The sequence below is a fragment of the Rhinoraja longicauda genome, chromosome 30 (assembly GCF_053455715.1).
Source record: "Rhinoraja longicauda isolate Sanriku21f chromosome 30, sRhiLon1.1, whole genome shotgun sequence".
NCBI classification, from domain to species: domain Eukaryota; kingdom Metazoa; phylum Chordata; class Chondrichthyes; order Rajiformes; family Arhynchobatidae; genus Rhinoraja; species Rhinoraja longicauda.
In genome coordinates, this window is record NC_135982.1 from 18315405 (window position 1) to 18375517 (window position 60113).

Below are 60113 nucleotides of genomic sequence, written 5' to 3' on the forward strand. Positions count from 1 at the left end.
CAGTAAAAGAACAAAAGAGTAGGTTATGAAAATAATTATATAATGCTAACAGTGCTCAGCCGGTGGGCAGTATCCAATAGAGAAAGATAGGTTAATGTTGACATTGTTTTCTTTCAGGTTAATTTATTCGTACATTTCCAGCACTTTGTTTTTCAATCACTTTAATGTAGTGACCACGTTTAAAGATAACTGCAACACATAAAAGAGTATTCTTCTGTTCTATTTTTATTTTTGGCTTATCTTTGTCCGTTAGTCTTATTTAATTGTGTGCTTTCTAACGACTAATTGGAGTTGCCATGGCACTGCTCAGAAAAGTACGCTGTTGGCCTGGTGACAGATTGCTTTAAGATATATTGAGACTCTCCATAAACATGTGTTTTTAACCATGTACAGAAGAAGGGATTTTGCTGTAACAAAAAAGCTACTGTTTGACTTCATCTCGAAAGAACATTTGTCGAGGCAACATTTCAATGCGTTGAATTTATTTCTGAGCAGCACCAAGCTTCAGTTTATTACTTGCAGATAATGAACAGAATATCATGCTGAACATAAAGTCATTTAATATTTATTTTCCTCCCTTTTTGAACACGATGTCTCCAAAGGGAGGACGGCTCCACAGATCTCAGCAGCTCTCCAATATCTTGCCCAAGCGCTGACGGGATTCAACCAGAGAAAATTATAGATGAATGGTGATAGGTTTTTTTTCAGACTAGAGGCCAGTAACAACTGGTGTGCCATAAGGATTAGTGCTAGTTAAACAACAAAGAACATACTGTTGTTTGTTATTTCGATTAACTATTTGGATGTGAACATGGTTACTAAGTAACACTGAAAGTGATGGTATAGTGGGCAGTAAAGAAGGTTATCCAAGTTAAGAACAGGATTTTGAACAAATGGGCCAATGAGCCGGGGAATGACAGATGAAGATTAATTCAAATAAATGTTGCATTTTGGTAAGACAAACATGGGTAGGACTTACACAGTAAATGGTAGGGTTTTGGGGAGTCCTGTAGAACAGAGAGATCCAGGAGTACAGGTTATTAGTTCCTTGAAAATGGCATCTCATGTGGAACAGGTGTAAAAAGGAGGCGTATGTACGCTTGCCTTCATTGGTCAAGTGTTGAGTGCAGGAGTTGGGATATAACATTACAGCTGTACAAGATATTCTGGTTACCCTGCAATAGGAAAGTTGTCATTAAACTGGAAAGAGTATAAAAAAGATGTTTTGCTTTCTGGAGGCAAACATACAAGGATGTTTTGCTTTCTGGAGGATTTACGTTATAAGGCTGGGTAGGCTGAATCTTTTTTCCCTGGAGCAAGAGGCTGAGGGGTGAACCTATTAGATGTTTATAAAATCATGAGGGACGTAGATAAATTGAATAGCCAGTCTTTTCCCAAAGGTAAGGGAGTCTAAAACTAGAGGGCATAGGTTAAACATGAGAGGGGAAATTTTTAAATGGGACCCGACAGGCAACTTTTTCCACACAGAGGGTCGTACATATATGGAATGAGCTGCTAGAGGAAATGATGGAGATCTGTACTATTATGACATTGAAAAGCCACTTGGACAGGCACCTGGATAGGAAAGTTTGAAGGGGTATGGGCAAGGCTCAGGCCAGTGGGATGAGATGAGTTACGCAACTTAGTCGATGCGTAAAGGTTGGATCAGAGGGCCTATTTCCATTCTGTATAGCTCTTTGGCTCTATGAATCTAACCTGTCCACCCCTTACATGCATACTTTGCCATCTAGCAGTGTTTATTTAAAATTGTAGTCGGGTACACTTAGAAAATAAGAAAAATATTAATCGACTATTTTAGTTTGGGCATGTGAAATTGGGCCACCATTGAAATGGAGAATAAATCATGGATCTTTTTATCCATTGTGATTTCTATGTAATCATATTGATAACATTTCTGGGTATAGGATATATATGCAAGGCTCCAATGGAAGCCTAAAGCAAGTGAAATACATTTATTCAGTTAACATTTCAGTTCTGAATTTTTTATAATATTCTAGAAAATAAATCATAAACAAATCATAAGTGAAATCAAACTTGCCAAGTTAATTATAATTTTATGTCTCTAACTCAAATCCAGTTTGTAGTCGTTGTTTAGTGGGATTAAAGTATACAGTACGTAACAATGTTTCCTGTTCAAAATGGTTCTGTTATTCAACAGCTTTGTAATCTATGGCATTCAGCCACATGTAGAGTGTTAATGATGAGAACGAGATCGTACTAAAATAACATGAAGGCAAGTAGAGCAAATACTGGCATTTCAGTATTAACAGGTTTCAACTCCAGTTCAGACATTAGTTAAAGGTTTCTTCCTTTATGGTTAAGCGAGATAACCATGCAAGGAAGAAGAGAACGGAAGTACAGTGTTAAAAGGTTCGAAGACTAGGGATGGAGTGAGGTTTATGCAGAACATAAATGACAGCACAGTTCAATTCAAACAATGGTTTCTTTTTGTCATCTGGACTTAATGTGCTGAATTCTAAACTATAGAAATATGGGAGTTTTGGTACAGTAGCTGTAAGAGAGGGGTGTGAAATGAGGAAATTATCTACATGTTGGAAAACCTACTACAACCCATGATTTACAATGTAGCTGGAACAGGTTAGATTACTTGTACACAGCTGATGTGGGAGAATAAATAAGTAATAAATGGTAATCAGTTAGACTAATGGTAACACATTGCGTTGTAATTAATAGATCCAATGCATGGGTCCATTAACTTCCAGGAATTCTTGAAACTCGTCACATAGGCGGGGAAGGTTAACATAGGCAATTCAGCAGGTTGAAACCATCTTGGGAAAATATTCAACACCAATATTGGGCAAATCTCACACCAATTCCACTATCAGTGTGTCACAAACTTAAAATTAGAGCCTATTTAGCTACATAATATTTTGGCTGTGAAGCTTTGAAAGGAAATGAATTTGGATGAAAGTTAAAAACTGAACAGCCTGAGCAGCTTAGAGAGCAACTGCGAAGAAATCAACAGTGTCAGATTCAAGTCAAAGAATTTTCTTCAGAACAAATTAAAATGTAGCAGGGTCTGATCAAGATGAGCAACAGAAATAGGGAGGAGGAAATAACAAAATGAAAGATGGTAACAGAATGGAAGGTGGGAGTGATTCAATAATTAAATCAGATGCAAGGCAAAACAGACTGGTTTAATGATCTAACTTGTTATCAACAATGCCAGCACCTAGTGTCTTAAAAGGAGCAGTTTCTGGTAGGAAAGGGCCACATCATTAAAACTAAGCTTGTGGCCTTACACAGAAAGACAATAGGATGTGTTAGAAGGAACTGCATATACTGGCTTATACCAAAGATCAACACAAAATGCTGGATTAACTCAGCGGGTCAAGCAGCATCTCTAGAGAAAAATAATGAATAGATGATGTTTCGGGTCGGAACCCTTCTTCAGACTAAAGGTTGGGGGGTAAATAAACTCGAGGTGAGAAAAGGTCAGAAAAAATCAGAGCCGGTAACAGATATCGTCAGGAAGGGTGGGCCCATAATGGCCCATTGATGGCTGGGAAAGGTGTGATGATAAGAGGAATACAAGGGTGCCACAAGTTGGGTGATACAAGACTGCAGATGCTGGAATTTTGAGCAAGGAACAAACTGCTGGAAGAACTCTGGGTCAGGTAGCCATCGGGAAAGAAAATGGTCAGATGACATTTTGTGTCAGGATGCTTCTTCAGACTAATAGGGAGGAGATAGCTGGTAGAAAGAGGTGAGTGGAGGGGTGGAGCAAGAGCTAGCACCTTAGATGCATTAGGGGGTAAGGGATTAACATTCAACATGGGAAAGAATACTTCTCTCATAGGATTGTGAATCTTTGGGATTTTCTACCTCTGTCCCTCTCTTCCCCTCCCCCTTCCCAGTTCTCCCTCTATCTTCCTGTCTCCACCTATATCCTTCCTTTGTCCCACTCCCCTGACATCAGTCTGAAGAAGGGTCTTGACCCAAAACGTCACCCATTCCTTCTCTCCTGAGATGCTGCCTGACCCGCTGAGTTACTCCAGCATTTTGTGAAATAAATACCTTCGATTTGTACCAGCAACTGGAGTTATTTTCTTACACTATATGTTAAAACAAAGTTGGCTATGGGTAAGTTATAGTTGGCCTGTACAAAACAAAACTGCAACAAATTGGATAATAACTAAAGATAAGTATTTTTTTTAAATCTAAATAACAGGAGATTCTGCAGTTTATATTTAAGCCCAAACTATCATTATTAACATAATGGTCATAATTACATAAGTGTTCATGGGACCTCGCTGTATCGTAGTGCATTTCTTTCATTTTTAACAAGTGACTATGTAAAATATTCACAAAATGCTGAAGTAACTCAGCAGGTCAGGCAGCATCTCAGGAGAGAGAAGGTTAATTTCTCCTGAGATGCTGCCTGACCTGCTGAGTTACTCCAGCATTTTGTGAATAAATACCTTCGATTTGTACCAGCATCTGCAGTTATTTTCTTATACTCTGTAAAATACTCATCTGCTTAAAAAAATATATATTTGGGATGTCCTCGGGTGACAATGGTGATAATTGTTTTTTAAAATGTGACTGAAAAAAAATCCATTTAATTTCTGTGATGGCAATGTCCATGTCAGTCTTTAAATGGTTATACTGAATTTATTCAATTATCCAATGAAAATCAGTTGTGGGTAAAGCTGGTCCAAACCAAAAAGTTATCTTATTGGTGAAATTATGACATTAACATGATTAGGTTATGCATATAATTTTTATAATTCCTAATACAATCATAATATTGAATATGTAAGTACAATGTTATCAGAGTAACTTTTTTAAATATGTAGTCTTAGATATCCAGGATTCTGTGGGCTAATTATTCCTCCTTATTTTGGGTTGTTGCTGTGATTTCACAAAAACACAGAATGTGACAGTATTTTACTACTTTACTCATGTATAACTATATTTTAAAGTTGTTTTTTTCACTGTAGTCATTGAGAAATTGTATAATAAAGAGCATTTGAGCAGCACATATTTTTTTACATAAGTAATGGGTGTTGGAATTGGTGCAGTTACGATATGATAGAACTTTATTTATCCATGAAACATGAAATTAACGTGACGAGTGGAAAGGATTGGGGTGTGCAAAGATTGGGGAAGGGGGGAGGGGAGGGGAGTCAGTCTCAGTATACCCCATGACAGAAGGGGGAGGAGTTGTACAGTTTGATAACCACAGGGACGAAGGATCTCCTGTGGCGTTCGGTCCTGCATCTTGGTGGAGCCCGTCTGTTGCTGAAGGTACTCCTCAGGTTGACCAGTGTGTCATGGAGGGGGTGAACTGTATTGTCCATGATGCTCCGCAGTTTGACGAGCATCCTCCCCTCCAAGACTATCTCCCATGAATCCAACTCAGCCCCCAGGATGGAGCCAGCATTCCTGATGAGCTTGTTCATTCTGTTGGCGCCGGTGGCACTCACCCTGTTGCCTCAGCACATGGCAGCGAAGTAGATGGCACTGGCTACCACCGATTGGTAGAACATCTGTAGCATCTTACTGCAGATGTTGAAGGAGCGGAGCCTTCTCAAAAAGCACAGCTGGCTCTGTCCCTTCTTGTACAGGGCCTCAGTGTTCCTAGACCAGTCCAGTTTATGATACAATAAGATACGATACTTTATTTATCCCAGGAGGGAAATTGGTCAATTGTTTTATTATAGGTCTATAATTATATTATAATTCAATATAATTATTTTATTATATCCACTTTTTTCTTCCTTGACTATGCATTTAATGGAAAGAGTGGGAGGGACACGGTAAGCCTTTTAAAAGAAAATTGTAATCATTAAGAAATTGTATAATGTAGAGCAATCAATCCTACCCAGCCTGGCTGCCCGTCAATTTCCATGGGTAACTGCGCAATTACTGAGAGTTTTACATTTTGGTTGACGTGATACAAGGTAAATGACACGCAGTTTTTGTTTTTGGGTGGGTGGGTGCGGGATTAAAGGTAAATTTTTGCGCTACCTCTGTGCAAAGGGCGGCATCATGAAGCTCTGCGGGCGGCGGGCCTGACTCCGTTTCCATGGTGACCGAGACCTTCGGAGCCGGAAATGACGCGCATCGGCGGAAGTTAGAACCTCGGAGCAGTCACTCGTTGCCAGGCAACCGACGCTCGGCTGCAGGAGCCTGGTCCCGGGAATGGTCGAGTGTTACCGGGATGGGGAACCTGTAAGGAAAGGACGTTAAATAAGTAAAACAAGCTCGACAACGCGCGGGGAGGGGAGGAGGTGGTGGAAGAGGAGGAGGGGGGGAGGGGATGGCTTTGGAGACGGTGAGGGTGGTGGTGCGATGTAGACCGAGCAACAACCGGGAGAAGGACCTGAACTGCAAGGTGGTGGTCTCCATGGACAGTAACCGCGGCCAGTGCTTCATCCAGAAGCCCGGGGCCCACGGAGAGCCGCCAAAACAGTTCACTTTCGACGGCGTCTATTACATTGAGAGTACCACCGAGCAGCTGTACAACGAGATCGCCTATCCGCTGGTGGAGGTAAAACAGCAACTAGCGTGATATGACTGGTTGGTTGAATAGAGCCACTGGGGGAGCAATTTACGCGCAGTACTGTGAAGATCATTGAATCCTTAACGAGGCTTGCACCAACATCACCATTCGGAGTATTAAACTTAACTGTGGCCCAGGTTGTTATTCACTCGCTTCTGAGTCAGAGGTTCATATCCCATTCCTGAGCACCAAAATCTCAGCTGGCCATTCAACGTGGTGCGGAGAAGCATTTGATGGTCCATATTTTGAACAAGAAGTTAAATTAAAGCCCTCTCATATATGCATAGAAGATCCAAAAGTACTGTTTCAATTATTCCTAATTGCCTGAACTGTACTTATCCCAGAATCAATGTCAAATTACTCATTATTACAATGCTATTTGTGGGACTGTCCTGGTGCAGATCTGCTGCAGCATTTCCTATAGCAATTATCAAATAAATTTAGGATTTTTGGAGGATGTTAAATACACTGTACAGTTGCAAGATTTGACAGATCAGATGTCACCTGTTTAATGGAGCTGTTACTCCTTCAGGAGCATTGTCAATATAGTGAACAAATGCACCATTTAATTGAGATGCTGAAAATAAAGCCCAAATTAAATTAGAATGCTATTATCATTATCAGCGGCACATCAATTTCAGATGGAATAAGCGACATAATTTACATTTTCTTAAAATCTACCAATCTTATGCTGCTCTTTCTTAAAGGTTTTTAATAGGAGCAAATAACTTGACTGTTAACTAATTGAGCAGTTTTTGAAAATAAATGTAGGCAGCAAGTGGAACTACCTCAACATCCACCCACACATGCTGATTTCCTAGAATGGGATTGGGGAGGCTGTCAATGGGTCATAGTCATTTGTAGTATCATTGTTTGCATTACCTCAGAAAAGTGTCCACTTGAAAAAAGCCCGCCAAATTATAGATCCAATGGGGGGAGCTTATTGGTGCCAACCTCTCTTCAATGATGCCATGATGGGTATAGTTGTGCTTGAAGCCAAACCCAAACCTGTGAAAACTGGAGGTTATAAAATGGATGATGGATATTGTTGATAATCTCACAATACAATTGGTGTTCCTGTTCCTTCTAAGTGTGTCATTCAATTAGGTTTACTTAGATGTTTTATTTTTGCTGTCTTATGTACGCACTGCACGAATGATGTTTATGATTTTGGTACGATTAAGCCATAATTAAAGAAGTTAATAATTTTAACTTTAATGTTGGGATTTCCAGGGGTTTTAAAGTAATAATCTTTTTGAGTTAGTGGAAATGCATTGGAGGAAGGCAACTACGGTAAAATAAACTCAAATAGAAATTAGTTCAGGAAGTTGATTGTTTAAGAACTGATGTCCCATCGAGAATGTCTCTGTCCACTTTAAAACTTTGATAAAACTGATTCTTATCTATCCAATCAGCTTATGGATATTATATATAAAAGGACATGTTGATTTTGGGCAGTATCTTTATCTCTTTAATTTAAAAGCCAGTTTTAGAGGGAAAAAAATTATTGATATGATTTATTTGTTTAGTTGCATGATTTGAGATTAAAGGACAAATTAATTATTGATGAGTTGGTGACCACATCCCTTCCCTCAGTTCCTGAACAAGTGCAAGGTGACACACACGCCGGGGCGGCCAGGGAATGTGTAGGAGTTCGCCTAGGCCATCGTCTTCCTGGCCTCCAACACAGCGTCCTTCATCACCTATTGAGATGAAAGAATGAAAGGAAATTAATAATAGAGAAAAGATAATGCTGGAGAAATTATTGGGGTGGAAAGCCAATAAAACACACAGTGCAAGAAGGAACAGTCATGGAAGTAGTATATGCCGTGGATTGTCATCTTTAAAAATTCTATGGATGAGTTCCCTGCATATTCAAGAAGAGCAAATTCAACCTCAATATTTTAAAAACAAAATAAGGGAGAAATAATATAGGAAACTATAGACAAGCCCATTCTTACATCAATGACGGGAAATGCTAGAGTCTATTATTAAAAAAATGAACAGTAAAATGATTTAAAGGGGATTAGACACAAGTAAAATATATTTATGAAAGAAAAAAACATATTTAACAAACTTACTAGAACTTTTTGAAGATGTGACTGTTGGAATAGATGAGAGAATCAGTAGATGCTGTGTATTTTGATTTTTAGAAGGTCTCCAAGACAGTAGCCTTCTTGCCACAATATAGGAGGAGGCCATTGGTCATATGAGATTCATGCCTGCACCCAGCAGAACAGTCCCATTGGTCCAATTTCCACCTTTCCCATTCCTCTGAACCTCCGCAACTTATCTTCCCTCAAAGACCCAACAATTATACCAAGTGATAATTTTCTTTAGTCAGTTAACCTTTCCAGAGGAAACCAGAGAGAACAGAATAAATCTTAACAGTCACAGGGAGAACATGCAAAATCGACGCAGCTTCTTGGTTGTGGATGAACCCAAGCCCCTGACCTATATTATTACAGGGATCAGGAATATAGGTCCCTGCTATATTACTATGCCACCCGGTCTGGTTCAACTTGATTGTTTAATGTGTAAAATTAAAGTACATGACATGGATTGAAAATTGGCTGAGAGTGGAAATGAAAGGGTCTCTTATGGGGTGGTATTGGTGACTAATGGGGTACGACAGGCATAAGTGCTTGCATCCCTTGTACAGATATAATTGATTTTCATGAGGGAACCAAATGTAATATTTCATAAATTCGCTGATGCACAAGACTGGATGGGCTCATGAGTTATGAGGAGGATGACAAAAATACTTCATGACCATGAAGATAAGTTGGACGCAGTGGGATGAATGGGGCTGAAGGACCTGCCACCTTACTTTGTATGCAGTAATATCTTTGGTCAATAAGGAGAGATCAAGGAATTTGGGAATTTGTTGTCCAGAGATTAGAAGAATGATAGGTGTACTCATAGAAATATAGAAAATTCAAACGGGGCTTGACAATGTAGATTACCCTGACTAGAGTGTTTAGAACCAAGTCCACATGTCTCAAAATAAGAGTTCAGTGCTTTAGCATTTACAAATTTCTTCACAGAGACATTAGTGAATCTTTGAAATTCTCTGCCCATGAGGGCAGTGAAGGTTTAGTTGATGAGGACATTTAATAGAGATTGTTAGGCTTTAGATGTGCATTAGTGCAAGAAAGCAGCATTTCAGTAAAATATTAGTTGTGATCTTATTGAATGATGGAGCAGACACCGCATATCCTATGACTCCAAAGACGTACAGGTATGTAGGTTAATTGGCTGGGTAAATGTAAAAATTGTCCCTAGTGGGTGTAGGATAGTGTTAATGTACGGGGATCACTGGGCGGCACGGACTTGGAGGACCGAAAAGGCCTGTTTCCGGCTGTATATATATGATATGATATGATATGACTCATCACAAGCCCCAATATGATACATGTCATTAATATATGTTAGAAAAAGAGTTGTTTTTGCTTATTACTGCTGAACCTCCATTCCATATCTAAATATTGACAAGTTTGAAGCAATCATATTTGTTTCCCAGCAAAATACTCTGCACACAACTTTCCATTCTTCATCTGATTGCTCATTTAAATTTGCCTTTATTTTGAATATAACATGCAGAGATAAAAAGGCACGAAATGGAACAGAATTGCAAGTGGATGTATTCCAAAAACAGTTTAAAAATCTTCTTTGTTTCAATGCTACATGTGATAATCATCAATTTGATGAAATATTGTTTTGTGCTATTATAAACTCTTAATGGTGAATGTTGTTTTACTTTCAACTAGGGTGTCACTGAAGGCTACAATGGAACAATATTTGCCTATGGCCAGACAGGAAGTGGAAAATCATTCACTATGCAAGGCATTTCTTCTCCAACATCGCAACGAGGAGTTATTCCCAGAGCTTTTGAACATATATTTGAGAGCATCCAGGTATCCAGATAAATAGTAGATTAAAATTTACAAGAATTGTATTTCTGTGGTTTAATTATTGATCATTTTGAATCTCAAGAACAGCAGAGCAAAACCAGGATGTCGTGCAGTTTTGCAGAATTTATGTTGTGTTCCATTGTGATACAATTGCTAAACTGAATTCCACCCTGCTTTAGTATAAGCAGTATTTGTAGTGGCACATGTCCTCTTGATGCACAAGTGATAGCATTGTTAGATGTACTTCAGTGAGTTATAAATGCAGTAGACCAAGAGTTTACATTTGCAATTCATCACATGCTGAGTTCCTAATCTCAATTAGGTTGAAAGGAATGTCTAAGTAAAGGCGAGGCAGCTCTCAATAGGACAGAAGATGAAACTAAACTCCATCCTAATTACAATCATGGAATTGAGACATGATTTGCATTAACTCTTATTGAGGGAATTGAAATTAGAAACCCTACAATAAGTATGTTTAATTTACATTTTAATTGTTTTCTCTGCCCTTTGATTTTTGGCATGCTCCTAATATCTTTCCTCATATCCATCCAGATAATTAAACAATCAGCTATTATTTAAGAGCATTTCATTTAGATTTATGATCATTCAGTACTTTGATTACTTTGCAGCAAAATGTAACCAGTTTAAGAGGTTTCAATGCCACTGTGTGTTCACCCACAGTGTACCGAAAATACTAAGTTCCTCGTGAGGGCTTCATATTTGGAGATTTACAATGAAGAGATCCGTGACCTTCTGGGTAAAGATACCAAACACAAACTGGAGGTAAAATGTTTGTAAGAACAATGTGTCAGGACAAATTGTCATAATAATATTCTCTCCCATACGATGAATGTTAATATTTTCAGAAATCTCAATATGATGCATGTACAAGAGACTGCAGTCCAACATGTGTAGGAAGGAACTGCAGATGCTGGTTTAAACCGAAGGATAGACACAAAAAGCTGGAATAACTCAGCGGGCCAGGCAGCATCTCTGGAGAAAAGGAGTAGGTGACGTTTCGGGTCGAGACCCTTCTCCAGACATGCTGCCTGGCCCGCTGAGTTACTCCAGCTTTTTGTGTCTATCTGCAGTCCAACATGTGTTGGCTTGTCAGCTTTACTAACTTTACTTTTTGACGTAATCAAGTATTGCTTGAGGAAATTAAGCAAAAGCATTTGACAATACCAGCCTATGTTAACATATTTTGGCTGGTCCCATCAGTTGCACCAGTGCAAAACAGGGCTGAGAAACTAGCCAGAAATTCTGATAGAATTTCGTCTTAAGTCATGAGTGCTAAATACTTGTAAGACTATTGGCAGGAAATCTTTGGTAACTTTCACTTCAATGGAAACACGTGCGTAGAGATAAGTACAAGCCAGTATCCACTCTCACACATATTTAGCACTGGTAAGAAAATATTTTTATTTTCTGCCCTTTGCCTTGGTCCAAATTTCAGTGAATTAGTTGATTCAATATGACTTGGTTCATTTTTAAATGATAAAATTGCATTTGAATGAGTACATTCCGCAAAAATTACCCATTTTTTGAGGGGGAAACAGAATAAAGTTATTTTAATTATACCATTTAACATTAGAATTGAAAGCCAGTGCCTCGGGGAGTTATGAAAGTTAACTTGTGTTTGAACTGCAAAATTTCAGAAATTGAATTTTCATGGAGAAAATTTTCTATGCTGGATTTGTAATCAGTGCCTTTGATATTTTCATTGAATTTTTATTTGCAAGATTCTCTTTGGTACCATCAAACATATTAATTTTTTTTTAATGATAGATAATGGAAATTTGAAATACAAACCGATAACACTCATCAAGCTAGGCAGCATTAGTGAAAAGTAAAGTAGTTCATATTTCTAGGTATGAAACACCATCAGAAATGACATGGGGAGAAAATAAGTTATTCTTCAGTAGAAGAAAAGGAAGGGAAAGAATAGGTAGAACAAAGGGAAAATCACTGAAAGGTTCAGAATAAATGAGTAAATTTAGCAGTTAAATGGCAGTTGCTAACTCAGTAACATTTTCCAGCACAATCCCAGGTTACTGTGAGTTTCTTACTATCCAGGAATCTAGAAATCTCTCAGAATGAATACAGTGACTGAGATTCGCAATGCTCCATGGTAAAGAAGTCAAAAGGTGTACTACTGTCTTGAGTAAAGAAAATTTTCTTCCCCCCATTCCTAAACAGCCATTTTAAAATTCTAGGACATGGCTATAAGATCCTATGAATAGACTGTTTTTAATCCCATTATATTGTTCAGTACTTTTAATTTATTTGTAAGTTCTCATTTTCATTAGACTCTTGCTGGCATAGTTTTCAGTGTGAAAATGGTTACAAAATATTTGCGGCACTAAAAACTGCAGGTACTGGAATCTTTAGAAAAAGCCAAGAGACTGGAGGAACACAGCGGGTCAGGCAATATCTATGGAGGAAATGAACAGAGGACATTTCAGTTCAGAATCTTTCTTCAGATTAATGGAGTAGGGGGTGAAAAGCTGGAAAAGAGGTCGGGGGGGTGGGGGGGGGGTGAGACAAATTCTGGCAAATGATAGCTGCATACAAATGACAGGGGTGATTGGCAAATGGGGGGATTAGGTAACTAAGTCTAGAGGTACAAAAGAGACAAAAGGTTATCAGAGGAGGAAATAAGAGGAGTGAAATGTGAAGATGGTGGGAAGAATATGGATGGATGGATGGGGGGGGGGGGTTGATGGGAGGATAAAAGGAAAATATGAGATTCAGGGATGGACAATAACCATATAAAGGATAAAGAGGCAAGATGATGGTAGATGGTGGAAGAAATTCAATTTAAGCACATTTCTTTATTCCCAGTTATAATTTAATTTGTCTTTATCCTGATTATAACTGGGAATAAGGAAATGTGCTTAGCTTTTGTTTTCATTATCTTTTTGCATTCCTGAAGAAAACTTCACAATCTATTTTCATATTTCTTGCTCATTTCCTCTCATGTTCTGTTTTCCACCAGAGGACAACAGTATATCCGCTATTTCAGTTTGAAGAAGGGTCCCATCCTGAGCTGTCCATTCCATCCCCGGATGCTGCCTGACCTGCTAAGTTCCTCCAGCACTTTGTGTTTTGTTCAAGATTCCAGCATCTGCAGTTTCTTGTGTCTGCAGTATCTCAATTATTCTCTGCTAATTTTTTAAGCCTTTCCAGCTATCTCCAATGCCAGTCTTCAGCTCTATTTAATCTATTTTGATGACAAAACTTTCTGTAATTGCCAGAGCTTTCAACCCCATCCATTACATTTTTCTCATTTCTGGTCTCACCTCTTCTCCCTCAGAGTGCAAAGATTTTAGGAGGCCAGGTGATGATCCTTTCATTGCGGACTTCCCAATCTTTGACATGTTCCTGGAACCACATCATCTGTGCAGCTGATCCAATTATATTTCTGAATAACTTTGGGCTCTTACATAGATACATAGAAAATTGGTGCAGGAGTAGGCCATTCGGCCCTTCGAGCTAGCACTGCCATTTAATGTGATTATGGCTGATCATCCACAATCAGTGCCCCGTTCCTGCTTTCTCCCCAAGTATAATTAATTTGTAGGGCAAACTGTAGGTGTGTGATTAATGCTTAGAAATCCACAAATAGAACTCAACAACTGTTCCTATGAAAACCAGAAGAATGGCCATATTAAGCTGGAAAAGATAATCTAAATACCGGTTCAATTTAAGAAATAAAACAAACCAGCATTTTTACATATAGAATTACATTAAAATTGCAGCATAAAGGCAATGGATCCAACTGTGTTGACAATTATGTTCGGCACAGCCTCTTATGCAATATGATAGAAGAAGCGTAGAACAAAGGGAATTTCTTCGCTAGCTGAAATAATGTGGCCATTGAACAGCAGTCAAGTCCTTTTGCTATTATTGGAAAGTTTGTATATTGTCACGCTCACTAAAAATAAACCATGATGTTGGCATCAAATCTACCAAAAGGGTGTGTTGATCTGACTTGCTAATCTGACCTCTAACTCAAAGAGGCCAAATATATGCTCTAGATCCAAATGGCACAACAATCTGAATCTCTACTCCCTGCATCAAATCCTCAGCTACGCATTCACCTGTCCTATCTTCCTGCTCTTACCTTCACTTGCACCTGGCATCGGGAGCAATCCAGAGATTACCACGAGGTTCTGCTTTTTAACCTTTTGCGTAACTCCTGTATTCACTCCGCAGGACCTCATCCCTTTTCCTAGCTATGTTATTTGTGCCATCGTTTTGTATTTTTGGGCTTACCATGTTGGCTCCTCTACATTGTAAAAACGAAATGCTGATTGGACGATCTCTTTGCAGAATAAACATCTCCATTCAGTCTATCACTGTAATCCTCCATCTCCACTTCCACTCTGACCTCTCTGCCTTTGGCATCATACATTGATCCAATAAAGCCCAAATTAAACTTAACGAATAGCATCTCATATTCTGGCTTGACTGGACTCAACATTAAAATCAACAGCATTAGATAACTTGCCTTTCCAGTCTGTGTCAGAATACCTCAGCTGGCACCAACATTTCCCATGTCATTCAATATCATGCCATCTGTACCCTCTGACAGACATTTCCTTTGTTCTCTCCAATCCTCCCCACTTCTCTGAAACTTAAAATATGCTTGATATTAAAAATGTTCCATATTTATTTGTAAGTCATGATTCATGATTGTAAGTCATAGATTTTATTATTCTAACTTTGAATCCATGGAAAAAAATCAAACTCACATCTCTGGTCAATGCTCCAGAACTTTGACTATTCATCCAGTTACTTAATCACTGTGTTCCAACTCCAGTCATTTGAGTTGAAATCAGTTGTCGTTTAGTTGGTCCAAAAGTGTTTTCTATATGCAGTAGTTGACTGATCTAATTTGCTTTCCACCTTTTTTAATCCAGATTTCCACAATTCCCAATCATGTACATAAATACATGTACATATTGTGTGAAGGCAGGTTTAAGCTCAGTAATGACTTTGCCCATTGTCAAATAGCCAATTGCCTAGTTAAACGATCATAAAGGTGATATATAGCTTCTGCTAATGATTCAGCACAGAACTGGGAGAATGCTGGATTGATTGTTGGAGGTAATGGTTTTCAGATGTATTTTGGAATTTTGTATTGAGTGCTGTGGAATGTCTTGAAGTTGATATTTAACCTGTTCAGTGCCACCTCCGAGTATACTTGGGTCATGGCCAGTAGTGAAAAAAAAACTCGGCAGTGACCAGGTCAATGCAAGTTTCTTCTTTCATCATACTGCAGCAAGGGATGGCACTCAAAAGATAAAAGGAGAAAATTAGAGATTAAAATTCAAGTCTTTTATCATGCTGCAGATTTAAAAGTTTTAAAAAGTTAATATTGCAAATTATCTGTACTTTGATAAGAGTTTAATTGAATTCAGGGAGGCTCTAACTTGTTTATCTCACACCTGATTATAGCTCAAGGAGCATCCAGAGAAAGGCATTTATGTGAAGGACCTCTCCATGCATACTGTACACAGTGTCACAGAGTGTGAAAAAATCATGGACATTGGCTGGGGTAATCGAGCTGTAGGATACACCCTCATGAACAAAGATTCATCTCGTTCACATTCGATATTCACCATTCACTTGGAGATGTGCTCGATTGGTTAGTAGCTTAAACAAGATAGGCAGTAGAATATTTAATGTTTTACTTTAATTGGATTATATCTGAAATATTTTTGTAAACTTCATATGTTACCATTCATTGTCCTTAAATTTAAACAAATTATATTCATCTCAAGTATATATTTTTTTTAAATCTCCCTGACCAATTGCATGGGATGCAGTAAGAGCTAGCTAACTGGATACAATGGCTAACTGGATACAATGGCTTAATGATAGGAAACAGGCTTCAGAAAATTAGTACTGATGTAAAATCTGAAATAAAATGATTATCCAATAGATTAATTACATTTTAATTAGAAACTTACAGCTAAAAATATTTATATTTTTCCACCTAACATCCGTATTGGATACATAATGCATCTTTGAACATAAACATTAACCATTTGGTCCTCCATTCAGTAACATCACAGCTGATCTTTTATCCCAGCATGGGAGATGGAAAATACCATAGAGTTGTGGAGTGGGTTCTGTTTGCAGTCTGGGATATGGGCAATAAATTTGTAACTCTGCTTTGAACTAAGATCAACATATTCTGGAACAATTGATGCTGGCTGGATGAAAAGTTTTATATATTTGCAAAACTTTGACTTGAAGAATTCTATAACAGTGTATTGATAATATTACTGTATGAGCAGTCCAGATCTAAGGTTGCCAGGTCTATGGGGCTACTGGGATTTTCATCATTTGATCTACCAATTTTTTTCCTCCATGTTCAATTCTTCCATAAATAAAACAAAATTGTGAGGTGAAATAAGTACCTTATTAATGCCCTTTTATTCTCTTGGGTAAACTGCAGTGGTATCAATTCTTAGAGACATCAAAGCAGTCCTGGAATATCGACAATTCACCCAAGGCAGGTTGGGAATCTAAAAAATAAGAGTTGGTATCATTGTGTGACTAAAGTGAAATGTTTTATTGTGCCCATTATGTAAGAAAATCTGTTCCAACCTTCTCTGTGTTGAATGCAACGTCACTAATTAATTTAGTTGACTGTTGATAGTCCTGTGAAATTGGCTGCCCACCTCCTTGGTTATATCTCAGGCCAACTAGGAATGGATAATTAACCGCAAGGTTCCAAATGATCTCTGTATCATTAATAGAATTGGGAGAAACCAAGGTACAGATCACCTGCCTTTCTTTTCATTTAATATAAAGCACAAAATTCAAATAGGCATTGATGAAAAATGATAATTGCAGAGAAAATACATTACTTTGTCTTACAGATGACAATGGGAAGGACCACATCCGTGTAGGAAAGTTGAATCTGGTCGATTTGGCAGGCAGCGAAAGACAGGCAAAAACTGGAGCAACTGGAGATCGGCTAAAAGAAGCTACTAAAATCAATCTGTCACTATCAGCGCTTGGGAATGTGATTTCTGCGTTGGTCGATGGCAGATCAAAGCATATTCCTTACCGTGACTCCAAATTGACACGGATGTTGCAGGACTCTCTTGGGGGTAACACCAAAACTCTGATGGTAGCATGTCTGTCTCCAGCTGACAATAATTATGATGAAAGTCTTAGCACTTTACGATATGCCAATAGGGCAAAGAACATCAAAAACAAGCCGAGAATTAATGAAGATCCAAAGGATGCTTTGCTCAGAGAGTATCAGGAGGAGATTAAACAATTGAAGGCACTCCTAGCTGGACAGCTTGGTAATGGTAATTTGTCTGTAATTTGTATTTTCCACTTTTTCACTAAAAGTCCTTTATTGACGGTGGACGGAGGGTTGACGGTGTACATGCAATGGAAGGCATTTAAAGATTGCATGGATGAACTACAACAATTGTTCATCCCAGTTTAGCGAAAGAACAAACCAGGAAAGGTAGTGCATCCGTGGCTAACAAGGGAAATCAAGGATAGTATTAAAACAAAAGATGAAGCATATAAATTAGCCAGAAAAAGTAGCATACCAGAGGACTGGGAGGAATTCAGAGTCCAGCAGAGGAGGACAAAGGGCTTAATTAGGAAAGGCAAAATAGATTATGAGAGAAAACTGGCAGGGAACATAAAAACTGACTGCAAAAGCTTTTATAGATATGTGAAGAGAAAAAGGCTAGCTAAGACAAATGTAGGTCCCTTGCAGTCGTTAACAGGTGAATTGATCATGGGGAACAAGGACATGGCAGACCAATTGAATAACTACTTTGGTTCTGTCTTCACTAAGGAAGACATAAATAATCTGCCAGAAATAGCAGGGGACCAGGGGTCAAATGAGATGGAGGAACTGAGTGAAATCCAGGTTAGTCGGGAAGTGGTGTTAGGTAAATTAAATGGATTAAAGGCCGATAAATCCCCAGGGCCAGATAGGCTGCATCCCAGAGTGCTTAAGGAAGTAGCCCCAGAAATAGTGGATGCATTAGTGATAATTTTTCAAAACTCTTTAGATTCTGGAGTAGTTCCTGAGGATTGGAGGGTAGCTAATGTAACCCCACTTTTTAAAAAGGGAGGGAGAGAGAAAACGGGGAATTATAGACCAGTTAGCCTAACATCGGTAGTGGGGAGAATGCTAGAGTCAGTTATTAAAGATGTGATAGCATCACATTTGGAAAGTGGTGAAATCATCGGACAAAGTCAGCATGGATTTATGAAAGACAAATCATGTCTGACGAATCTTATAGAATTTCTCGAGGATTTAACTAGTAGAGTGGATAAGGGAGAACCAGTCGATGTGTTATATCTGGACTTTCAGAAGGCCTTCGACAAGGTCCCACATAAGAGATTGGTGTACAAACTTAAAGCACATGGTATTGGGGGTTCAGTGTTGAGGTGGATAGAGAATTGGTTGGCGGACAGGAAGCAAAGAGTAGGAATAAACGGGTCCTTTTCGGAATGGCAGGCAGTGACTAGTGGGGTACCGCAAGGCTCAGTGCTGGGACCCCAGTTATTTACAATATATATTAATGATTTGGACGAGGGAATTGAATGCAACATCTCTAAGTTTGCGGATGACACGAAGCTGGGTGGCAGTGTTAGCTGCGAGGAGGATGCTAGGAGGCTGCAGAGTGACTTGGATAGATTAGGCGAGTGGGCAAATGCATGGCAGATGCAATATAATGTGGATAAATGTGAGGTGATCCACTTTGGTGGCAAGAACAGGAAAGCAGAGTATTACCTGAATGGTGGCCAATTAGGAAAAGGGGAGATGCAACGTGACCTGGGTGTCATGGTGCACCAGTCATTGAAAGCAAGCGTGCACGTGCAGCAGGCAGTGAAGAAAGCGAATGGTATGTTAGCATTCATAGCAAGAGGATTTGTATAGGAGCAGGGAGGTTCTGCTGCAGTTGTACAGGGCCTTGGTGAGACCGCACCTGGAGTATTCTAGGGAGTACAGAGAAGGTTCACCAGATTGATCCCCGGGATGGCAGGACTTTCATATGAAGAAAGACTGGATAGACTAGGCTTATACTCGCTGGAATTTAGAAGACTGAGGGGGGATCTTATAGAAACATATAAAATTCTTAAGGGGTTGGAGAGATGTTGGGGAATCCAGAACTAGGGGTCACAGCTTAAGGATAAGGGGGAAGTCTTTTAGGACCGAGATGAGAAAACATTTCTTCACACAGAGAGTGGTGAGTCTGTGGAATTCTCTGCCACAGAAGGTAGTTGAGGCCAGTTCATTGGCTATATTTAAGAGGGAGTTAGATGTGGCCCTTGTGGCTAAAGGGATCAGGGGGTATGGAGAGAAGGCAGGTACAGGTTACTGAGTTGGATGATCAGCCATGATCATATTGAATGGCGGTGCAGGCTCGAAGGGCCAAATGGCCTACTCCTGCACCTATTTTCTATGTTTTCTATGTTTCTATTCAATGAAGATAGGAAGTAGTAGAATCTAAAATCCAAGTCCTAGGTGATTAATTGTTTTCAATATTAATAACTAATCAAGAAGGGTCTCGACCCGAAACGTCACCCATCCCTTCTCTCCAGAGATGCTGCCTGTCCTTCTGAGTTACTCCAGCATTATGTGTCTAACTTCAATTTAAACCAGCATCTGCAATTCTTTCCTACACACTCAATAACTAATGTGTTAATCATGACTAGGATTTGAGTATTAATTAGCTCTTCTGTTGCTCCATCAACTCCATTGATTGTACATATTAAAACTGTCTTAAATTTGCATTGATTTTTGGAATTTTGTCCTGGTTTCAGTTAAATACTCCAAAAATAATCTTTGCAACAAGTCATCTTATTTTCTCTCAAGTAACTTGTGCTTTCCTAATATATATCATCGAAAACATTAAAAAAAAAACAAAAAAACAATTCTTGGCATTAATTAGCCATATTATTTTTATTCATGAGTATTCCTAGTCATCTCATCCAATTGGTGGTAGTCCAATATCATTTTTTAAATTTTGGTCAATTGTAGAAACATAGCTCACTCATTTTGTGCAATGGGAAAGAGTTGGTTTATAATCATAGGCTCTTTGTCATCGGCTCTTTGAGGGTAAAATTTGACATGATGTTTGGAAATGATGTAGTCTTAAGTGAAACTTGAATCTTAACACCTTAATGCAAAGAAAAATATGAAGGAGCAGGAGGAGAGTTGACTGTGTTAATGGAAATGTAAGAAAATAACTGCAGATGCTGGTACAAATCGAAGGTATTTATTCACAAAATGCTGGAGTAACTCAGCAGATCAGGCAGCATCTCAGGAGAGAAGGAATGGGTGACGTTTCGGGTCGAGACCATTCTTAATGGAAATAATATATCGAAAGGTATGAGGGTGGACAGAGATTAATAGTTTTCTGGATATACAGGGAAAACATGAATATGGGGATAATGTCGATGAATGGGAGAGCAGGCTCAAAGGGCTGGATAACCCATTCTTGTTCTTATTTCTTATGTTCTTAGGAACATAGATGCCAAATTTTGCTGGATATATTTTGTTGTGCAGATTTTGTTAAAAGTTTTGAGAGGCATTGTATTTTGGAGAATCGAAAGAAAAGAAGAACACAGTTCAAATAGATGGGAACCTGGAACAGCTCTCCTTCATGGCTAAATAGCTTAATAAACTCCTGCAGAGATACTTATTTCAGGAAAGTTAATGTGTGCTGAGTTAATTTATCTCAACTGGAAAAGCAGTGGGCTATATGAGTGGTCCTGAAATATGGAATTTTGGCAGCTTTCCACTTTTCCTTATGCTGATTGCTCTAAATCACCTTTATAAATTTATCACCATTACATACAAAGATGACACTCAACTCTTGATACTTCATGACTGAATTAGTTGTAATGATTTAAAGTAGGACCCAAAGGATTACGATGTAATAACTGACTGCCTCTCTATCTTTTATATTTTATGCCGAGTACCATAGGTTATTGGTAGAATTAACTTCATTTTGATTCTGCAGATTATCTAAATAATGTCCAAATGAATAATACCCAAGCAACCAGTCAATCTCCTGAAGTCCATGCTGAGATAGAAATTGAAAAAGAAAATATCAGACAGGTTTGTATACATCAAATCAAACGTTGAAATATATTCTCAAGGTTTGTATGCCCAGAGACCTGAAGTAAGAGGTTATTCTGCTGTTTGCTTGTCTAGGCAAAACTATCATTTACATTCATCTAAGGGAAATAACAGAGTTTTAATGCAGTTATTCTCAGTTATTGCATGGGAGTAACAAAATAAGCACCACACATTAAAAAAATAGGCACAAAAATTAGATTTGCATTTTCCCTGCTGCAAAAAATCATGTCGTCCAAATTTCAGTGTCAGTGATAGGGATGGTTTAACATTTGTTGCGTTTAGTTTGTCTGCAATGGTGCAATTAAATGTAAACTGTTCACGTAATGATTAGTAATCCTATTCTTGTGATTCTTTTCTTTTCTGCTGTGTACTCGTTGGTTTTACTTTGTCACGAAGCATGATATGGTAATTAAATGACTGGACTAGTAATCCAGAGGCATGGGCAAACAAGATCAGTGTTGGGGTGGGATAGAGAATTAAAGTGACAAGTGACCGGAAGCTCATGAGTCCTTACAAACTAAACAGGCATGTTCTGCTAAGCAGTAATCCAACCTGGGTTTTGTTTTTCCAATGTAGAGAACATTACACTGTGAGCAATGAATGCAATTCACATAAATACTGTGGCTACCAGAACAGAACCGAGGCTACGTCTCCTGCAGTGAGTGACTCTTGCCTTGATACCCCAAAGCCTTTTTCCATCTACGTGACATGTCAGAATGGTGATGGAATACTCTCAATTTGCCTGGATGCGTGTAACTCCAAGAAAATTTCAAGAAAGTCAACACCAGGCTGAAGCAGCCTGCTTGAATAGCACCTCATTCATCATCCTAAACATTCATTCTCTCTACCATGGGTACACTATGATTGCAATATGTACCATCCACAAAATGCACAGCAATTACTTGTCTATCCTACATCAATTGCAATTTCCATTCCATTTACTTTTATTTACAATAAAGGTAGGAGCAGCAAGAACACCACCTCCTATAAATTCACCATCTTGACTTGACAGTTCTTTCAGTGTCACTGAATCTAAATCCTGGAGCTCCCTTCACAGCAACATTGTGGAAGTACCTTCACGAAGAGTACAATAGTGGTCCAATATTGGAGGATACAAGTAAGGAGTACAGGGGATGTAGGAGTACACGTAGGAGTAGCAGCTCCCTGTACAAGAGAGTGCATGATTGTTCTGCAAGTATTTCCATCTTTAACTTAATGTCGAGATTAAATTGGTATGATGAGATTTTAGTAGATGTCCTTCGTCAAATATTTCATTTTGAATTTTTCTTTAGGAATACGAGCAGAAGTTATTAAAGATCAAAGCAGATTATGAAGCAGAGCAGAAATCTAATGTGAAGCTGCAAGAAGACATTGAAAAACTAAGAAGTTCTTTTGAAGTGAAGCTGGCACACATTGAAGCCTTTGATAAGGCCACTGGTATGCTGCATGGGTCAGGGTTTGAAGTATTTCAATGTAAATGTTATTTGTGTGCACTACCCAATGATGAATGTGTCAACAAGAGTTCACAATACTTGATGTAGAGTCGCATACATTAACTCTGAGATAACTTAGGAATTCAATAGCTTTGTATGTTTTGAAATCCGATTCTAAATTTTGAAGCCAATGAATTCAGTGCATGACAGGCATGCACATCTGTAATTGCAATAGTATGATTGCAAATTGGTCTTCGCAATTATTTGTGCTACCTTTGTTCCACTATCTGCTGTCCGGTGAACATCTATTTTCAAATCTTTTGAGACTTTTCCTGAAGGTTGCGCATCATTATGTATGTTTTTTTTTTACATAAGATGCCTTCAATGAAATGGATCTGATACTTGGGTTGCTTTTCATAGATACATTGAAATTAGGTGCAGGAGTAGGCCATTTGGCTCTTCGAGCCAGCACCGCCATTCAATTTGATCATGGCTGAACATCCACAATCAGTACCCCGTTCCTGCCTTCTCCCCATATCCCATGATTCCGCTAGCCCTAAGAGCTCTATCTAACTCTCTTTTGAATGCTTCCATTGAATCGGCCTCCACTGCCTTCTGAGGCAAAGAATTCTACAAATTCACAACTCTGGGTGAAAAAGTTTCTCCTCATCTCAGTTCTAAATGACCTACTCCTTATTCTTAAACTGTGGGCACTGGTTCTGGACTCCCCCAACATCGAGAACATGTTTTCTTCATCTAGCGTGTCCAATCCCTTAATAGTTTTATATGTTTCTATAAGATTCCCTCTCATCCTTCTAAATTCCAGTGAATACAAACCCAATCGTTCCATTCTTTCATTGTATGACAGTCCCGCCATCCTGGGAATTAATCTCGTGAACCTACGCTGTACTCCCTCAATAGCAAGAAAATCCTTCCTCAAATTAGGTGACCAAAACAGCACACAATACTCCAGGTGTGGTCTCACCAGGGCCCTGTACAACTGCAGAAGGACTCCTTTGCTTTTTCAGGATATCCTTAATATATATTTTGCTCACTGACCCACCAGTGCTCGTTTACTCTTATTTGATCAAAGGGAATTGTTCAGGGCAATGCATTAATGAGAATCTCGACAAATTGAATGAAACTGTGACCTTAATATTATTTGACAGAGCAAATGTGTTAGACTGGTAGTTGCAAGAGATGCTTTATTTGTATTGCTGAAAGGCGGTACAATTTCACTAGGGCTACAGATGTTTTTGCTGTAGTTGGTTCAAAAAGGGCATCTGTCATTTAAAAAAATCAGGAAAGATTACAAATACTTCTGCACAGCATATTTTTGTTAGCTGTGCAACAGAACTTAATTTAACATTGTCCTGACAAAGGGATTCAGACTATTAACATTGACTGTTTCTTATTCTACAGATGCTGCCTGGCATGCTTAGTTTTTGTAGCATTTTCTGTTTTTGTTTCAGAATTCTAGCATCCACATATTTTAAAGATGTAAAACCCAGATGGCTTTTTGGATACTTTTGTGTACATTTCCAAAAAAATGTTCAGGGTCCCTGCTTGTATGATCTATGTTGGCACAAAACTGCCAGCCATGTGCATGTCAAAAAATACATAATGCCTTGACACCATTTGAAAAAAATCTGTGTACATTCGAGGCATGCGCTCATCACAGGACACTTGCACCAAATAGAGGCCATTTTTGTTATTAGTTAAATGGGATCATGAGCTGCATGGAATCAGGGCCTTGACAGGTTGAGTCATCAGCAGTGGTGCAGTACCATTTGGTAAGAGTGAGAAGTGAGCTTCCAACTGGGTTAGAGAATTGGGGTCATGTTTGTAATTGATAAGAGGTAGTGCTGAAGGTTGGGTAAATAAACAAGTTGTATGATGTTGGATGTAGGGGTCAATTAACCATTTGATTGATGGTCCCTGCAGTTCAGCCCAATCCGACCCTGCTATAATCCCATATCAGATATTACCTTCATCCTGTCCATCCTTAGTTTAGTTTAGCTTAGATATACAGTGTGGAAACAGGCCCATTGGCCCATCAAGTACGTGCCGACCAATAATAGGATAGCTCTATCCTACCTTACACACTAGGGACAATTTACGCAAGCCAATTAACCTAGAAACCTGCATGTCTTTGGAATGTGGGAGAAAACTGGACCACCTGGAGAAAACTCATTCGGTCACAGGGAGAACGCAAAAACGCCATACAGACAGCACCTGTAGTCAGGATCGAACCTGGGTCTCTGGTGCCGTAAAGCAGCAATTCTAGAGCTGCGCCACTGTGCCCGCCATCTTCTCCTTAAACTTAAAATTATCTTTTTCACAGTTCTGACAATCTGAAAGATTAACTCTAGTTCTCTTTTCACATATGTTGCTTGACTTGTTGCATGCTTTGAGCATTTTCTATTTTCATTAAGAGGAGCATTCTGAATTTTCCAGCCAAGTCTGTCACCTGCAGGGGATGGATTTCCCAAGATACATGCTTTGATGGGCACACAAACAGCAAATTTTAATATTTATTGAAATAAATAAATTCATTTAAAAATTATAGAATCATAGAGTGATACAGTGTGGAAACAGACCCTTCGGCCCAACTTGCCCACACCGGCCAACAATGTCCCAGCGACACTAGTCCCACTTGCCTGCGCTTGGTCCAGATCCCTCCAAACCTGTCCTATCCATGCACCAGTCTAACTGTTTCTTAAATGATGGGATAATCTCAGCCTCAACTATGTCCTCTGGCAGCTTGTTCCATATACCCACCACCCTTTGTGTGAAAGGGTTACCCCTCGGATTCCTATTAAATCTTTTCCCCTTCACCTTGAACCTATGTCCTCTGGTCCTCGATTCCCCTAATCTGTGCAAGAGACTGTGCATCTACGCGAGCTATTCCTCTCATGATTTTGTACACCTCTATAAGATCACCCCTCATCCTCCTGTGCTCCATAGAATACTCCAGCCAACTCAACCACTCCCAAGAGCTCACACCCTCTAGTCCTGGCAACATTCTCGTAAACCATTTCTGAATCCTTTCAAGCTTGACAATATCTTTCCTGTAACATGGTGCCAGAACTGAACACAATATTCTAAATGCGGTCTCACCAACGTCCTATATAAACAATTGCAACATGGCCTCCCAACCTCTATACTCAATACTCTGACTGATGAAGGCCAAAGTGCCAAAAGCCTTTTTGACCACCTTTTCTACCTGTGACCTGACCTTCAATGAACCATGCACCTGTACTCATAGATCCCTCTGCTCTGCAACACTATCCAGAGGCCTGCTGTGTAATGAAAACATTGGACAATATTGCCTGAAAATATTAATAACAGAGTGCAATGAAACATTCCAATTCAAATTGTCAGTTACTTTGAATTGAAACACACTGATTATATACAGCAAATGCCCACAACTTCCCCCAGTGCGCACACTATTCTCCCACTATCTACATCATCCTATTCCTTTCCCCTCCTCCTTATGCATCCACCCATATTCCTCCCTCCTGCTCTACATTTTATTCCTCTTATCTAGCAACCTTTTGTCTCCTTTTCATCTATAGCCTTTGTCACTATCTACACCTAACTGCCATTCCACCCTCACCCACGCTGACCTGCATCTACCTGGCTTTGCCAGCCTTTTCCCCATCCTTACTTCACTACTCCAGCTTTTTCCCCCACTGCTGTTCCATTAGCCTGAAGAAGAGTCCTGACCAGTCTGTTCATTCCCCTCTACAGATGCTGCCTGAGCCACTGAGTTCCTCCAGCACTTTGTTGTATGCTCAGACTTTAAACTTTCGAGATACAGTGTGAAAACAGGCGCTTCGGCCTACTGAGTCCCTGCTGGCCAGGGATTCACCCATACACTAACCCTATCCCCCCACTCAGATTCCAACAACTGTAGTCTCTTAGAGATGCAAAGCATTGGCTGGGTAAATGGTTTTGTTTGGTTGTTGAAAATATACACAGAACACATTGAGATTATTATCATGCCTATGCATTTGTTGGAACTGTCCGCTGCTAAAAGTTGACGCCATTTTGATATGGTTCTAAAATATTGCCAGCCTAAAATATAAGAGAATATGCTGATTTGTTGTTAGGGAACTTAATGGTTCTCAATTGTTGAGTGATAGTATGCACAGCTTATGTAACTGATAACATTACAAACAAATCTCTGCCTCCTTAGATGCACCTCCATTTGAAGAAAGCACCTGTGCTGTGGAGATAACACAGCCATTTAGTGTTGAATTAGCGGATGTGAGTGAAATAGAACAGAAGCTAAATGTTGCTATGGTAAATATTATTATTACACTGGCATTAAACATGCACCTGTCTTTCAATGAGTCATTTTGCTGTTTAATATGTTGAGATATAATTCAGGGTTAAAGAGGAATACCCCAATAGCCAATTTGAAATGTGAGATAGCCACCACCTTTTTGGCCATTTCTCATCACTAACCAAGAGATAAAGTTGTATTAAGGGCCATAATTGACTCTAATATAACCACTGGATATGATCTGTACTTTATTATATGTTTATGTACTTAATGTCCGGATTAATACATTTGAAACAATGGTGGTAAGTGGTTTGTAGTGAAGAAAGGGCAAAGCTATTTCCTTTCAGGAACATAAAATGTCAATAATACAGGAAGTTATTTACTAATGTGGCTCTGGAAAGCAACAGCTTGGATAATTAAAATGCGGATCAATGTCTTCACATTTCCTGTGCATTAGAAATGCATATATTCTATTATCAATAAGTTGATTTCTGAAACTGTACAGGTGGATCCAGTTTTGAATGACTGAGAATTGAATTTCTAGCTGCGATGCCCTACTCTCGTACTACAGAGCAGTAACAGTTCTGTAAAATGGAGACAGGTCGTGCCAGGGAATCCCCCTATAGTTATCTCCCAAGCTGCAGTGCTATTAAGACACAATAGAATTAGAAGAGAGTTTGGAACCAGAAAGTTCAGTTTCCTCTCTTTCTCAAGGCAGCCAGTTTCAGAATCGTAGCTAAAGGAAATGATTTGGAAATGCAGCAATTAGTGCTGCTGCTGCACAGCTTCAGTTTCCCAGATTTGATCCTGAGCTCAGATACGTAGGAAAGAAAACTGCAGATGCTGGGTTAAATCAAGAAGGGTCTCGACCCGAAACGTCATCCATTCCTTCTCTCTAGAGATGCTGCCTGACCCGCTGAGTTACTCCAGCATTTTGTGTCTACCTGAGCTCGGATACTATCTGTATGAAATTTGTGCAATCTCCAAGCAAACCTTATCCTGGGTGCTCCAGTTTCCTCCACTTCTCATAGGTTAATTGGTCATTGTAAATCAGCCCTAATATAGGTGGGTCGCAGGAGAATCGGGGGGGGGGGGGGGGGTTGTTAGACACGTGTAGAAAATAAGTTGGGGGAGAATGGAAGTGATGGGTATGCTCTGAGACCTAGCATAGACATGATCTAATGGCCCTCCTGTGCCATTCAAGAAAAATTGACAAATAAATACAAGGGGTTGCCATTTCTTTTGTCCTGTCCAGAATCAAACCAGATACAGGATCTGGAAAGGACATCAAGAACTGGGGCCCTTGTTTGCAGTCTAGTAATGATAATGATACCTTGTTCATTTAGCAATTTAATCAAGGAATAAGAGGAGGAAAAATAGTTTTAAAAACTCTGCCTCTGTATTTTAAAGTCCAGTCCAAAATAAATGGAAGGCAAATACAATTATATAAGAATGTTATAACCTTAAAAAAAAAGAGCTCTTAGAGCTTGGTCCAACATTGATAAAATCATATTTAATACTGTGCGTCAGTTCCACTTTGCTGCCCATATCCCTCACTCCCTTAATGGACAAAACTCTCTCAATCTTAAATATACTTGGTGACTGAACATCCATTCGTTCCTCCAATGTTGGAATTCCAAAAATAAGCAACCCTCTGTGTGAAGAGATTTCAGCTCATCTCAGAACAAGGAGGCTGATTCCTTATCCTGAGACAGTGCTTGCCTGAGACAATATAGTTCTGGATTCTTGTCATCCACTTGGATGATCAATCACTAAATTGTCTGTCTCAGTGAAACAGAAAATATAGAACAGTACAGCGCAAGAACAGGCCCTTCAGGCCACAGTCTGTACCAAACATGGTGCCGAGACCAACTCTTGTCTCCCTGAACATAATCTGTATCTCTCCATTCCCTGTATATCCATATACTTATCAAAAGTCTCCTAAATGGCACTATCATATCTTCCTCAATCACCACCCCTGACAGCTTGTTCCAGGCACTCAATTACATCTCTTTTAAACTTTAATCCTCTCACCTTATAACAATGCCCTCTAGTATTTGATTTTTTCATCCTGGGAAAAAGCTTCTGACTGTCTGCCCTATCTATGCCTCTCATCATTTTATATACTTCTTCAGGTTTCCCCATAACCTCTGGCATTCCAGAGAAAATAATCCAATCTATGCAACTTCTCCCTGTAGCTAATATCCAATCCAGTCATCATTCTGGTAAACCATCTCACATTCACCCAATCTCCAGAGAGCGCAGACCAAAACTATGTGCATCTTTCCACATGTGGTTTCACTGAACCTGTACAATCTCAGCAAACATCCTTTGTTTCAATCCCAACACCTCAGTAAGGGCCAAAAACTTTTTTTTACCCTACTTTCTAATTGCTTGCTGCACTTGCTTATCTTCTTTTTGCACGTCCTGAATCTGCACAAATCCATTGCATGCAAACATTAACCAGTTTCTCACCGTTTAAAAAATAAATACCTCTCCATATTCACTGAATGGCCTTTTTGTTAGGCCAAGGGAAGGGCCACTATTTTTATACAACAATACAAAAGGCCCAGCAACTATTTTTTATATAATGAGTGAAAATAGTTTAGAAAATATGAAACAAAGTGCACATGTAAAAAGGACACAGCCACTTAGTGACGGTACTATGGAGGATGGAACATGTATTACCAATCCTTTGAGACAAAAGAACAAATATTTCATAGGTCAAACAACAATGAACGTTTTTGTTTGTAGATCTTCCTGATATAAATGTACTTGCAAATGAGAGTCCTCAATGGAATCTTGTAAAGGAGGATGCAAGTTTTCATGTAAATGAGGATGACACAGTGGCTGGGTAGGCTTATGTCCATATTATTTTAAACAAGGTCATCTTTCACAGATTCTCATCTGTAGTTCCCCAGAAATCACCAATGGTGCAGGTGCCTTACACTGCTAATTAAACTATGGCTCTAAATTACACCATGATTCTAAATGCCAAATGGGGCAAATAGAACTAGCTTAGATGGGGCCTCTTGGTCGGCATGGACGAGTGGCACCAAAGGGCATGTTTCTGTGCTGTTTAGATCTGACTCTATAGCTCTAAATTGAGTACCTCCAACTCCAGATAATCATGGAGAGTCTAAAGTCTACGAATGTATCACCAATCCCTTCGTCTTTACCAAAAATATTTAACCAATTACCAACCTGTGAAATAAGATAGAAGAACATACAATTTTGTACATTGGGTGTATTTTTAAAATTTGAAATTAATGAACGTGTCTTGACAAATACAAAACATTGCTCTAATAATTTGGTTTTGTTATCAAATGTTTCAAGTTGATAGAACCAGAGCCTGAAATAGCTCAACAAGACACAAGCAGCAGGAATGATACGGAGCCTTATGAAGAACAGCATTCTCTTGAAGTGCCTCCAGTAAAGGGAGAAATTGCAGAGGAATATTCTACAGCTGCTTCATCACCTGCCACCTTAGACCAGGACGAGGTACTTGCAAGGTCTGTTCTACGAAGCGTGCCATTATTACCTCGATAATATGCACTTATTTTGGAACATATTGCATGTATAGATTGCAGCATTTTCAATTTCCTGGAAGAGGTTTACTGTCTCATCTGTTTACAGTCAACTGGATTATTATGTAAATAATACTTATTACTCCTGAAGTTATGTGTATAAAATTATACAACATTTTTGCCGAAACAACTACAGCTCTCTTCCAGGTCTAATTTAGAGAACATTGTTCAAATTATGTAAATGTTTAATAATTGTTCATTTGTTTACTGTAGACAATGCATAATATTCACATTAGGACTTGTTCATGAGGCCATTGTGCATCAAAAGCAATCCCAATTCTCATATTGGTAGAAGTGCTGTTTTATACCAATGGTAACAGGAACATCTGTGCGTGATGTATAAACAAAATGTGGTTATATTTATCCCTATAATTTTTATAAATACTATTCCCAGTCTACTATTTAACTGGTGTTTTCTTCACACCTCATATTACACTGGCCTGATGTAAATGAGGCTGATGCCTCAAATACCAGCCACTGCTTCATCCTAGATGTTGCCCATAAGCCGATGTGCACCAATAGTCAGCCACAAAATGTCAACGTCAACTCCTTTGTGCAAGATGTGTTAACAAAATTATTTATTGTTCACTGTAGGCTGAAGATGTTGGAGAATGAGGTTGTAGGGGGAGAACAAGCCAAAAATACAGAACTTAAGGAGAAAAGGAAACGGCGCAAGAAATATGCTGATGAGAGGAAGAATCAGCTTGCAGAAGCAATGAAACACACAGATAGGGATGATCCTACTATCTTGATCAATGTCTATGAATCTATTCAAGATGAAGTTCGCGCAAAAAGCAAAAATATTGAAAACTTGCAGAGAAAGGTAATATTTTTCTTTGTAATATACCCTTAATCTAAAACTATTATTGCATGTCCTCATTCTTTAGGGAATGGGGGGTTCCCTTCTTCCATCATAGACGAGGCCCTCACTAGGGTCTCCTCGATATCCTGCAACTCTGTTCTTGCTCCCCCTCCCCCCGGTCGTAACAGGGACAGGGTCCCCCTAGTCCTCACCTTCAACCTCATCAGTCATCGCATACAGCACATAATCCTCCAACATTTTTGCCACCTCCAACAGAATCCCACCACTAGCCACATCTTCCCATCTCCACTTCTTTCTGCTTTCCGCAGAGACAGTTCCCTCCGCAACTTCCTGGTCAACTCGTCCCTCACCACCCAAACCACTCCCTCCCCAGATACTTTCCTCTGCAACCGCAGAAGAAGCAACACCTATCCCGATACTTCCCCCCTTGACTGTCCAAGGACACTGACAGTCTTTTCAGGTGAGGCAGGGGTTCACTTGCACCTCCTCCAACCTCATCTACTGTTTCCACTGTTCCAGGTGTGGACTCCTATATATCAGCGAGACCAAGCACAGGCTCAGCTATCGTTTCGCTGAACACCTCTGCTCAGTCCGCCTAAACCTACCTAATCTCCCAGTTGTTAAACACTTTAACTCACCCTCCCATTCGCACACTGACCTTTCTGTCCTGGGCCACCTCCATTGTCAAAGTGAAGCCCAGCGCAAATTGGAGGACCAGCACCCCATATTTCACTTGGGCAACTTATACCCCAGCAGTATGAACATTGACTTCTCTAACTTTGAGTAACCCTTGCTTTCCCTCTCTCCATCCCTCCCCCTTACTGTTTTACTGTCTCCGACTACATTTAATCTCTGTTGCTTTGTTGTTACCTTCTCCCAGCTAACAATGATCTATTCTACATTTTCCTTGAACTACATTCCCTTTGGCCTGTTTTCACACCTGGCACTTCCTTATCAATGTACATCCCTCTCCCCTGACCAGTCTGAAGAAGAGACTCAACCTGAAATGTCACCCATTCCTCTCCAGAGATACTGCTTGTCCCGCTGAGGTACTCCAGTATTTTGTGTCTATCTTTTTTTAAACCAGCATCTGCAGTTCCTTCCTACATTATTATTCCTTTTCCCTCTAAAGAAAAATAAATCAAAATTGTACAGTTTCTGGTAGTGATGCAGTTGATAAACTATAGTTATAATTGATCAGGTTCAATACAATGTATATTTTGCTTAATCATTAAGCATTTATGGCTACTTTGCTAGACCGTGACTTTTTTTAGGTTCTGGGTAATATTTGGTATTCAGACTTATTTGTTGATTGATGAACCTTTGCATTTTAGTTGACATGCATACTCTGGTGTAATCTTGAATTAACAACTCTGTCCCTGGCATCATTTGCAACAATTTAGAAACATAGAAAATAGGTGCAGGTGTAGGCCATTCGGCCCTTTGAGCCTGCACCGCCATTCAATATGATCATGGCTGATCATCCAACTCATTATCCTGTACCTGCCTTCTCTCCATACCCCCTGATCCCTTTAGCCACAAGGGCCACATTTAACTCCTTCTTAAATATAGCCAATGAACTGGCCTCAACTACCTTCTGTGGCAGAGAATTCCACAGATTCACCACTCTCTGTGTGAAAAAAAACTTTCTCATCTCGGTCCTAAAAGACTCCCCCCTTATCCTTAAACTGTGACCCCTTGTTCTGGACTTCCCCAACATCGGGAACAATCTTCCTGCATCTAGCCAGTCCAACCCCTTAAGAATTTTGTAAGTTTCTATAAGATCCCCCCTCAATCTTCTAAATTCCAGCGAGTACAAGCCGAGTCTATCCAGTCTTTCTTCATATGAAAGTCCTGCCATCCCAGGAATCAATCTGGTGAACCTTTTCTGTACTCCCTCTATGGCAAGAATATCTTTCCTCAAATTAGGAGACCAAAACTGTACGCAATACTCCAGGTGTGGTCTCACCAATGCCCTGTACAACTGCAGCAGAACCTCCCTGCTCCTATACTTAAATCCCCTCGCTATGAATGCGAACATACCATTCGCTTTCTTCACTGCCTGCTGCACCTGCATGCCTACTTTCAATGACTGGTGTACCACGACACCCAGGTCTCGTTGCATCTCCCCTTTTCCTAATCGGCCACCATTCAGATAATAGTCTGCTTTCCTGTTCTTGCCACCAAAGTGGATAACCTCACATTTATCCACATTATACTGCATCTGCCATGCATTTGCCCACTCACCTAACCTATCCAAGTCACGTTGCAGCCTCCTAACATCTTCCTCACAGCTAACACTGCCCCCCAGCATCGTGTCATCTGCAAACTTGGAGATGTTGCATTCAATTCCCTCGTCCAAATCATTAATATATATTGTAAATAGCTGGGGTCCCAGCACTGAGCCATGTGGTACCCCACTGGTTACTGCCTGCCATTCTGAAAAGGACCCGTTTATTCTTACTCTTTGCTTCCTGTCTGCCAGCCAGTTCTCTATCCACATCAATACTGAACCCACAATACCGTGTGCTTTATGTGGGACCTTGTCGAAAGCCTTCTGGAAGTCCAGATATAACACATCCACTGGTTCTCCCTTATCCACTCTACTAGTTACATCCTCGAAAAATTCTATAAGATTCGTCAGACATGATTTACCTTTCATAAATCCATGCTGACTTTGTCCAATGATTTCACCACTTTCCAAATGTGCTGCTATCCCATCTTTAATAACTGACTCTAGCATTTTCCCCACTACCGATGTTAGACTAACTGGTCTGTAATTCCCCGTTTTCTCTCTTCCCTCCCTTTTTGAAAAGTGGGGTTACATTAGCTACCCTCCAATCCTCAGGAACTGCTCCAGAATCTAAAGAGTTTTGAAAAATTATCACAAATGCATCCACTATTTCTGGGGCTACCTCCTTAAGCACTCTGGGATGCAGCCTATCTGGCCCTGGGGATTTATCGGCCTTTAATCCATTCAATTTACCTAACACCACTTCCTGACTAACCTGGATTTCACTCAGTTCCTCCATCTCATTTGACCCCTGGTCCCCTGCTATTTCTGGCAGATTATTTATGTCTTCCTTAGTGAAGACAGAACCAAAGTAGTTATTCAATTGGTCTGCCATGTCCTTGTTCCCCATGATCAATTCACCTGTTTCTGACTGCAAGGGACCTACATTTGTTTTAACTAATCTTTTTCTCTTCACATATCTATAAAAGCTTTTGCAGTCAGTTTTTATGTTCCCTGCCAGTTTTCTTTCATAACCTATTTTCCCTTTCCTAATTAAGCCCTTTGTCCTCCTCTGCTGGACTCTGAATTTCTCCCAGTCCTCTGGTAGGCTGCTTTTTCTTGCTAATTTGTATGCTTCATCTTTTGTTTTGATACTATCCCTAATTTCCCTTGTTAGCCACGGATGCACTACCTTCCCTGATTTATTATTTTGCCAAACTGGGATGAACAATTGTTGTAGTTCATCCATGTGGTCTTTAAATGCCTTCCATTGCATATCCACCGTCAACCCTTTAAGAATCAATTGCCAGTCTATCTTGGCCAATTCACGTCTCATACCCTCAAAGTTACCTTTCTTTAAGTTCAGAACCGTTGTTTCTGAATTAACTTTGTCACTCTCCATCCTAATGAAGAACTCAACCATATTATGGTCCCTCTTGCCCAAGGGGCCACGCACATCAAGACTGCTAACTAACCCTTCCTCATTACTCAATACCCAGTCTAGAATAGCCTGCTCTCTCGTTGGTTCCTCTACATGTTGGTTTAGAAAACTATCCCGCATACATTCCAAGAAATCCTTTTCCTCAGCACCTCTGCCAATTTGATTCACCCAATCTATATCTAGATTGAAGTCACCCATTATAACTGTTTTACCTTTGTTGCACGCATTTCTAATTTCCTGTTTGATGCCATCCCCAACTCTACTACTACTGTTAGGTGGCCTGTACACAACTCCCACTAGCGTTTTCTGCCCCTTAGTGTTTCGCAGCTCTACCCATATCGATTCCACATCCTCCAAGCTAATGTTCTTCCTTTCTATTGCGTTAATCTCCTCACTAACCAGCAACGCTACCCCACCTCCTTTTCTATTCTGTATCCCTACTGAATATTGAATATCTCTGGATGTTCAGCTCCCAGGCTTGGTCACCCTGGAGCCATGTCTCCGTAATCCCAACTATATCATATTCATTAATAACTATTTGCACATTCAACTCATCCACCTTATTACGAATGCTCCTTGCATTGAGACACAAAGCCTTCAGGCTTGTTTTTACAACACTCTTACCCCTTATACAATTATGTTGAAAAGTGGCCCTTTTTGATTTTTCCCCGGGATTTGTCTGCCTGCCACTTTTACTTTTCACCTTGCTACCTATTGCTTCTACCCTAATTTTACACCCCTCTGTTTCTCTGCTCATGCTCCCACCCCCCCTGCCACATTAGTTTAAATCCTCCCCGACAGCACTAGCAAACACTCTCCCAAGGACATTGGTTCCATTCCAGCTCAGGTGCAGACCGTCCTGTTTGTACTGGTCCCACCTCTCTCAGAACTGGTTCCAATGTCCGAGAAATTTGAATCCCTCCCCCTTGCACCATTTTTCAAGCCACGTATTCATCTGAAATATCCTCCTATTTCTACTCTGACTAGCACGTGGCACTGGTAGTAATCCAGAGATTATTACCTTTGAGGTCCTACTTTTAAGTTTATCTCCTAGCTCCCTAAATTCACCTTGTAGGACCTCATCCTGTTTTTTACCTATATCGTTGGTGCCAATGTGCACCACGACAACTGGCTGTTCACCCTCCCCCTCCAGAATGCTCTGCAGCCGCTCAGAGACATCCCTGACCCTTGCACCAGGGAGGCAACATACCATCCTGGAGTCTCGTTTGCTGCCGCAGAAACGCCTATCTATTCCCCTTACAATTGAATCCCCTATTACTATAGCCCTTCCACTCTTTTTCCTCCCCTCCTTTACCGCAGAGCCACCCACGGTGCCATGAACTTGGCTGCTGCTGCCTTCCCCTGATGAGCCATCTCCCCCAACAGTATCCAAAATGATATATCTGTTTAGGAGGGAGATGACTGCAGGGGACTCCTGCACTACCTGCCTACTACTACGCTGGCTAGTGGACACCCGTTCCCTTTCTGTCCGCTTAACTTTTACCTGCGGTGTGGTCAACTCACTGTACGTGCTATTCACGACCTTCTCAGCATCGTGGATGCTCCAGTATGAATCCAACCGCAGCTCCAACCGTTCAATGCGGTCTGCCAGGAGCTGCAGCTGGACACACTTCCTGCACACGTAGTCATCAGGGACACCGACAATATCCCTGATCTTCCACATGTTGCAGGATGAGCACTCCACGGGGCCGATCTCAACTCATCTTACCCCCAAATTAAATCAACTCACTCCCACTTTAAAAATCTTAATCCTTTAAACTGTACATTTGAGCAGCAAAAGATGCACTGCTCCTATCACCCTTCTTCGACCATTCTCTCTGAATCATCCAAGAAGGACTTTAGCTCTCTGCTTGTTACGCCTGCATTTCCAAGCCTCATTCTTGCACAAAATTGCACATGACTATTCTGTAGATTCTTGCTCGTGTGAAGTGAAGCTTTGTTTCAGGCACTGGGAAGTACATCTTCAGATTCACTGTGGCATTCATTGTGGTGCTGTTTGGCCTCTGGTGCAGTTTTTAATCGGTATAATGACTCATGTTTGCTGCAAGGATCCCCATATTTCCATTAACTATTTCATACCATTCAGTTAACATTGTGTATTCAACCTCAAAGTACTGCTGAGTCTCAGAAAGGCTGGAAAATCCTCAACTTGCTTGAAAACAGTTAATTGGAGCCAGGTTTCTGAAATACTGCAAATTTTGGTGGCTTTAAAGTGCACTCAGCATGCACACTTAAAAAAGATGTAAAATATAACCCTCTGTTCCTGCATCGGTCCGAAACGACTGTAAAAGTGTTGAGTGTTGGATTTAGTAAACATACTCTGCTCTATCTATTCACAAAACATAACATGGAGTTTAGGATCTTAAGATACATAATTTTTTAAATCCCATAATTCAGACAAACCTTGTTGCATTGAAATGAAATGAGACCAAAGTTACAGTACAGAATCAGAGGATTGTTTTACTCATAAAATGGCAACCTTCTATCTTAATATATCTTAATCTATCAAACAGTATTTTTTTTCACTTCGTGAACTTGTCTAATTTCATTTTATTCCATATTCCATGTTTGTAATAATGTCTGATAAGCAGAACTTTAGGATGTTTATAAATTATTAATTATTTATCATTCATTTTATTTAAGCTAACGGTTGCTGAGATAGAAATTTCTGATCTGCAATCTGAGTTTGAATTTGAGCGTATTGATTACCTGTCTACCATAAGGAGGCAGGAGCGAGAAAACATTCTACTGCAGCAAGTCCTAGAAAGAATCCAGCCTTTAATTCGGCGTGAATGTAACTACAGCAATATAGACAAAATAAAACGGGAATGTGTTTGGGATGAAGAAAGTGGTTGTTGGAAACTACCAGAAACAGTTCTTCAAAAGATCACGCTTCCGTCTGGTAAGTGGTTGTGGACATCTTGGGTTAAACGTTCAGGTTTATTGTTGCCCCGTGCACTGATATACAGTGAAAAGCTGTGTTTCACATGTTATCCACTCACACTCCCTCCACCGGCTTGTCATCTTCCACAGTCGGTTCGGACCAGACGGGATAGCCTTTGTTGCCCTCACGCATCAATGAGCCTTGGGCGACCATCACCCTGTCGCCAGTTTGTGGTTTGTCCACTGTCGGTAGGTACTCACCACTGCTGACCAGGAGCACCCAACAAGCCTTGCCATTTCAGAGATGCTCTGACCCAGTCGTCTGGCCATAACAATTTGGCCCTTGCCAAAGTCGCTCAGGTCTTTACTCCTGCCCATTTCTACTGCATCCAACACATCAACTTTAAGAACTTACTGTTCACTTGCTGTCTAATATATCCCACCCCTTGACAGGTGTCATTGTAACAAGACAACCAATGTTATTCACTTCACCTGTCACTGGTCATAATGTTTTGGCTGGATCTGAAGAAGGGTCTCGACCCGAAACGTCACCCATTCCTTCTCTCCAAATGCTGCCTGACCTGCTGAGTTACTCCAGCATTTTGTGATACCTTCATAATGTTTTGGCTAATAGATGTTCTCAGCATTGTAGCGTATCAGTTCCTTAGAAAAAGTTAAATGTCTGCATTGGGGTAAAGGTGAATCGGACAGTACCCTAGCTAATGGAAAGACTGTTCAGAAGCTTCATGGCGCAGGGGAAGAAGCTGTTCCTGTGTTCTGAATATGGTGGTGAACGCTTTTATGTTTCTACTTTCTGCCAGATGGGAGCAGGGAGAAGGATTAACCGGGGTGAGATAAGTCTCTGATTATGTTGGCTGCTTTCCTGAGGCACTGTGGAGTGTAGATGGAGTCATTGGTGGGAAGTCTAGTCTCTCTGATGGGTTGGGCTGCATCTACAACTCTCCGCAATTTTTGTGGTCTTGTGTAGAGCTGTTCGCAAACTAAGCTGAGTTGCCACCCAACAGTATGGGTTCTATGGTACATCCGTAACCAAACGATGCTTTCCATGAACCAGGTAAGTTTAAAGCATGGGAACCAGGATACTAGTGAATTGAAACAGCATTTTCTATGTTTTTAACTGGGGTCCCAGTGAATATGAGAGGGAGAAGGGAAAATCGGAAGTGTCAGTATTACAGTATAGCAAAGTGGATTACAGAGGCATGAGGCAGGAGCTGGCCAGATTTGACTGGAAGGAGACCCTAGCAGGGAAGACGGTGGAACAGCAATGGCAGATATTCCTGGGAATAATGCAGAAGTTGCAGGATCAATTCATCCCAAAGAGGAGGAAAGATTCTAAGGGGAGTAAGAGGCACCCGTGGCTGACAAGGAAAGTCAAGGACAGCATAAAAATAAAAGGGAATAAGTATAACATAGCAAAGAAGAGCGGGAAGCCAGAGGATTGGGACTCTTTTAAAGAGCAACAGAAGATAACTAAAAAGGCAATACGGGGAGAAAAGATGAGGTACGAAGGTAAGCTGGTCAATAATATAAAGGAGAGTAAAAGCTTTAGGTATGTGAAGAGGAAAAAAATAGTTAAGGCAAATGTGGGTCCCTTGAAGACAGAAGCTGGGGAATTTATTACGGGGAACAAGGAAATGGCAGACGAGTTGAACCGGTACCTTGGATCTGTCTTCACTAAGGAAGATACAAACAATCTCGCAGATGTCCTCATGGCCAGAGATCCTAGGATGACGGAGGAACTGAAGGAAATTCACATTAGGCAGGAAATGGTGTTGAGTAGACTGATGGGACTGAAGGCTGATAAATCCCCAGGGCCTGATGGTCTGCATCCCAGGGTACTTAAGGAGGTGGCTCCAGAAATCATGGATGCATTGGTGATCATTTTCCAATGTTCTATAGATTCAGGATCAGTTCCTGTGGATTGGAGGGTAGCTAATGTTATCCCACTTTTTAAGAAAGGATGGAGAAAAAATGGGAAATTATAGTCCAGTTAGTCTGACATCAGTGGTGGGAAAGATGCTGGAGTCAATTATAAAAGGCGAAAATGCGGAGCATTTGGATAGCAGTAACAGGATCGTTCCGAGTCAGCATGGATTTATGAAGGGGAAATCATGCTTGACTAATCTTCTGGAAGTTTTTGAGGATGTAACTAGGAAAATGGACAGGGGATGTAGTGTACCTTGACTTTCAGAAAGCCTTCGACAAGGTCCCACATAGGAGATTAGTGTGCAAAATTAGAGCACATGGTATTGGGGGTAGGTTACTGACATGGATAGAAAATTGATTGGCAGACAGAAAGCAAAGAGTGGGGATAAATGGGTCACTTTCAGAATGGCAGGCAGTAACTAGTGGGAAACCGCAAGGCTCGGTGCTGGATCCGCAGCTATTTACAATATACATTAATGACTTGGATGAAGGGATTAAAAGTAACATTAGAAAATTTGAAGATGACACGAAGCTGGGTGGCAGTGTGAACTGTGAGGAAGATGCTATGAGGTTGCAGGGTGACTTGGACTGTCTGTGTGAGTGGGTGGATGTATGGCAGATGCAGTTTAATGTGGATAAGTGCGAGGTTATCCACTTTGGTGGTAAGAATAGGAAGGCAGATTATTATCTGAATGGTGTCAAGTTAGGAAAAGGGGACGTACAACAAGATCTGGGTGTCCTGGTGCATCAGTCACTGAAAGGAAGCATGCAGGTACAGCAGGCAGTGAAGAAAGCCAATGGAATGTTGGCCTTCATAACAAGAGGAGTTGAGTATAGGAGCAAAGAGGTCCTTCCGCAGTTGTACAGGGCCCTAGTGAGACCGCACCTGGAGTACTGTGTGCAGTTTTGGTCTCCAAATTTGAGGAAGGATATTCTTGCTATTGAGGGCGTGCAGCGTAGGTTTACTAGGTTAATTCCCGGAATGGCGGGACTGTCGTATGTTGAAAGACTGGAGCGACTAGGCTTGTATACACTGGAATTTAGACGGATGAGAGGGGATCTTATTGAAACATATAAGATTATTAAGGGGTTGGACACGTTAGAGGCAGGAAACATGTTCCCAATGTTAGGGGAGTCCAGAATCAGGGGCCACAGTTTAAGAATAAGGGGTAGGCCATTTAGAACAGAGATGAGGAAAAACTTTTTCAGTCAGAGAGTTGTAAATCTGTGGAATTCTCTGCCTCAGAAGGCAGTGGAGGCCAGTTCTCTGAATGCTTTCACGAGAGAGCTAGATAGAGCTCTTAAGGATAGCGGAGTCAGGGGGTATGGGGAGAAGGCAGGAACGGGGTACTGATTGAGAATGATCAGCCATGATCACATTGAATGATGGTACTGGCTCGAAGGGCCGAATGGCCTACTCCTGCACCTATTGTCTAAGTGAGGCAGCAAACATCACCTGTTAAGCAAGAATTTCTGAATCATAGATTCGTTAATAAGTAGTATTATTGTATGCAGTTCATATCTGACGTAAAAAATTGAAAGTTGCTAGAGACTCTAGACAGCTTGAGTATGACCACCTTGCATTGGAGAGAGTTTGGAAATAACTTATTTGTAATAAGGTGTGGAAAAAATGCATGTGCCTTACTACTAAGTGGATCAGAAGTTATAATGAAATAAGTTTTAATTATTTGGGATTTACATATTATGTCTTTTAACCATTTAATATTTTTCAGCTGGCTCCAGCACTGCATCAAATAAGCAAGGGGTGAGAGTCTCTGCCAATGATACTGGAGATTTCCTAATGGTAAGTATTATTTTCAAATTTATCAAACTCTGCCAACTGCTAGAACAACCTTCAGCTTAGTTGAGACTAATTTTGTTTAAGCATTTACAATATTAAAGCAGAAAAATGAGTTTTGATCATTCAAAATTATTAACCTTGATGTAATTAGACCAGTCATATAATTAAACTAGCTGGCAGGTATTCAATAAAGAGGGATCTCCTTATTTCCAGTTGTATTCCTCAAGCAGTTTGGTTTTAGTTCAAGATACCAACATCTGAAAGCTCTTGTGTCTCTCTTTAACTCTTTAGTTCCCTCTATTACAAGTATAGCTAGACATTACATACCCAAATCCTCTTGCAGTAAAAACTAACCTACCCTTTGACTTCTCAATTACTTGTATATTGAATATTAATTTTCAGTGATTTGTGCATAAGGACAGCCAGGTCTGTATCGATGTGGCATGGCTGCAGTCGTTTTGAAAGGAGGCTCACATCATCTTCTCAAGGACAATTGGCATTGGAGTCAACTGGTGAATTTTCACTGAATGCTGACTTTACCAGTAATGTCCACACCCAGTGAATGAATAAAACAAACAATAAAGTTCAATTGTGCATAGATTATTTAATAAGAGAACATAGATGGAGATGGTGTTGCTTGAAGATCCTTCAAGAAATGCAGGGTAAAATTCCCAGCATTAGGTTATGTTACTAGGTAGTAATGTCAAAATGTTGGAGATTCTAGTCCATGTGAGATGAGCACAGACTCTAGGCTGAGGATTTAGTGTTATTATCAAGAGGATGATTTTTTACTGTAATATTAACCTGACATTTCTATGCCTGTTCTTCTGGTTAAAGTGCATCCAAATGATGCTGTTTGGCTGACGTTTTGCCCCTAGCATCACTAGAAAAGAATGAACTGATTATTTATTTCATTTATAATAGTCATTTAGTCTACTAGCAAGTCTTTGGGATGAGAGAAAAGACTAGCGCTCCCAGGGCAAGAACATGCAAACTCCACACAGACACCACCCAAGGTCAAGATCAAACCCATGTTTCTTGAACTGTGAGACACCAATGCTGACCGCTAAACCTTGGTGTCATCTAGCAAACAACTTGAGATAGATAGTTTTAAAAGAACCTGGAAATATTGTAAAATAAATGGTTGTAATACATGTTCATAAATGGAAATAACATTGGTGAACATTTAAAACTGTGGAATCATTCTTGAAGGTTTGCATACTAATTTTGAATATGAATGGCAACTGTGGATTATTACTTTAAAATCAAATCCACAATTAAATTAGTTCAACTAATGGTTTACCCATTGAGTTCTTATACTAGTTTGTTTTTCTGTTACATCTGAAGATCATTTCAAGTCATAGAGTGATACAGTGTAGAAACAGGCCTTTTGCCTCAACTTGCCCACACTGGCCAACAAGTCTCATGTGCCAGCATTGGGTCCATATCCCTCCAAATCTGTCCTATCTATGTACCTGTCTAACTTTCTGCGTCTGGCAGCTTGTTCCATACACCCACCACCATTTATGTGAAATGTTACCCCTCAGATTCCTATTAAATCTTTTCCCCCTCACCTGAAACCTATGTCATCTGGTCCTCGTTTCACCTACTCTGGGCAAGAGACTCTGTGCATTTACCTGATCTATTCCTTTCATGATTTTATATACCTCAATAAGATCACCCCTCATCCTCCTGTGCTCCAAGGAATAAAGTTCCAGCCTACTCAACCTCTCCCTATAGCTCAGGTAACATCCTTGTAAATTTCTGTACCCTTTTCAGCTTGACATCTTTCCTATAACATCGTGCCCAGAACTGAACACAATACTCTAAATGCAGCCTCACCAACATCTTATACAACTGCAACATGACCTCCCAACTTCTATACTCAATACTCTGATGAATGCCATATCATGTAATATCATAAATAGCTCTCATCAGTTCGCTGAAGAAAATGAAATCTTACTCAAGCAATCTTATTCAATACTGAAGGATGAATTATAAATTAAAGATGATGAAAGTCAGGAACTGTTTTCTGCTCCTGCTGATGCTCATGAAGTTTCATTATTTGAAGTTAAGTGAATCTAAATTTTGGAAGTACACTTTAATATTAACATTCACTGTAGTACATGGAGAAAAGGCATGACATTAGACACACAGTCAGAATGACTAAAATGTCAACTCTCTTTAGGAAGCCTCAAGATTATTTTATTAACTTTAGTAATGTAGGAAATTGAGCAAACAATTTTCACACACAAGGTCTTTTGAAAAGCAGTACAAATCTAACTAAATCATATTTTTTTTAATATTGCACGAAGAATAAATATATTTTCCAGGAGTTCCCCACATAGTAGAGACTATGACATAACTTCCAGGAACTGTGGTTGCTCTTTTAAGTACTTCTTGGCAAACTGTAACCTGTCCATCCTATTTTTGCGGCTAACCAGTGGTTTGCATCTTGCAGTGTAGCCGCTGTATTTCTGTTCATGTTCTGCAGACAATGGTCATTGACAAATCCTCACCTGACTCCTGAAGAGTGTTTCTGATTTGTCGGACAGGTGTTTGGAGATTTTTCTTTATTATAGAGAGAATTCTTCTGTCATCAGCTGTGGATGTCTTCCTTGGCCTGCCAGTCCCTTTGCGATTAGTAAGCTCACCAGTGCTCTCTTTCTTCTTAGTGATGTTGATTTTGGTAAGCCTAAGGTTTGACTGATGTCTCCAACAGTTTTATTCTTGTTTCTCAGTCTCATAATGGCTTCTTTGACTTTCATTGGCACAACTTTGGTCCTCATGTTGATAAACAGCAATAAAAGTTTCCAAAGGTGATGGAAAGACTGGAGGAAAGAGTAGGTGCTGAGCTCTTATACCTGCATGAAGGAGGCAATTAAACACACCTGAGCAATTACAAACACCTGTGAAGCCATGTGTCCCAAACATTAAGGTGCCCTCAAATGGGGGGATTTTGTATAAACACTGCTGTGATTTCTACATGGTGAAACCAAAATGTATAAAAATGGCCTGTAATAAAATCTGACAATGTAAACTTTAACCAGATGTGATTTTTCCTATTACAAATCAAAAATTATGGAGTACAGAGGCAAATAAATAAATTATGGGTCTTTGGCCCAAACATTATGGAGGGCACTCTAGCTCGGAGGGTTCCTGAACCAAAGTAGCAGCTGGATCCTGCACTTTCTGGATGAATTTTTTTTGGATTGATTTATAGGAAGAAGATCGTTACAGACAAATGCTCAACCGTAGTGATAGTGAGAATATTGCCAACAACTACTTCAGGTCGAAGCGTGCCAGTCAGATCTTGAATACGGATCCTGCTCGAAGTCTCAGTAAGTATCATGACAGTCCATAATTAAAGGAGTTAAACCAATTCTATAAATATGAACATAATTCACATAAGCAGAAATATCAAATTCCAAGTCAGGAGTTAGCTGTGCAGGTCTGATAACAAATGTGGGCACAAGATAGTTTACTGTGTTTTCTGCTTTTAATAGAAGAACTTGTTCTGGTTCAATGATCACAACTGCAAACTTTGTTTTAATATTCCTAATGTCTGCATCAAAACAGTCTTCAAAACCTCTTTGATGTGTGTGTCTTTTGAAATCTGAGATTTTTGGCCTAAATGTTTTTGAATATGTGTCAAGTAGCTTCCTTTACTTATTGTAACATGCAAAGCATCATTTTCACATATTGCCCTATCAGTCCTTTGCTACCAATTAAGGAGCTTAAATGAAAGTTAGTAAGATAAGGTAAATTTTGGTATTGACATTACTTTGTAATGATTTTAATTATCTATTGTACTACATTGTTTGAGTTTTTTTAACTTTTCTGAGCTGTATATCATTCTACTTTCTTCTTGTGAGGAAATTGATTTCTCTATGGTAGTACACTGTTAGATTCTAGTTGACAGCAATAAAAGAAGAACTGATCACACATAATAATCCTGCTTTGCATTAAAAATAAATGTTTATGTTGTGACTTTGAGCCAGGTGAGGACTGAAACTGGGAAAGCAGCAAGTCATTATTCAGCATGTGTAAATAGTGGGAGTAGTTCTGGTGGGAGAATTTGGTCACAAGAGTCAATGAATCATACAGCATGGAAACAGGCCATTCGGCCCATCCTAAAACGACCGGTGGACACCCTTCTGTATTCATCCCACCTCCCAGCAACTTGGTGCATAGCTTTCTACATCAAGGCAATTCAAGTCTTGTCTAGACACTGCTTAAATGCTGTTTAAGCACTCCCCCTTTCAAGAGAGTTAGATTTAGCTCTTAGGGCTAAAGGAATCAATGGATATGGGGAAAAAGCAGGAACTGGGTACTGATTTTAGATGATCTGCCATGATCATATTGAATGGCTCGAAGGGCCGAATAGCCTACTCCTCTACCTATTTTTCTATGTTTTCTAGAACCAAGTATTCAGTAGTAAAACAGCCTGTCTGTAATCTTCCTTGATCTATGTCACAAATTATATCACAATCAACTAGTCCAGCTTCCCCACCTTATATCTACACCTATGCAAATTCTTTCCTTTCAGTTACTTACCCAGCTCCCACTTTTGAACACTACAACTGAATTTGCTTCCTTCTAAATTTGCTCCTCTGTATACTTTTCATCAGTTGATGAAAAGGTCTTAGAGTAATGCTGGTAATGTAATCATACTTCTATTGCTTCTTGATATTAAATAGATACTGTAGATTATGTCCTTGATCATGTAGGACATTCTATCTCTCTGGCACAACGATGATCTCCTTGCTATTCAGCCATCATTTACCTTGAAATATCTCAGCAGAACTGGATTGCTGAATCGTGAGAACAACCCACTGATATCAAGGTGTTCCACTTCTCAGTGATATTATGATGGATCAGCCTTGCCAGGATTTAAGTGGTCTGAAGGTCAGGTCAAGTCAAGCCAAGTCAAGTCAAGTCAATTTTATTTGTATAGCACATTTAAAAACAACCCACGTTGACCAAAGTGCTGTACATCTGATTAGGTACTAAGGAAAAAAAGAAAAGAAACATACAGTAGCACGCAAACAGTTCACAGCGCCTCCTCAATGAGCCTCAAACGCTAGGGAGTAGAAATAGGTTTTGAGCCTGGACTTAAAGGAGTCGATGGAGGGGGCAGTTCTGATGGGGAGAGGGATGCTGTTCCACAGTCTAGGAGCTGCAACCGCAAAAGCGCGGTCACCCCTGAGCTTAAGCCTAGACCGCGGGATAGTGAGTAGCCCCAAGTCGGCCGACCTGAGGGACCTGGAGTTAGAGAGGGGGGTTAGAAGATTTTTGATGTATGGGGGGGAATGTCCATTTAGGGCTTTATACGTGAATAGGAGGAGCTTGAAGTAAATTCTGTACCGTACAGGGAGCCAGTGGAGAGAGGCCAGAATCGGGGTGATGTGGTCCCTTTTACGGGTACCCGTCAGGAGTCTCGCTGCGGCGTTTTGGACCAGTTGCAGGCGGGACAGGGAAGATTGACTGATCCCAGTGTATAGGGAGTTGCAGTAGTCTAGGCGGGAGGAAATGAAAGTGTGAATGATTTTTTCTGTGTCGTCGAATTGGAGGAAAGGTTTGATTTTAGCTATGGTTCGAAGTTGGAAGAAGCTGGCTTTTACCACAGCGTTGACTTGCTTATCAAATTTTAATGCAGAGTCAAATATCATGCCGAGGTTTTTGACATGCGGTTTGACTAGGCAGGATAGACTTCCAAGACTGCCTGTTATCGATTTGATGGCAGGTGGCCTGCTCAGCAATCTCCAAGCTGTTCCATCAACTTTATCACCTCCTAAACTAAAACAAAATAGATAATAGTCCTATGCTGATCAGAAGGTCAGATAATCTGACCGATTAAAGGCAAAATGCTGGGAGCACATGCAAATAAGGACAACTTTTATGGTTGTTTTGGGAATCACCAGGTATCCTTTCAGCTTTATTGCATGCAATCACTGTTCCTACCATCACCAGCCTCCCCCTACTCTCTCCACACCTGGCAACCTTTAGTATCCAGTCCTGCGTCCATAATGTTTCTGTCTGGTCTGTCATAGTCAAAGGATTGTCCATTTTTAAATTTATTAAACAGGTTGTTGTTATTCAATGTTTATCAGTATTTAAAGCTCAATAGTTAAGATGGCCGTAAATTGGGCTCACTTTTCATCTTTTCAACCATTTGATTTGAAATTGAGTGAACGCATAGCGAGATGCTGAAATTACCGTTGGCCCAGAATCTTAAAAGTGAAATCTAACTGTGACAAATACAATCAAATCTGGAATTAAATGCTTATTATGATACCTATGCTACGAATTGTTTGTGTGAGATCAGACTTATATTAATTGATTGACATTGGAATGAGTAAATCATACAGAACTTAGCTAAGAATACTGCACTTGCGACTAATCTGGCGAAACTCTTCTGATGCATATGATCTCATGAACAGCTAAGATTATTTAAATTGGTATGTTTACAAAACGTTTGAATTATAATGTATCAAGCAATTTTTCACATTGTTCTGTTGTTTCTTATTACAGTGCTTACACAGGCGTCAGTGCATAGCGTATCTCTTAACAATGGATCATCTTCCCATGCTGTCTCCAATCTAAATACAGTGTCTCCAACCCAGCCGCCTGATATGCCCACGCCAAGGCCTTTCCGTTTGGAATCACTGGAACTACGTGCACCATCTGCCAAAACCAAACGCAAGAAAAACAAAAACAATCCTTTCATGGACATTGCCTGATGCATAATGGTTACAATAAAGTATTGTTTTTAAGGTATTTGTTATATTTTCTCTCCCTTATGCTTTTATTACTACAAACAGCATCCTGGCATGAGCTTCTACCAATGCTGATGTAATACCAACTGCTCAGAAGTGTCCAAGAAAATTAATGCTACTGTTCCAAAGGCTTATTTTTGTGAGATAGTGTCTTACTCGAACCTCCTGACAAATGCTTGTCTGTAATAGAGATGTTGTCTGTTATTTCATCATTGAGACCTGTATCCTACTGTTCTCTAATGCAACAAAAAATGGCTGTTCCAAAGCAGCACACAAAAATGTTATTTATTGCTTTTCTTCAATAATTTGAATATATATTACGTTAAACTACTAATGACAATTTTCCATGTAGTTCCTATCATCAAGAGTATATTTTATCAGTTCTGAATGACACCAAATCATTATTAGTTTATTATAATAATCTTTCAACTACTCTTTAATTACTTGAACCCATTTATCACCATCCACTATATCTAAGAAATCCTGATTTGTTTTTATTTATTCTTTCAAATCAGACACTTTTTAAAGTTCAATTTCCCTCTCAATGATTAATAACTGAATTGATGCACCTTAATTTCCTCCCTACATTTCTGAAGGTATTTGTGCAATTTTAAATTCTGGAAAGACAGTTGTCGACATGTCTGATCAACAGTTACTGCCTCTTAAATTTCAAGGCTTCCTCTTTAGTTTGTCTTTATATAATAGAAATATCCCTCGTCAGTACCTCTAAGAACTCAAATTTTAATACTTCATCGAGTAATAAAGCAGCCAAATTTCAAAAAGCTTGGGTGCACCTTTATGCTAAATGTGTATTTTTTTCTGAAATGTGTCTATTGTTCCAAATGTTGTCCAACACTTTAATATTATTCCCATATCTGGAAAGATTTTTAACATATTCAACATTGTTTCACAAAGTACCATAGATTCCCACTTGAGAAAACAATGATTTATTTTTACATCACATAAATGTGCAAAGGTTATGGGATGCCGCACAAGGAGTGAAAAGGACAAAGTGATGAACAACAAAACAGACACAAATTTATTGCATCTTCTTTAATAGTACTATGACCCATAGTTAATCTGGACTTTCTTCAACAAACTCTTTAGCCTCCATACTCATGGTTTTGACATTAAAATGCACTGCAGTATTCCAATCCAGCATCTTTTACCAGGAGCTCCATTTGTTTTTTCTTTCATTACCCAATGTACTTAATTTATGTGACTCTCTTTTAATTGGGTTAACCTTTCTGATGACCTGCCCTGTGTCAGGTTAACTTGTGAAAGTATCCTAAACCTGTTGAATCATTGTAAACAATTCTACTTTTCACACATTTCAAACACTGAGGAAGTCCTGCAAATTATGTTGTTTTAATGGAATCAAAAGTGGAGATTGAAACTAGCACGTATATTAAAACAAATATATAGCCTGAACAGCAGGGTAATATTCACAATATTGAGGCTGGTGAATACAAAACTTATCAATGTCAATGCCGACTGCTGCATATGATAAATCCTTCAGGGAACAGGAGCAGAGAGAGAGTCTGGTTGTTTATTTGCTGCCTTTAGTAATGTCACACAAATACTGCAGATAGCATAACCCTTTGCAAATATCACTCTTGGCTGTAATTGTTGTCACTGTGGTCTTGTACTTGTTGAAGCAGATAAACAGACACAAGCATCTTACATTCAAAACTAACAGTCAGTCACTGTCTGGGTTCCGCTTTGATTCCAATAATTGTTTCTTGGTTCAACTATAGATTTTGAAGATAAACATTTTGTATAATGTAACACTGACCTCTAGGTTCCTAAATTTGATCATCAGTTTAATCTAATAAATCTCAGCTGAAGTGAATTTGGGGTGAGAAAATTAGTTATAGTGGCCTTAGGTTGAGCTAAACTGTTCTCAATTATTCTTGTGTGGATGTCGTGTGAGAATATGCATTAGATTTGGCACTGTGTTGTACAGTGAAACAGTATATTGTCACATAAGGTGAGGTGCTTAGGGAAGTTGGTGCCCATAGATCTGTACACACGGCCAGAGAAGAATTTGGAGAGCCTGACTTCAGATTGTACCGATGCAGGAATAACATCTCAAGCTTGTCCCCCTTCCCCTGCCCTGAATACATAGTGCTTAATTGTACAGAATTTGATTGAACCAATTGATTTGAAAATATTACAGAAGCTTCCACGGTGATTTGACAGGAAATCTCACTGCCCATAAATCATACTAAGCCAAATAGAGATAGCTGGGTTAGCAAACTTGAAATAAGTCAGAGATGTTAGACTTTTATAATTGGTCACAGCTCTCTAGGTGAGGAAATGGCTAATTAAATGGATTGACACCCCATTATTCTTGCTGCAAGGAGCATGTGTGCAAATGCTTAATGGGTATTGGATCAATTCTCTCTCTCTGTACTTTGTGCTTGAGCAGATTCGGTGGTTGCTGATACATTTGGGGCGGTCCCCAGAACGTCCATGAGTCTATGAAATTAGGTAGGAATTGCAGCTAGGAATTGGAATATGAGAACTATATGTGTACATTCAGGTTGCAGGAAATGATTTTTAAAAATTAATTACACTGAAAGTTGAACAAAGCATTTCAAACTCTATTAAGGTTTGCTTTTGAAGACTAAAGCAAAGCTGGCTTCATTTTAGAATATTAGAATTTTAACTGACTAACAATCCTTCAATTGGGACTGTTTTTCTTAAATGATGAGAGATGAGTAATAAGTTTTGGTGAATTAAATTTAAATGCTGTTATGTTGAATGTAAAATAAGGTTAGGAGGAAATGAGCATAACTGTTCTCATAAATTTGTAAAAAAATCTTTAAACTATGTATTCATGACAGAACTAATTTATGTATTATGTTAATTGAACTAAATTATTTGTTTTGTTTTTAGTATCTGTGCTGTTCTGTAAATATCCAGAATAAAGTTTAAAGAGAAACGCAAGTCTTTTTTAGTCTTTTGGATAAAGAAAACAATGGATTTAGAATCCTATAAGGTTTCCAAATCTATCCAGCCTTCCCTATTTCATCTGTATGTGATGTAGGATAACTACACAGATAACAATTACAAGCTGAATGAAACGGTTTCAACTCTGCCCTCGAGGCAGTGAGAGGGAGATCCGCTTCTATTATAATTACTAATATAATCCTATAACTAATATATATCCGTGCATTTCTTTGTGATTTGACTACGTATCTGTTTATCTCCTGCTGACTATTAGTATGTCTACAGAATATCCGCAGTCTTTCCATGCAATTGTATCTTTGCTAAATTATGGCAACCAGACCCACATGCAATACTCCTGCTGTGGTCTAACCAAAGTGGTATGAAAATTGTACCATGAGCTCCATGCTCATATATCAGGGGTGGCCAAACCGCGGCTCGCGAGCTACATGCGGCTCTTTGACCTTTAATATGCGGCTCGTGGAAATATGTTGGCTGAGCTCCTTTTTTCATCACAGTTAATAAAAAAGGTAAATAAGAAAAAATGTCAAGCTTTATAATTATTTACTGGGTATGAATTGGGACCCCATTGGAATAAAACGTAAGTTTAATAATGTTCATGGTTAGTAAAAATATTTAAGAATTTAAATCCTGATTTTAATGCTAAATCTGAGTGAGGCATTGTTCTTTAGTGCTGGGGGAGGGAATGGTGGGAGGCAGAGGGATTAAAGAAATTTCAGGTCAGCAAGGGTTACAGAGGAATGTCAGAAGACTGAGGTCATGGGTAAGGGGGTTAAAGAATTGGGTGCGCCGGGGAGTGAGAGTGGTCACAGGTGGCTTAACGAGTCTAGGCCCGACCGCACTCACGTCAGTGTAACACAAGACGTTGAACTGTGCAGACCTAGTTGGTACACTTCGGATACAAGTTTTATTTAAAGTGTCTGTGAAACTTTTGTGAAGGAAGGTGGCGTCATCAAATTGTAAGAAACGAAAATATGAAGATGAAAACAGAAATTTTAAGCCAGAGTGGGAGGAAGATTTTGCATTCACTGTTAAAGGAGGTAAAGCTTTGTGCCTTATCTGCCATGTGTCACTCAGTCATTACAAAGCCAGTAACTTGAAACGCCACTCTGAAACAAATCACAAAAACTTTTCGTATGATTATCCACCTAAATCAGAATTAAGGAAAAACCAGTTAACTGTGTTAAAATCATCACTAAATAGCCAGCGGACACTGTTGACAACGTTCAGTAAGGAAGCCGATACAACGACTGAAGCCAGTTTTGTTATGTCATGGAATATTGCTCGTGCTAAACGCCCATATTCTGATGGCGAATTTGTAAAGAAGAATATAGCTGAGGTTGTTGCAGTGTTAGATCCAAATAACACAAAACTTCAGCGACTAATAGCACAAACACTAATAGCACAAACACCAGTTTCACGCCACACTACAGAGAGGCGTATCTCCCAGATCAGTGCTCATTTGTAACAAAATGTGTATGTAACAATAAAAACGTATGTGTAAATTTTGTTCATGTCTTGCGGCTCTCAAACATCTGAACTTTATCGTATGTGGCTCTTACATTAAGCAAGTTTGGCCACCCCTGTCATATATTCTATGCCCAGCTGATAAAGGCCAACCTCCCATTTGCCTTCTTTATCACCTTATCTATTCATGCTGCCACCTTTGGGAAATCATGTTAATGTACCCCAAGATCCCATTGCTTCTCAATATCACGTGGATCCCTACCATTCGTGGTGTATGTTCTTTGTTATTGGGTCTCTGAAAATGTAACACGTTTCATTTATTTGGTTTAAGTTCAATCCCCATTGCTGCTTCCAATTTGTCAACTGTTTAATATCATTCTGTGACTTAAGATTCTCTTCCTCACTATCAACACCACCACCAATTCTGTGCTCTCTGTAAAATTACTAATCATACTTCCCACATTCATAAATAAATTGCGAACATACATAACGAACAGTAAGGGTCCCAGGACCTACCCCTGTGGTACACAATTGGTCAGAAGTTTCCTGAGAAGCAATCGAAAAAGCAATTCTCTATCATCTCCCTTTATTTTCTATTATCTGGCCAATTTTGGGTCCAATTTGCCAACTACCTTGGATCCTTGGACTCTTGAATCTTTTGGACTAGCATTCCATGTGAGACCTTTACAAAGGCCTTACTAATGCCCATGAAGATGGCATCAACCATCTTCCAATTGATATATGTTGTTACTTACTCAAAAAAGCTCAAATCAAATTCATCAGATAAGATGTCCAACCAACAAACTAAGCCATTCCTGATCAACCCCTGCCTTTCCAGACAGCAGAAGCAGTATCTGCCCCAGAGAAGAAAAAAAATTAAGGAACATTTAGAATCTTCTTCTACAAAAAGCAGTTAATGCTGGGTGGATTGCTAATTTTTTATCTGAGTTTGATAAATTTCTGTTCAAGGGATTAGTGCCAAATGTGAATATATGGAGTTATATCACATCTCAATCCAGATGGCACTGAACAGTTGAACAAGTTGATGGAGCTAAATGGCCACATTTGTTCTTATGTTCCAAGTAAACAACACTGTATGCATATTTGTGATTATACTGTTAAGATTTTGTGTTTATAACCAAAAACAATTGTATCTTACATTTAATAGTTCCATTAAGGAGCTGATTGTTGACTTCAGGAAGGGAAAGCGGAGGGTCAGAGCAGCTGTGTTCATCGACAGGAATGGCGGCAGAGAGAGTCAACAGCTACGTTCCCAGTGTAGATAGCACTGACGATCTGGGCCCAGCACACTGAAGCAATTGCAAAGAATGCTCACCACAACTTGTGCTTGCTCAGAGGTTTAAGGAGATGTGTCAAGTCCCCGAATAGTCTATTGCATTTCTCAAGATGTACCGTGGAGCGCAAACTGACTGGTTGCACCTTGGCCTGGCTCAGTAATTTGAATTCTCAGGAATGAAGGAGGCTGCTGAAAGCTGCAAACATTGCCAATCCATCGTGGTCTCCCCACCATCTAAGGGATCCACATCAAGCGTTGCCTCAAGAAAGCAGCTAATATCAAAGAGCCACACCACTCTAGTCACACTCTCATCTCGCTGCTACCATTGGGAAGAAGATACAGGAGCCTGAAAATCATTACATCCAGGTTCAATCGCATTATCTATCAGGCCCTTCAACCACCTTGCACCACCGTAACCAGAACTCTACTATCTCAGCACCGAACTACTGTAGACTTTGCATTACCAAATTTACACTATGTACTTTGGCTTGTACCATCATGGTCTGGTTTACCTATAATATAATTGATTGTATATTTGTTTTATTGTGATTAACCTGCCCAAAAAGCTGCACCAGTAAGAATTTCATTGTTCCGGTCTCCGAGAAAATGACACATAAACACTCCTGACTCTCTTGAGGTTTGAAGGCAAATAACCCACAGGGGGCACTCTTGTGTTATTGAAGATGTTCAACACTGGAGCCTTCCTTATCATTGACACTTTTTTCTTAAATTAAATATATTTAATCCTTAAACATGGACACTCTTCAATAAAATGGGAAAATAGTGAGCAAATCCTTACAAAGATCCATGAAAAGTGAAAATATGCCTCGCTATGCATAATTTTATAATTCCCTGAAACAATTTACTGGCGTCAGGTTAACCCAAACCAAAGAGATCTCAGAATCTCCCTCCTGCAATAAAGCCATGGATGATGCCCCCAGTAATCCACTTTGTCAGTGCTTAGATTTCTTCGCTAAAGAGCTAAGGAAAAGTATTGACTGCTGGTCCTCAGATCTTTGGGTCCCAGGTCTGACGAAGAACCTCAAATGGACTCCCCTTTTGTAAGGTTTGGTTTAGCTGGGTCCTGTCTGACATTGGTCATCATCGCTCAAAAATGTATTTGCATCTCAAAAATGTTGGCATTAATCTCGCAAAGGTGAAAATTCAAATTAAACTTATGTTTTCTTACATTTTCTTTACATCTTGTTATATGCTTACAGAAAACCAAAATAAATGTTGGACAATACATGCTTCTCAACAGATCTGCTTTTTAATCTTACTTTAAGTAATTTCTCAAGAAATGTAACAAGCACATTTGCATATTTTCATGTAAATTATTTGTATAAAAATGCCAATACTGATTGTCATCTCTAATGTCTTATTGCATCCTTTTATGATCTCCATTAGGTACTTATATATAAGGGCAGTTGTTCAGTTGCCGATTAGTTCATCGGAAAAGATCTTCCTTTAAACTTCAAATTATAAATAAAACCAAAATCAAAACATAATGTTATTTTGCTCGTCTGATACACATAGAAAATGTCTCCAAAGAAAGGATCAGTCAGTAGTGCAAGTTCTAATTACATCTCTGGTAACAATCTTTGGATAAGGTCTGCCAATTTATGCAATGGAAATTCTTGCAATGTAAACTGACTCCAAGATAGTTTCCATTCGACACTAATGGCTAATCTCGCTTTAATGAGGAGGATGTTCTCAGCACAACGACAAAATCAAAGGGAAGCTACTGGGGACTGCAAGTCATCCAGTTAATTCCATTTTGGTGTTTTTTTATTGTTTATTTTTAGTGAATGCTTCAACCCCAACAGGGTTCCCATCAAACTCATGAATTCTTCAAACTTCTCACTAGCGACATCACCCTGATCCTCTTCACAACAAACTTCCTTCCCAATTCGCTTCTACCCAAATCATCACCAAAACACTCCCTCTCGATCCTTTCTCCCTCCCCCCTCAATTGGTTTCCTTCCAATTGTCCTCCACATGATCCTTTCTTTGCCCATGATGGTTTCTTTTCCTCTGACATTCTTTCTCTCTAGCCCGAATCTCTTATTTTCTCTCCACCCCAATCTACTGCTCAACAGACTAGCTCTGTGGATATCACTCCGATCATGGCAGGAGCTCATAGTTAAAATACTTTTTGGAGGCTTGGTGTACAAGATCTGTTCTATCATGCACAACTTGCTGCTAGGATCTCAAGTTCCAATAACACCCTCCCCTCGAAAGATATTCAAACAAACATGTGTTACTTTATGTTACTGGAAATGCCCAATTGCCTCCATGCATATGAAATCATACATGCAGAGGACACTAGAATAAAAGGTATTACTGTCAATTCTCATTAATCTGACACAATCTGTTACACCTTGTATTTCATGATAAGGTGGTTAAAGCCGAGTGAATTATTTGGCTTTATGTGTGCATAGTGTTCACACCGGGCTTGAGTGCAAATGACTACAGAAGATTAAAGACTGAGCTAATTAAGATGTTTACCGTGTTTGAAAGAATTTCATGTGAATTGACGAAGTGAAGCCTGAGGTGTGGGGGTGCAGGTGTCCAGAATTGGTGCAAGAAGAGCTATTTGAATTTTACTGTCTATCCCCCACATTTCTTAATATTGTTTATGAAAGTCACTCAGCATCAGATAAAGTAACAATTACTCCAATAGTAATTGCTGTTTGCGCTAGAGCATGGGTGTCAAACTCATTTTCACCCCGGGCCACATCAGCATTATGGTTGCCCTCAAAGGGCCGGTTGTAACTGGCCCCCCTTTTCCCCCACTCTCTCCTCCCCCCCCCACATTCTCTCCTCCCCCAGCCCCACTCTCTCCCCCAGCCCCTCTCCTCCACCCCTCCTCACCCACCCCCGCCTCCCCCACTCTCTCCTCCCCTCACCCCTCTCCCACCCCTACCCTCTCCTCCACCCACCCGCCCCACCTGCATTCTCACCGTCCCCCTCCCCCCCACTCTCCCCCTACCCCCCACCACCACCCCCTTCCCCCCACACTCCCTCTCTCCTCCCCCACCCTCACCATCCTTTCACTCTCGCTGTCCCCTTCCCCTTCACCCACCTTTTCCTCCCTCCCCCCACTCTCCCCTCTTCCCTGACCACCACTGTCCCCCTTCCCCCTCCTCCACTCTCTCAACCCCCCATCACCACCCCCTCCCCTGCTGCCCCCACCCGCACTCTGCCCTCCTCCCCAGTCCCACTCTCCCTCCCACCCCTCTTTCCCCACCATCCCCCGTTTCCCCCACTCTCTCCTCCCCCCACCCCCTCATTCTCTCCTCCCCAGCCCCACTCTCACTCCCCCACCCCCCCTTTCCACCACTCTCTCCTCCCCCAGCCCCACTCCTCTCCTCCCCCCACCCTCACCCCCCTCCTACCCCCACCCTCCCCTCCACACACTCGCCCCACCCCCATTCTCACTGCCCCTCCCCACCCCCACTGTCCCCTCTTCCCCACCCCCACTGTCCCCCTTCCCCCCCACCCCCACTCTCTTCCCCCAACCACCACCCCCCTTCCCCCCACACCCCCATTCTCACTGCCCCTCCCCACCCCCATTCTCACTGCCCCTCCCCACCCCCACTGTCCCCTCTTCCCCACCCCCACTGTCCCCCTTCCCCCCACCCCCACTCTCTTCCCCCAACCACCTCCCCTTCCCCCCCACCCCCTCCTCCACCTTTCACTCTCACTGTCCCCTTCCCCCCACCCACCTTCTCCCCCTTTCCTCCCCCCACTCTTCCCTGACCCCCACTGTCTCCTTCCCCCCACCACCACCACCACCACCCCCTTCCCCAGTCCATTCTCCCTCCCATCCACACTCTCTGCTCCTCCCACCCTCCCCCTCCCCCCCACTCTCCCCTCTTCTGACCCCCACTGTTCCCCTTCCCCCAACCCCTCTCTTCCCCAACCCTGCTGTCCCCCTCCCCAGTCCCACTCCTCACCCACTCTCACTCCCCCCCTTTCCCCACTCTCCTCCCCCCACCCCCCCATTCTCTCCTCCCCCACCCCCATTCTCTCCTCCCCCCACCCTCACCCCCCTCCTTCCCTCCAACCACTCGGCCCCCACGTCCACTCCCCTCCGTGGAGCCGTTGGCGGCGAAAGGCAATTACCGAGCGTGCGGGGAGGAGGGAGCTCCGGACTACTCGAGTCGGGCGGCGGAGGTGCGACTACTCGAGTCGGGCAGCGGAGGTGGGACTACTCGAGGCGGGCCGGGGAGAGAGGCGCGGGGAGAGAAGCGTGGGGAGAGAGCAGAGAGGCGCGGCGGGAGGCGCGCACAAGATGGCGGAGCATGAGGAGGCCGCCATCTCTCTGAAGTCGCGACGGGGCCGTTGGTGGCAGCGACCCTCGTCGACGACGCCATCGGTGGAAGCGGCCGCTGAAGGAGGAGGTGAAGAAACTGCCCGCTGCGCTGCGGCTTGTGTGCGGTAACGGTGCTGGGCCCGGGCGGGAGGGGGGACTCGAGGACGCCGTGGCGTGGGTTGAAGGGATGGATGAGCGGACCATCAGTCCGACCATCTCCCTCCTGCTCGGGTGTCGTCCCCCCCCCCCCCCCGTCCCCCCCCCCCCCCCCCCCCCCGGGTGTGGGAGAGTGAGGGGAGTGAGGGTGGTGATTGCGGGCGGGCGGCTCCGCTAACGGCGTCCATCTTGTTTGTGCGAGTGAGGAGAGGCCTTTAAAAAATGTGTTTAGAAATGAAACTTTTAAAGTTTAAAATGTCTGTAACTTAAAAGATATTCGACCAATGACAATTAAGCTCTCACGGGCCACATAAAATGACGTGGCGGGCCGGATTCGGCCCGCGAGCCTTGAGTTTGACACATGTCAAATCAAGTCAAGTCAATTTTATTTGTATAGCACATTTAAAAACAACCCACGTTGACCAAAGTGCTGTACATCTGATTAGGTTCCAATGGGAGAAAAAAAAAAAGAAACATACAGTAGCACACAAACAGTTCACAGCGCCTCCTCAATGAGCCTCAAACGCTAGGGAGTAAAAATAGGTTTTGAGCCTGGACTTAAAGGAGTCGATGGAGGGGGCAGTTCTGATGGGGAGAGGGATGCTGTTCCACAGTCTAGGAGCTGCAACCGCAAAAGCGCGGTCACCCCTGAGCTTAAGCCTAGACCGCGTTAAGATGTGCTTTAGAATATCTGAAAACCTGATGTAAATCCATCTGAAGCAGGAGTTTTATTCCGTTTGAGCTTGATTGTTTTATTTTATCACAAATGTATGATTCAATTTGCGTAATTTCGTTGTGTTGCACTTAGATGTTGGCTCTTGGCTTGACATTTTGATCGGGTTATCTGAGGGGAACCAAATAAATCTGGTTTTACTGACATTACTAAGGTCGGAGTTGGGAAGCAACTCACAGTGCCTCCTTCGCGGGTCCACCAAAACAACTGAAACATTACATAAACGCGACGTCCGGAGCTAATTAACGGGCACCCCCCCCCCTAATAAATTCCCCCATAAAGGATGCAGCTGCGTTTGTTTGAAGAAGGCTTCAGTGAGA

General features: G+C 40.6%; 1 protein-coding gene across 4 annotated transcripts; it reads left to right on the forward strand.

Annotated features, from left to right (window-relative positions):
* Positions 1–6156: 6156 nt before the first annotated feature.
* Positions 6157–51934, forward strand: kif17 (kinesin family member 17). 4 transcript variants are annotated; one of them, XM_078425456.1, is made up of 14 exons: positions 6157–6219; positions 10321–10467; positions 11146–11247; positions 15928–16117; positions 17361–17801; positions 21492–21589; positions 22903–23047; positions 27245–27351; positions 30671–30846; positions 31516–31744; positions 38083–38341; positions 42003–42073; positions 45294–45411; positions 48605–51933. In XM_078425456.1, exons 1-14 carry the CDS (start codon positions 6190–6192, stop codon positions 48811–48813), a joined length of 2322 nt encoding a protein of 773 aa, XP_078281582.1. In that variant the 5' UTR covers positions 6157–6189; the 3' UTR covers positions 48814–51933. The 4 variants fall into 4 exon arrangements, with proteins under 4 accessions (XP_078281582.1, XP_078281581.1, XP_078281580.1 ...); XM_078425455.1 differs by lacking the exon at positions 6157–6219 and adding an exon at positions 6308–6538 and having other exon boundaries at positions 17361–17795; positions 48605–51934; XM_078425454.1 differs by lacking the exon at positions 6157–6219 and adding an exon at positions 6308–6538.
* The last annotated feature ends 8179 nt before the right edge of the window (positions 51935–60113 follow it).

Bases quoted from the DNA above. Each gene is read 5' to 3' on its own strand.
- kif17 (XM_078425454.1), top strand. From the start codon at position 6,308: ATGGCTTTGGAGACGGTGAGGGTGGTGGTGCGATGTAGACCGAGCAAC. The intron at 31,745-38,082 runs GTAATATTTTTC...ATTTTATTTAAG, and splicing joins TTGAAAACTTGCAGAGAAAG to CTAACGGTTGCTGAGATAGA. The intron at 42,074-45,293 runs GTAAGTATTATT...ATTGATTTATAG, and splicing joins ATACTGGAGATTTCCTAATG to GAAGAAGATCGTTACAGACA.